Source organism: Phoca vitulina, unplaced genomic scaffold (genome assembly GCF_004348235.1).
Source record: "Phoca vitulina isolate PV1807 unplaced genomic scaffold, GSC_HSeal_1.0 scaffold11, whole genome shotgun sequence".
Lineage (NCBI taxonomy): Eukaryota > Metazoa > Chordata > Mammalia > Carnivora > Phocidae > Phoca > Phoca vitulina.
Window position 1 is genome coordinate 3,014,167 of NW_022589714.1, and position 71,746 is coordinate 3,085,912.

The window sequence follows — 71,746 nt, forward strand, 5'->3', positions numbered from 1 at the left end:
TATTCAACTCTAGAAGAACCAGCTGAGAAAACCACCTGTGCTGCTTTCTTTAGCTTTTTCTACAGAATAATTAGAAGCAGGAGTTGTGGCCTCCAAAACCACATCACCAGGGATTGGCTGGCTGTATCTTCAGCACTGACTAAAACAGGAAATTACCAGGTGTATGTAAATGGAGCTAATAAGAATAAGAACCTCCTACAACTTTGTAGCCACTTGGGAAACATGACCCAAACCAAATTACCCATCTGGACCTGTTTTCTGTTCATAAATGAGGTAAATTAACTTGGAGAGCCCCAACACCCCCTCCAGCTGGGATAGTCATGGTTCTAGGAGATGGTACTAACCGTCAGGGACGGCAGTCCTCTACAAGCCTGTCATTATGTTCATGTTGGAGCTGTCCTGGAGGTTCTCCTGGTGGGATAGCAGGGTACAGAGCAAGATTCCGGGTGATTTCAGAAACCCCTAAGGTGGGGCGCCTGGGTGGCTCAGTCGGTTAAGCGTCTGCCTTCGGCTCAGGTCATGGTCCCGGGGTCCTGGGATTGAGCCCCGCATCGGGCTCCTGGCCCAGTGAGGAGCCTGCTTCTCCCTCAGCCTGCCCCTCCCCCTGCTTGTGCGCACGCTCTATCTCTGCCAAATAAATAAATAAAATCTTAAACAAAAAAAAAGAAGACCCTAAAAAAAAGCCCAACCCTGACAGAGGGCAGAAAGTGGACACAAATCTACAAAAAGCATTCATTTCACTGACTTTTAAGGATCCCCAGTGTTTTCTCTCTCCTTAAAGCAAAGAACTGAGTCCTTTGAAAAAGTGAATACATGGTGAGGGTAGCTATTTTGTTTTTATTATTCCCCAGATTCAAAGGGAGTGGAGTTTTTGTTAGCTTATTTTAAGGAATTATATAACCAAAGTTAATCTGTGCATCAAGACAGTCCCATGCTAAAAAGAGTCAAACAGTCATACATTAATTTGCACAACTATTACGTCCTTTTCTGCTGCTGAGTTCAGCTTAAGCTGTTGTTTATTTTATGGTAAGATTAAATTCATTCATTCTTTTCTTCAAGAGTTGAACAGCTCTAAATGTGGCTTCTCATTCAAAAAATTCATTCTTACTGTGGCCAAAAAGCCTTCTTTCATTCAAATGAATCATTTCCCCTAATTAGCGGGGAGAAATCTGCAACTAATTAACTAAAAGATCTAAGGTGTCTTCAAAATGCCTCGGGCAACATGTTAGATAAGAAGACTGTGTGATAAATAAAATCATTTTGCACACCAGCCATTTCAGGAAGGGGGTAGAGTTAGAGTCAATGGAAAAGCACAGGCCCTGGGATCAAAAGCCCAAGTTTTCCTGTTTATTAACCACATGTCCTGCGGAAAATAACTGAATATCTCGGAGCCTCAGCTTCCTCATCCATGAAGTAGATGTAGTAATCTGCTGTGCCTACTTCCAGGGCTGGTTCTTGGGGCCAAATGGAACCACGGATGTAAAAATGTTTCGTAAATGCCACAGGACCATTCAGTTGCGAACTGGAGTTATTCTGCAGTTGCGCTGCTTCCGGGACGATGAAAGAACTCCTTGTGTTTTGCATTCAGCCCTCAGACCACATAATGCCACTGAGGGGACCCCACATCACCGCCCCTCTTTCATCCTAAGCACACCCCAGGAAGGGCTCCAAACGGTCACTGTGGCTTTAGGCATAAACTGATCTCACAGTATTTCCTTTTTTCTCCACGATGACTCCTCTGGAGCTGGGATGAGCATATCAAACTCCATCAACAAGAAACTAGGGGACTTTTTGTGAAGTTATACTTGAACCTAGAAGCCTGTGTGTTTCAGTTAACGACAGGCTTGGAAAGGATAAAAAGTTGCCTTAACAATTTGATCAGGACTCCAGCAGAGGGAGACAGGGCTGCACTGACCCCCCACAGGACCAGCGGTGTCATTCACAGGTTTATGTCACCAACAGCCCGTCTTCCTTCCTTCTTTCCTTTCTAATCGGAGGACTGTAGTTATCATTTTAATATCTCTGGGTGGAGGAAATATATGGCTAAAGGCCCTTATGAATTCAGCTGCACTTCCAAAACCCTTCCAAAATGGGTTTGCATTTTATTGATCCCAGGAGCCCCTAGGACAACAGCGGCAAAGGTGGGTGGTGCGTTCAGCCTGCAGACGCTTCGCACCCGTGGTGGGCACCCCTGGAGGCCAGGCCCGCTGTCAGGCTGTTTTCGTCCTTCCTGAATCACAGCCCCTGTTTTGTTCAAGCATCTGCCCCTTCCCTGTCCAGAAGGGGATCCTGATTCGTCTGAGATCACATTTTCCCCTGATGAAGGTAACTGATCTAGGGGTGGACTTACGACCTTACGTGGTGGGCCCAGTCAAACGGTAGGGAAGGGCTTATCTTCCATACTCCGGGAAGAGGTTGTCTCTCTTTCTCTCCCATTGGCTATGAGTGAGGAAACGTGTTGCTGTTGGCAGCCATATTCAACCACAGGAAAGAAAATAGAAGAAACACAAAAGAATGAGGGAAGGAAAGAACCTGAGTTATTGTTGTTGCTGTTCTTTAAGAACCTGAGTTTTTGATGACACCACTAAATCAAATAACCCTGCAGCCTGGGTTTCTTGTTATTGTGAGATAATGCATTTCTTTTTAAGCCTGCTTGAGTCAAGCCTCTATTTTTTGCAGATACAGTACCTGTATATATAGATTGATGGACTCCCTTTGCTTTCCCCAAGGGCACCCAGTGGTCTTCAGTCCCTTGGGTGGGCTGAAATAGTGATTGAGAGCCACTACTTTTTGTTTGTTTGTTTTTCTTTAGAATTCCAGTATAGTTAATATTAGTTTCAGGTGCACAATATAGTGACTCAACACTTCCATATATTATTGAGTGTTCATCATGATAAGTGCACTCTTTAATCCCCTTCACTTATTTCACCCATCCCCCACCCTCTTCCCCTCCGATAACCATCAGTTTGTTCTCTAGAGTTAAGAGTCTGTTTCTTGAAGAGCCACTATTTTTTTTTTAAGATTTTATTTATTTATTTGAGAGAAAGAGAGGGAGAGAGAGAGCACAAGCAGGGGGAGTGGCAGGCAGAAGGAGAAGCAGACTCCCCACTGAGCTGGGAGCCTGATGAGGGGCTCGAGCTCAGGATCCTGAGATCATGACCTGAGCCGAAGGCAGAAGCTTAACCAACTGAGCCACCCAGGCTCCCCGTCCCTTGACTACTTTTTATTTTAAACTATTTATTGGTTTTCCACGGGTCACTTGTTGAGGAGGTTGTTGCAAATTATTTCTGTGATATTTTTCTTTCCATTGACATAGCACTTTACAGATACTTATTATTTATTGCTAGTCCTAGATGGATCTATAACTTAGAGGGATTATTCCAAATGAGAGATTGCAGTACAACAAGTCAAAAAAATATCCAAAGTTACCCAAGATGTCCATTACTGTGCTGAAAATACTCTATATGTCGTAAGTCCTCCTCTCATTACTAGTTCTCACCTGATGGGGGGAAAAATTCAAGTCATCTAAAATAACAAACCATGGTAGTTTTTAAAAAACAGGAATCTTTAGTGCTGCCTTCCTTCGTTCTCCTTTTCAAGGGTGGGGGATTATATATATGTTTTTCTTACTGCCCTTTGTTGCTGGTTTATGTTCATAACCTCTAATCAATTTAAACTAAAAAAATCACATTTTAAAGACCCACTTGTGGCTCCTATTGGAAAGAACTTGCCAAAGCAGGAAGTAGGGGTTGCCTCATAGGAAGGAGACCAAACACCCAACATCCCAAAGATTTTGGCCAAGTGTTTGAGGGATTGTTCAGAGAATCACCAGGTAATTTGTCTAAGCATTCATGAAACATTTATTATTTTACCATGATTATGAGAAATAAAGAATCAAAAAGGAATGTAATTTTTCATCCAACAGCATACAAAGTCTTGTGCTGGGCGCTGGTGTGATAAAAAGCTGAATAAGATACAGTTGATGACATTTTATATTGTCCTTAGAGAAAGAAGGTTAACACAGTGTATGTGAAACAAGTAGCCAACCATTTTAGGCAGCAGATAATTAGATGCTAAGGTTTGCAGTACAGACTAAATGCTATCAGCACACAGAGAAGGAGAGCTCAAGATGAACTATTGCGGTTTTGAGAGGTTATTTTATAAAAAAGATGAGCTACACAGGGTCGTTTGGATTTGGATGAACTTTCAAGGTGAGAAAATTGGGGCAATTATGGTATTGTGTTTAAAAAATTAAATCAATGCTAATCAAAAATAATTTTCATTTCAAACATTGTTGAACGTTTTCCTAAAAGGTATCACTACATGAGCATCTGAAATTGTTTTCTATTTTTTGGAAGGCTTCAAAATTAAACTTAGAAAACAATGTCAATGTATTTATGTACTTTGTTCTTTAGGAAATAAAAGCATTGGGCATTGAATAGGTTCATTATTCATTCACTAAATATTTATTGAGCACTTACTGTGAGCCAGTGACGATTCTAAGTGATGAGCAAAAGAGATATGCCTCACAGATGATTGAAATCTTGTTCAGAGTACTTAGAAAGGGAAGGAATAGATACAAAATCTAATTAGGTAGGGTGGTTGGGGGGCTTCTCCGAAAAGGCAATGTTCAGTTAAGATTTAAAGAATGAGGAGAGCCAGCCAGCCCCGCCAAGAGGGCAGCAGAGCTCCCGGCAGTCCCTGTGGTTGAGTTTGAGGTGCCCATGTGTATCAGCCGGGGCTCTCGAGAAACGGAATCTAGGGGATACAGATCTATGTTTCTATGTATCTATGTATTTATCTAACTATCTATCTCCTGCTTTGTTTATTTCAAGGAATCGGCTTATGTGATTGTTGGAGCAGGAAGCCCAGAATTTATAGGGCAGGCTGGTAAGCTGGAGCTCTCAGGAAGGAGAGGATGCTGTAGTCCTTAGGCAGAATGTCTTCTTCCGGGAAACCTCAGGTTTACTCTTTAAGTTCTTTCAGTTGATTGGATGAGGCCCACCCACATTATCAAAGGTAATCTCTTTTACTTAAAGTCAACTGATGGTAGATGTGAACCACATCTACAGAATGCCTTTCCAGCAAGACCTAGATTAATGTGTGATTAAATAACTGGGTAGTATGGCCTTGCCAAGATGACACATAAAACATCATAGCAGGAAACCGTCACATCTAACACAATGTCCGGAGCCTGATGAGATGAGGGAAGGTAACCTGATACACTTGGGGATCTGGGCAGGAGTCTCAAGGCCAGGATACAGAGTTTAGCTTTTATTCAAAGTGCATCGGGAAACCATAGAAGGAAAGTGATTCTAAAGTTTATATGGAAAGGCAAAAGATTCTGAATAGCCATTAAAATATTGAAGAAGAACAAAGTTAGAGGACTGCTTCTACCCAACTTCAAGATCTACTTTACAGCTACAATAATCATGACAGTGTGATATTTTTGAAAGAGTAGACCGTAGATCCATGGAACAGAATAGAGAGACCAGAAATAGACCCATACAAATATAGTCATCTAATTCTGACAAAGGAGCAAAGACCATTTGATGGAGAAAGGATAGTCTTTTCAACAAATGGTGCTGGAACAACTGTATATCCACACGCACGCACACACACACACACACACACACACGCACACGCACACACAGGAAGAAAGAAAAGAAAAAGTGAATCTAGACAAAGACATCTACTCATGCAGCAAATATTTATTGATTTCTACCAAGTGTCAGGCACCAAGCTTGCGATGATTCTCATGATGAAAAAATATGTGTGGATAAAATTCCGACTCCGCTACTGGAGGATTATATTCTGATGGTCTGTTGGTCCTTGGCACTGTAGTTGTGGCTGGGGCACTTGTGGAACTCTTGGCTGGGTTTGTTCAGATCCAAAGACTTAGACAGTGGAAAGCTCAATCCAGCTAACTGAGGCTTCTTATTAATCTAGATATCCCATCAATCATAAAAATTGTAAAATAGATGGTGGGCAGTCTCCAAATAGCCTCTTGTCACCACCATATTAAATAATTAAGTAATTTAAGTGGTTTCGGTGTGACATCCACACCAGCTGGTTTATGGATTAGTAATTCAACAGGAAAATGACACATTCCATTACAGATGGGCTTAAAAAGACCTAGAGATCAGGGAATCACACTGAACTAAAATAGCAGATGCAGAACAGGGCTGATGGCTGTCAACGCCTGCTGTAAGTACCACAGCCTTCTTGGCATGCCTGATACTAATGGTCTGATGGACATTTTGTCCCCTCTTTGTTTTGTTCGGGTGCTCTGACTGATCTGGAGTGGTTAGCTCCAGACGTGAAGGGGCAAAGGGGAAAAAGAGCCCAACAAAGTGGGTTTATAGGAATAAAAGTTGGGATTCAAGTCACTGCTACCTGACTCCCGGGATGGAGAGAATAACTAGAGTTTGGCAGACTGCTGATTGTTCCCCCAAATGTATTCTCCTGTTTTTACATAATGAAGGAGTTTTAGCTAGGCATAAGGTGACTCATCAAGAAACTACCCGTCTCAGACTCCTCACAGTTGGGAAATGGCCTACTTCTTGCCAGGAGAATGTGAATAGAAGTGATGAGTTCAGCTCTCGTATCACTTTCGTAAAAGGAAATTGCTTGCCTTTCGTTTCTTCTCTTTGCCTCTCCCCATGACCTGGGCAGCCCAACTTTAACCATGCATATAAGGACTACACCCTAAGAAGGGGCAATAAGATGGAACAGACATTGTATGCAGCAGACTTCCCCATCAACCTGGACCGCTCGCCTCTGAACTGTTATATGAGAAAGGAACAATATTCTATCTTACTGTTGGTCTTTGAATGTCTCAGTTATACAACAGTTTAAATTGTAGGTTGAGCAATACAGTGAGTAAATAAGTACCTGCATCAGGAACTGAAAAATGACTCTTCTGGTCATTGTTTCATCCAATTCATTTTCTTTGCTTTCTCTTATCCCTAATTCCCTACCTGGCAAGTTTCAGTCCAATGCTAGGAAACCACATTTAGGCACTGTGTTCAGAGCCAGAGCAAAACTGATGTGACAGAATGTTCTAGAGTGAGTTACTTGAAAATAAATTGATGAAGACCTAGGGCCATTGTCTTGGAGCAGCCAGCAGTGTGGTGTCTAAAGTTGACCTTCTTGGTCAGTGAATGTTGGGCTTATTCTGAGGGCTGGAGGCAAGGGGACATTTGAAGAGCCTAGAAGTGGCAATGAGAAAGCAAGCTAGCCTCAACTACTACCTGGTCCCTTCTCCACTGAAGGAATACTACCCTGGAGGTCCTGCACTGGTGTAGAGAAGGCCATGATGAGTGAGGAATTAAAAAAAAAAAAGAAGTTAGAGGGGTGCCTGGGTGGCTCAGTTGGTTGAGTGTCTGACTCTTGATCTCGGCTCAGGTCATGATCTCAGGATCGTGAGATTGAGCCCCACATTGGGCTCTTCGCTCAGCAGGGAGTCTGCTTGAGTTTCTCTCTCTCCCTCTGCCTCTCCACCCCTCCCCCACCCCCGGCATTCGCACTTTCTCTTTCTCAAATAAATAAATAAATCTAAAAAAAAAAAAAAGGAAGAAGGTAGAAAGAGAGGAAACTGGTGTGCTGAATAAAGGAAAAGAAGGATTTGGTCAAAAACAGTGGTTTTTAAAATTGGTCTGGAAATACCATACTTGAATAAGTCAGTCTGTGTCCTCAAGCTTTGGATCTTGATTTCTAACTCCTCTGCCTTCCTGAATCTGGATGCTAGCCCCAACTGGTTCTCTCAGGCCACATGTCATCTTTACAAAGCCCTCCCATGTCTTTATCTTGCAAAAATGGCATGGATATTCTCCGCAGTAGAGTTACATGGTGTTAATGGGGGGGAAGCATTTAGTAAGAGCATTTATAGGTTGGGAAGTTGCAAAGTGCACATGGCTTTCTGAGCCCTCATGACCCCCCCGCCCCCGAAGGGTGCTTGGGCTGGGTATGGTTGCCACGGCCAAATGCAGAAAGGGCTCCAAGACAGGGCCCCTTCCCATAGGGTTCTGCCGTTGGAGCTTCCTGGTGGGACAAGTGGCCTTGTTGGGAAGGCTGGGCATCTAGCATTAGCCTGTCCTTGCATTGAGCTAACTCAGACCTGTTGAGCCGGCTCTCTGCTAAACTACTGAGAGAAGGTAGGAAATGCATATTTCAGGCCATCTGGATTTGCTCTCTTTGGTTATGTCCAGGGTCCTCCAAGCGAGAAAGAAATGCATTTTCCAATATTCCAACATGTGCCTCAAAGAGTCATTTAATGGCCCCCTCAATGCCTTCTTGGCTTAGAGATTTTTGTGTACTCAGCCCCAGGGTCTTTCCCCTTTGCCACTTTGATTCTTCAGGTCAGCAAGTCACTATCAATTGAGTATCTAATCATGCTTGGCTTGCGTTGACTTCTGGAGACATCACATATTCTGTCTTTATTTCTGTATGTTGAATTCTTTTCATCATCTGTTTATTGACGGCTGTTAAAGGATAATTTATATAAGAAGATCTAATCATAACTCTCATCTAACTATAAAAATGAACACATGTCAAAGTTTTTATTTAACTCATTAATTAGTGAGAGGACTAGTAAGATGTTACAAGTAGTTCATATGAGGATTTGATTTACAGAGATTTATATTATGTACTGAACAAAAAGAATAGTTTGCATAGCTATGGACAGAAAAGATATATTACTATCAGCTTTCTACATGTTGATGTCTACTTGTACAGAGTTGTAAAATAGTCTGGTCAAAGACAATCAAAGGCCACATCCTTAGAGGATGAGATAATCCCTGCAGGGTCCACTGGACAAGGCTTAGTATTCTATTGCAAGGACACCCAATAATTTCTTTTGTCCATTTCAATATCTGACAGTTTCTCCTGGCAGACTTCCTTCCCCTTGTGATCACACATAACTTAAAGATTATTCTTGGTCATCAAAAAAAGCTGGTCTCATTAGGGTTGGCTGATTACTTAGATAGGTGCATCAGAATTGTTGATTGATCAGAGAGGCTTCCTTTCAGCCTGCTTTGAGAAATCTAGAGTCATACAGTATTGAATGGTCCCAAATTAACTTCTCTCTGTAAGTGTTCATAAGGAATCTTAGACTAGACTTTGAAAAGCACATCTTATTTGTTGTCCCAAGATATTCATCCGACTTTAGCTGCAGTACCTTTACATTTGGGCAAATTCCTCTCTTCTTGAGGTGTCAAAAAAATATCCCAAAGGCTTGCCTTTGAAGTGACCTTCCTTATTACCTATCAGGCTGGACTCTATATACTCGTTCAGGTCAATTTTCCTGGGAGGACTTTGTAAGCATTGACTCCATAATTATAGCCAAACTTTGTACTTTATTCTTTTAAAAAATTTTTTAATGATCTTATTTTTAAGTAATCTCTACACCCAACGTGGGGCTCATATTTACAATCCCTAGATCGAGAGTTGCATGCTCTATCTCCTGAGTCAGCCAGGGACCCCCAAACTTTGTTCTTTAAAAGGGCTTGTCACATCTATTCAACTGAGCATCAGCAACTATAATATTCCAGGCAATGCATTGATCCCCTAATAGAGTCTTCCAATTATGTCTTGGCAAAAAGGAGGACAGATTCTTACTGAACATATGTAAACAATTATATTGAAAAGTAAAGAGAGGGGTGCCTCGGTGGCTCAGTTGGTTAAACGACTGCCTTCGGCTCAGGTCATGATCCTGGAGTCCCGGGATCGAGTCCGCATCGGGCTCCCTGCTCAGCGGGGAGTCTGATTCTCCCTCTCCCGCTCCCTGCTCTTGTGCTCTCTCTCTCTCTCTTTCTCTCTCATTCTCTCTCTCAAATAAATAAATAAAATCTTTTAAAAAAAAAAGAAAAAACCATATATCATTTTTAAATGTTTCATTTTAGTTTACAACAGTAGAATTTACAAAATTATTGTGAATTACATATAGCATAAGAAAAAGGAGGGGCACCTGGGTGGCTCAGATGGTTAAGCGTCTGCCTTCGGCTCAGGTCATGATCCCAGAGTCCTGGGATCAAGCCCAGCATCAGGCTCCCTGCTCAGCGGGAAACCTGCTTCTCCCTCTCCCACTCTCCTTGCTTGTGTTCCCTCTCTCGCTGTGTATCTCTCTGTCAAATAAATAAATAAAATCTTTAAAACAAAACCAAACCAAAAACTATGACCTTTAAAAAAAAAGAAGAAGAAGAAAAAGGAAAAGCTTCCTTACACATCCAATAAATAGGACATTAAAACAAATCAACAGAATTCCAAAGAACCTCAATAAAATTTCCTGCACCAGTTTGTTCAATCTTATGTAATTAACTCTCATTCTGATGGATGTTGGGTTAGCAGTTTCATGAAACTGTCTGCTTTTCAATTATAAAGAGTCCTGGAAATCCTAAGTTCCACTGATATGCTCTGAAAGTTATCCAAGCCATGTCTGCCGAGATTTGAAGAGTCAATGGTTTGAAGGACCTTGTGCTATCTTCTTCCACAAGGTTCTGGGAGTGCCCTTCTTTGTTGAAGACACAAACTCTGGCCTATTGATTATAGCAGTCTTTGAATAAGCATCAAAGAAAAAGATAAACTATCTACAGTGTTTAAACTGTAAATAAACTGAGTAAATTCTGAAGATCTTATTGGCTTTATTCAATGATTCACCAATCAGGCAACATCAATCTAGTAGATAGAAAGGAGCTCTGAGGAGCTATATAAAATGAAAGATTTGTATAAGCAGAAGGGATGGGACAAGGAAGTTACACTAGACGGAAAAAGTAGACTGGTTACTGCAAGGTTACTTTCCTTTAGGGGATGGCAGGGGTCTATCAGGTAGATTACTAACTGATGCTAATTAGGTGACTTCTGATTGACTGGTTTAAGATTCCATTTCTGGGGGAGCTGAAACTACGTCTTGGTTTGGTGATATGGAGCTGAGCATAAGTGACTCCATTTTGGGCCCATTCTTTCAACAGTAGATAGCACAGACTTAACGGCTATTGCTAATTTATTACTGGTATTTTTTAAACATGAAATGTCTGATAAATTTCATAATACAAATAATACAGCTGACAAGGAAATGTGGTTCTTTCTGTTCAAAACAAAGACAAAAAATCCTCTTCCCCACTAGCCCTCCCAATCTCAGCCATACAGACAACCTGCCCAGGTAGGAAGCCCTGAGCTTCTGTGGATTCAGCATAGAAGGGAGTGGGGGCAGGGAGCTGTGCAAATCCAGCCCTCAGCTAAAGCAAATAATAATGGCTGAAAGCTTAAAATAGATCCAGGGAGGAGCTCATTAACTTGGCATGGGAAGCAGTTCAGTACCTCTGGCATTTCTCATTTTGGAAATTGCTTTGGTCCATTTTCCTTCTATTCATTGGACCAGAAAATACAGACCTTTACTAATATATTCACCACATATGATGATGAACTAATTTAGACCAGCCGAAATAATTGTTCGACAGGAACACAGGACTTCAACCTCAGTTCAGAAAATCCCTGACATCTGACGTAGGAGGATTTATAGGTTTAGTGGAAATTGCTTTCTCCTGCTCTCCAGATTACATACTGTGGGTTGATTTTTTTTTTTTTTTTGCATGAGTAAACATCCTTGGAATAAGGAACAGACCAATAATGTCTTAAGAGAGAAAAAGAACGTCCTTTTCCTTTTTGCTATTTCTTGAGAGAACCATTCGCATTTGGAAACCCATGTTGGCTGTCCAGAATATGAAAGTTGGCGTCTTCCTTTTGTGGTGGGGATGGGTTTGGGCCACTGAAAGCAGAGTGCACTGGCGAGGAAGAGAAGTACAAGAGATGTCTAAGAAAGGCAGGTGAGTGGACTTCTGGGGATAGAGCTTAAGGTATTGCTCTGGAGGCATTTCCAGCATATCATGTTTTATGTGTATGCCTTTCCCCACCTTTTCTCTTTGTTCTCCTGCTCCCTCTCTTTTAGGAAGTTAGAATTACGTTGTTGTTTTTTAATGATGCTAGATCAGATACAGTGCTATCATTGTATATTCCTAAATCTCTTATGAATTGTCCTAGGCGAAAGATAGACTCTGGAAAAAAATAATATATGCACCTTGTTTTAAAAAATTAAGGGCAATTATTGGATGTCCGCATCCTAGATTGGGACAAATCTGCAAATTCTCAAATAGCCAATGGGGTCTCTGATTAGTGAGAATGATTTTGTTAGTTCTAATTATTTCTGCTAGACTTGTGGGTCCCTTACAATGTCTTTGAAAAGAAAACGAGGCAGCTTTCTTCAAGCTGTACGGCTGGACGGATCATTAGATTGTCCCCTACTAGTAAGTGGGGAGGGTGCAGGGACGGACCTGCCTGCAGGCCAGCTGCTCGCCCGTTGCCCACGGTGCGTGCCACCCTGGCCATGACAGCGTCCGAGGTGGCAGCTGGGGCACAGGCGGACGGCCCCTCGGCACCTGGACTCACTCAGGCGGCTCTGAGCGCAGCACGGGTCATTAACTGATGGCCGTCACAGCCGCACACCTGCTTGCCCCATGTTCATCAGTGAAACAGGGGAAACCTGAACCAGCTCTCTCTCTTTACTGATGAGGAAAGGGAGACAGTAAGGGCATTCTTGACTCTCAGTTCTTTATCAGCGTTAGGTCCAAATTAAGCTTCAGGTCTCGTTATCTCTGGATGTAAATATGAACAGATGTCAGAAATATCCATTAGTGCGAACGGAAATGCAGCTTTCTGCAGATCGGGGCTAGTGACGGGGCTGGGGGTCTGACTCTTCAGTGTCCCCCTCCTGGGTTTTGAGGGCCCTCCACACATGGGCTCCCAGACAGCCCAGTGACGGCTCACAGCACTCGTTCTAGGATGTTTTAACAACATCACAAAACCAGGAGCTGAAATATCTGGGGATCGTGGGAAGTCCTGGGCACGGAGAGAGACTGCTGTGTATAAACCACACGCCCTGGTTCTGTCAGAGTCAGAAGTTGCTTGGGTGAACAGGGGAATTTGTGGAGCAGTACCGCCATAGAGATTATCTGAACCAAATGTGCTCATGAGGATTAAAAGCAACCACAGCGACAAACCCTATTGGTTGTCATCAAAAACTTCTCAGCATCTCTCCTAACCTGGAGTTGGAGTGGCGACCTATTGGTGAATACCAATGATGAAGAGCAGTCCCAGAGAATAAAATAGATTTTCTTTAAAAACATCATTTGGGGCACCTGGGTGGGGCAGTCGGTTAAGCATCTGACTCTTGGTTTTGGCTCAGGTCGTGATCTCAGGGTCATGGGATCAGCCAAGGGGGATCGATCTCCATGTTGGGCTCCACACTCAGAGAGGAGTCTGCTTAAAGATTCTCTCCCTCTCCCTCTGCCCCTCCTCCCGGCTCTCTCTCTCTGAAATAAATAAATAAGTAAATCTTAAAAAAATTAAATTAAAAAATTAATTAAAAGTACTTTCATTTTTTTTATTATGAAAGTCATATATGACTATTATTTAACATTTTTAAAAATGGGAAAAATGTTTTAAAAACATTAAAAACATCCCCAAACCCAGAAATTTATGGGTGTTAACATTGTTAACATTGTTGTGTATTCTTCCACTCCTTTTTTTTCTAAGCACATACTGAGTATTAACTAGTTTGGGATTATTCTATACATATAGTTACATTTGTAGCTTTAATTTATTTAATATGATTTTGTCTGCATGTTTACTTATTTATAGTCTACATAATTATCATTTGAATGACTGCATTATAATGCATAATAATGCATAATTTACCACCATTTAAGCAGTTTCCTCTGTATTATGGACATTTAGTTGCTTCCTTTGTTATTATAAATATTGCACATGAATATCTTTGTGCATGAGAATAGTTGTCTACATACAGGATTTTCTTTTTTTAAATAAGCTCTACGCCCAACGTGGGGCTTGAACTCACAACCCTGTCAAGAGTCACATGCTCTACTAATGGAGCCAGCCAGGCACCCCTACATACTGATTTCTTAATTAGGATAGACTCCTGGAAGTGTATTGGGTCAAATGGCACAAGAACTTTAAAGCTCCATATATATTTTTGCCAAATGGCTTTCCAGAATGGTGGGCCCAATTTATACATCCACCAGCCAGGTTATGTTTTATTTTTATGTAGCCTACATTTTTAAAGGGCTCACTTAATTTCATCCAGATCCTCAACTCATAAACTGCGGGTAGTTTGTATCCAGGCTTCTCTTCATAGTTTCTACTAATGAAATGCCAAGCAAGGTGAACACATGCACACGATAGGGTGAGGCAAGTGAGGTACCTACGGTGCAGAATTTAAGGAGGCACTTGCCTCCTTAGGTTTTGTTCCCCACTTGCCTCACTCTAGTCTCCACCCCGGCAAATAACTCAAGTGTTGTTTCCCAAGATCTCCACAGGAGGCACATCCAGGTGGGATTCTCCTCACAAATCATACTACTGGTAAATATCAGCATGCCAGGGCATTGGGCAATGTTTCTAGAATGGACCAGTAGTTATTGTCTCTCCCTCCTCCCTGGAAGAATGGAGGCATAACCTGTTTACACCACAGGCCCGGGAACAAAGCCCAGCTCCTGCTCTGGGAGGGCAAACTGACCTACCAGAAGCCCCAGTACTGTTCTCATACTTGCTTTGGCATGCTAGAGAATTCCAGTTTATTCTGAAGGTAAAGTGGGTCTGAATAGCTTCAGCTGATTTCTATTTTGGAGGGAATCACACTGGTGGCAGTAGGGTAGAAGGATGGGACGGTGCTAGAGGGGAGACAGAGAAAGTCATCCAGATCTATGCCTTATCCCAGGTGAGAGACGGTGAAAGCCTGAGGTAGGATATTAGTGGAAAGAATAGGGCTGGGGAAGATGGATCTAAGAGATTTAAGAAGCTAGAATTGTTAGAATTCGATTGGGTGGAAGCCTAGCAGGTATTTGGATTGGGTGACCTCGTAGAAGGTGGTGCTAGGGAAGGCAGAGCAGGATGAGGAGCAGATTTGGGGGGAAAGAGGCATTCATTATGAACACGTGGACCGGGATGTGCTTTCACAAGATGCTAAGAGATAGCTGTCCAGTCAGAGGCTTATAGGTCTGCAGCTCAGGAGGGAAATCGGGCTTGGAGATGTAGATTTAATCGGAGTCCTCATAAGTGGTGGTGGATGAGGTGGCCCAAAGACGGCCTGTCACATGAAAGAAGAATAGGATCAAGGACAGAACCTTAGGGAAGAGCAACATTTAAGGAGAGGATGGAGGAAGAAGCCTTCCTCGGTGAAGGACGCTGGAAAAGAAGGACCAGAGAAATAGGTGTATGACTGGAATAGAGAGGTGTCAAAGATGCCAAGAGAGTCATTTATTCGAAAGTTGTCAAATGCTTGTTAGAGGGCCGGCACCACACCGGCAATGGGTACTTCATCAATGACTAAATCAAATACAGGTTTTGCCCTCAAGAGGCTTAAACTAGAGAGGCATTCCAGCAAAGTGTCAAGGGTTTCCAGAGGGAGGGAGTGAATAATAGGGTCAGATCACACAAAGATACAGCGGCTAAGAGCCACTGAGGACCTCAGAGAAGAGAAGAGTGACAGTGGGTTGAAGAGCGGGGAGAAGAGGGGGTGAGTATAGGTAACTCGTAGAAGAAACTCAGCTGTGAATGGAAAGGCAGTGACTGGTGAGGGTGAGAGAGAGAGCCGGGCAAGAGCTCTCAGGTCAGCAGAGACCCAGAGGATTCACAGGCTAAAGGGGGAAGGTGGGAGAAAGGCGATGATGATGATGATGATGATGCGTGAGACACTTGCTGTCAAATCCCTGTCCTGACAAAGCACAAGCCATTGGATTATGGACTGGGTCTCTGGCTGCCCTAAGTATCTTGGAAGTTGATTTTCTCCTAAGTGAGTAAGTCGCGTTCTCTCCTCATCTTGTCCCTTCATTCTCCAGATGGTTTGCTTGAACTTTTGACCCTCTTCTTTGGGCTGCTGGGTCTTGTCCAGTTATGACCTGCCACTCAACCTGACGGTTTCCCGAGGCCTGTACTTACGCTGCTCCCCATGCTCATGACACCCTTCCCTTTCCTCTTTCTCCTGCTCATTTCTTTTGCTGCTCCAGTGCTTACCAGAGACAACACCTTCTCTGAGGAGCCTTCATTGGCCCCCCTCCACCCCTGTCTCTCAGTCTCAACTGGGCAACTTCTGAGCTTCCACAGCCCCAATCCATCCCATCTCAGAGGACCAATCTCTCAGCATTAGCGCTCACTCCTCATCTGCCACAGCTTCTAGACTATGAGCTCCTTGAGGGCTGTATTAGTCTGCTCGGGCTGCCATAACAAATCACCACAGAGTGGGTGGCTTAAGCAACAGACAGTGATTCTCTCACAGGTCTGGAGGCTAGAAGTCCATGATCAAGGTGCTGGCAAATTTGGTTTCTGGTGAAGTCTCTCTTCCTGACTTGTAGACAGCCCCCTTCTTGCTGTGTCCTCACATGGCCTTTCCTAGGTGCTTGCCGAGAGGGATGGAGGAGGCATCTCTGGTGTCTCTTCCTCTTCTTGTAAGGACACCAGTCCTATTGGATCAGAGACCCATTTTTATGATCTCATTTAGCCTTAATTACCTCCTTAACAACCGATCACCAAAAACAGTCACACTGGGAGTTAGGACTTTAACATATGAGTCAGGGGGGCAGAGTCCAGTCCATAACAAGGGCTCAACTTGTACCTTTGTCCTTGTCACCCCAAGTTCAAGTACAATATCTGATACATGATAGATACTCAAGAAATGTTAAGCATAAATAAATGAGTGAGGCACATAGGTAACTCTTGCTATTCCTGTACTTCATTCATCCAACAAATATGGCTTCACTACATGATGTTCCAGGTGCTGCACCCAGGGCTTGGGAGACAATGGTGATCCCTTGAGATACTGACAGTTTAGTGGGGGTGACAGACATTAATCAAATAATTTTTACAGAATGTCAGAATTTCAAGGACCTTAGAAATCCCTTCATTTAAAGATGAGAAGAAATGGGCCCCAAAATATACAATACTTATGCCAAGGTCATGCAACCTCCCCTCAGAATTCCACACCTCTCATTTATTTATGTCCAGGACCCACCCCTCACCATCACAAAGGGAAAACAGGACATTTTATTGATGCGTGTAAGATTCAGGTTGAACCACATGAAAATGTTTTCCTAGGTCAAAACCAGTTGAATGTCAGCCATTTTATGTGGTTCAAACATTTTCTTGCTTAATCCTTATAGCAGTCTTATAAAGTTAGTATCATTTCCCCATTTTACAGAAAACTGAGGCACAGAAAGATCAAGTAACCTGCCCAAGGTTTACGGCTAGTTTGGGGCCACCCTGGGAATCACACTGAAGTCTGACTGGTGCCAAATGTGAGGCCCTCCCCATACCATAAGCTGCCTCCTTGAGAAAACCCAACTTCAAATAAGTGATTGTGACTTGTGATTACTGTGACATCAGGTCTCCCTGTGGGTTTTTACTACCCACTCTTCTGGGCCTGGTCCTGTTTCATTTCCAGGTGAGAGGGCAGGAGATGGGAGAAGGTAGAGAAGTTCATTCAGTAACTTCACTTACCAAAATATGTTGCAGGCTATCTCCTTGACAAACATACTCTTTGTTTGCTTGTTTTTTTGGTTTTGGTTTTTTAACAGCTGGTATATTTAGTTAGTGATGGGAGCTCAAAAGACATTTACCGAGAGTCTAAAGTTTCAAAGGCACATAGGTATATAGTGAATAGAATATGATCAGTAAACAAAGGTTGCTCATAAAGGGGGTAGCATTGGAATTAGAGACAGATTTCTACATGTGAGAAAATAGTGTATAGAAAATAGTTAAAGAGCTATAATAAATGGGAAAAATACAAAGTGAGAATTCTGATAAAAAGAATAGGTAGGAAAAAAATCAGAGCTTTAAATTAAAAGAAAGTAATCCAGTGTCTTCAAATGGGAAGGCAAAGGGAATTTATGTTGGGACATATGTACAAGATAAAAGACATGATCTAGGCTGAGATTTTACCTGAGAAGTAAGGGGACAAACATGCTCTTGCTGTGCCCATTTGCCTCCACCAAGGGTGATAGATCCTAGGTCTTTGTGCTACAGACCTGCCAGGTTGGTGGGAACAGGGGTCAGTCACGGTGGCAAGAAGAAAGCTTGATCAGATGAGCCTGAGATAGGACTTGGAGATAAGATCAGAAGCCACATTGAAGTTGGACTCGTCCCACCCACACCACACACAACCCCTGCTGTCTTTTCATCCCAGGCAGCTCAGGTCTCCCACAGGTGCACTGGCCTCTGGTGTCAAGGAGTGTTCACACCCTGTGTTAGTCAGGTTCTCTACAGAGAAACAGAACCACTAGTATGCATGTAATATGTATCTATCTATCTGTAAATGCGGTATTACATAGATACATTGTGTGACACAGATGTAGTGTAATATACATGTATGGAGAGAGAGGAGGGAAGAAGATTTATTATACAGCAACAGGAGTTGAGGCTGTGACTCAAGTCTGAAGGCAGTCTGGTGGCAGAATTCCCTCTTCCTCAGAGGATCTCAGCCTTTTCTCTTAAGGCCTTCAATTGATTGGATGAGACCCACCCACACCATGAAGAGCAATCTGCTTTGCTTAAAGTCTACTGATGTAAATTTTTTTTTTTTTAAGATTTTATTTATTTATTTGACAGAGAGAGACACAGCGAGAGAGGGGACACAAGCAGGGGCAGAGGGAGAGGGAGAACTGGACTCCCCACTGAGCAAGGAGCTTGATGTGGGACTCGATCCCGAGACCCTGGGATCATGACCTGAGCCGAAGGCAGACGCTTAATGACTGAGCCACCCAGGCACCCTACTGATGTAAATGTTAATCACATCTTTAAAAATACCTCACTTCAGGGCACATGGGTGGCTCAGTGGGTTAAGCATCCGACTCTTGATTTTGGCTCAGGTCATGATCTCAGTGTCGTGAGATTGAGCCCACACTGGGCTCCACGTTGGGCATGGAACCTGCTTAAGATTCTTCCTCTCTCGGGGCACCTGGGTGGCTCAGTCGGTTAAGCGGCTGCCTTCGGCTCAGGTCATGATCCCAGGGTCCTGGGATCGAGTCCCGCATCGGGCTCCCAGCTCTGTGGGAAGCCTGCTTCTCCCTCTCCCACTCCCCCTGCTTGTGTTCCCTCTCTCACTGTCTCTCTCTCTGTCAAATAAATAAAATCTTTAAAAAAAAAAAAAGATTCTTCCTCTCTCTCTCCCTGCGACCCTCCCCCTGCTGCTCCCTCTCTCAATAAAAGCAAAAACAAACGAACAAACAAAACAAAAAAAACCCCTTGCAGCAACATCTTGTTTAAACAGGCTGGTGTTTAACCAAAAAGTGGGTACCATGGCCTAGTGAAGTTGACACATAAAATTACCCATTACATACCCATTACATACAAACCAAACCCAGCATTGTGGTTTGAAAAGCAGATTATTGGTTACTTATTCAAAAATCCAACTTAGTAAGAAATCAAAAGAAATGAACTATTTACACCCAAGGGAAAATAGAGAATACTTATTCACTATGTGGAAAAATGCACAACCTCTATAGCAATTCAATAAATATAATATAAATACAATATAAATAACATTATGGTAACATCCTTACTAGATAAATAAAAATTAAATGCACACATGCACATACACTCACTCACACACACCCTGTGCTGGTGGGTCTGGAGGAAACCAAAACCACATTTGTGGGGCTCTGCCAGTGGACTGAGCCTTCCCACACCGCCACCCACCCATAGGGCCAGAGCTATAAGGTACTTCTAGTACCTTAGGGGTGATGCCTTCTGGAATCCGCCTGAAAGGTCTCCAAGCTCCCCCACAGCCCAGCCCCTTATTTCACAGCAGAGTAATCAGAAACAGACAGAAAGCAGAAATGTGTTGGGGCACCTGGGTGGCTCAGACTGTTAAGCGACTGCCTTCGGCTCAGATCATGATCCCAGAGTCCTGGGATCGAGCCCCGCATCAGGCTCCCTACTCATCAGGGAGCCTGCTTTGCTGTCTCCCTCTGCCTGCTGCTCCCCATCCTTATGCTCTCTCTCTGTCAAATAAATAAACAAAATCTTAAAAAAAAAAAAAAAGATTTAAAAAAAAAATAAAAGAAAGCAGAAACGTGTTGTGTTCTCTCATCAGCCAGGAAAGCTGGGGCTTGAGACAGTATGCCGGCTTCCTCACGGGCTGGTGTCCTTCCTGCTCTACCAGGTCATTGCCTCAAAGAGCAATGTGTACAAAGTATGACAGCGGCCTGACTCAGGGTGCGCACTGGAGAGGAGCCCCGTGCTCAGTCTTAGGTGAGCAGCAGAGCAAGCTCAGCTGGTCTGGCCTACGTCTCCCTCCTCCTGACCTCCCTCCCGTTGCCACACGGGCCTGCTCGCCGCTCCTGCCGCACCCTGAGCGGCCCCACCTCCTGGCCCCTGGCCCTGCCGGCCTCTGCCGGGAGCACTCTTTCCTAGCCTCAGCAGGTGGTTCCCTCATCTTCTCAGGCCTCTGCCTGATTGTCACTTCCAGGGAAGTGTTCCCTGGCCACCCATGTGAAACAGCCAGCTAAGCACCCACTCCCAAACCCTTACTCGGCTTACCATCATCGCCCTAAATGTACGTTCCCATAAGGTAAGATGGAGCCCTGGATGTGTGTCCATGAGAATTTCCTTTGACGTTCTGGCTTCGGCAGGAACAGTGATAGGCAACCCCAAGAATCCACCACTGAAGCTCTAAGCTCGATGGGATGGTGGCGGGAAGACTGGCTCCAGACAGTAAGGAGGCCTGGCTGTGTGACCTGGAGTTGCCACATACTCCGTGACTTGTGACAAGTCACTGGACATCCTCAAGTCTGTTTCTTCCGTAGAGTGGAGTCAGTTAGCTCTGTCACCTCAGGGTTATTTTAAGGACTGTGTGAGCCAAAGTACGGGAAAGTGCTTTGACTACCATAAAGCTCAATAAACCCCTAAACACCCTGGGCCTCGCCTATGCCATCTTGTGATGCGCATGGCTAAGCAACCCCGTGCACACCCTCATCCCACCAGGCACTCCTTAGGGCTCATCTCTGCTTGGGGGACAGTGACACCATGCACACCATCCGGGGACACTCCCCGGATCTGCCAACTAGAGGCCCGCCCCAGGGAAAGGCGATCAGTGTAGGCTGTCTTGCTCTGTCTGAGCTCTCACTGGTTTCATGCTATCAACATGATGAGACACAGTAAGTTCCTAAGGTGTCTTTGTAATCAAAGTTCTAGCGCATGGCCAGGAACCATCCTGGAGCTTAATTCAGCAGCTTTCATGATACCATTTTTTCTTCTTTGTCAATCTCAAGAAAGCATTTTCTCGTCTCCAGTTCTCTGGCCTCTCTCTTATTTTCCAGATTTTCTCTGCTTCAGAATCCTTAAGTTTCCTGAGCTGTGATTCATCTGGATCTGTAGGCTTGAGTTCCATTTAACCAAAAATTAGAACAGTGGTTTTCAACATTGGCCAAGAAGGTTTGAAAGCTCTTGATGGCTGGGTCCCACCCCCGGTGTGGGGTGTGGCTTGGGAGGTTTTAAGCATCTCGGGTGACCCCAAAGTGCAGTCGGGCTGAGAAACCCTGAGTTAGGTGATCTCATGCCAACATTTTCACTATGCTGAGCAGCAACTCATTCACTGCCCCCTTCCCAATGCAGAGGCCAGTCTCTTTGACAGAGATTGGATTCTGCTAGCAGGGTCTCAGCCTTATCTTAATCGTTGGCTAACATTGCCCCTCTCCTCCCAGCAGCATATTTCCGTCTGCACACTCTCCCGGCTCAGAATACAACTTTAAGGAAAGCTGCTTGTCTTTAGCAGCTTCCTTGAGTATCACTTCATTTAAGCCTTGACCTCCTTTTCACATTTCTCACAGGACCATTCGACTCTCTGGAATGTACCTTTGGGTTTGTGCTTCTCCTTCCATATTTTGTACGTATTTTTGTGAAATCTGAGTTCTGCACACGGTGAGGAGCTGGGGCTACAGAAGTATATGAGATAGAGTCCCTCCCTGATAGAGGTCACAGTGAAGTGCATGAAGTGGTCAGAAAGCCCTCCGCCACATGGGCTGGTGCACGTGGAGAGGAGAGAAGTGCTGACTTTGGTGGGAAGGGGGGAAACCTAGGAATTCTTCTAGGAGGAGGTGATATTTGATCTGGGAGTGCAAGGCATTGCCTAGGTAAGAAGTATGAAGAATGTGGCAAAGATTCTCAGACAAATGGGATAGCAGGAGCAAAAGCATAGAGGTGTAATGGGCAACTGCAACAAGTGGGGGACCAAGTGGGAGCTGAAGCTGGGAAGGAACCTTTATGTATACGTGACTATTACAAATGCCATGAAAACAAGATTGTTTTCATTAATTGGTTGAAAAAATTCCTTTGTTATCAAAATTAAGTTCTCTATCTTCTCAGAGATAACAAAATCAGCAAAGTGAAGTAGAACTTATCAGGTGCTCTGTTATCAGCTAAAAGAGGGAGACTTCCAGCAGACCCCTTGCTCATCACAGGTTCCCATCCCTGCTCTATCCAACCTCTGAGAGAGTTCTGAGATGTGCTTCCGGAAAACATCACCCACCTACAAGCTGACCAAGAACTATAACAAGAAAACATCAAGATGTACCATAGGTCAGAACTTTTTATTCTGTCCAAGAGGCTAGGATGGACGTGGGTGGTTCAAAAAATGTACACCCTCTGTTCAGTCCAAAAAGGTGTCTCAAATGTCATCCTATATCATCGTAACTTGGGACATGTCTATATTTTCTTCATAACTTCTCAGGGGCTCATTCAATAAATAAGTGGCCATCAGTTTTGTGTAGGGTCCATGCTAGCTTCTATGTGAGGGGAAAGATCTGCTTGGGCCTTCTACATCTAACCCCAATTCCAAGCAATGGGAGCCAAATCTTCCAACGAGACACCATGGCCAACCTTGCTTCCAATCATGGAGCCAGAGCGTCTGGATTTGACTCCTGAATCCATCATATTTACAAGTTATTCAGACCCCCTTTGTCTTAGTTTCCTTACGTATAAAATGGGGATAATGATAAAGCCTACCACATAGGGTTGTTATGAGGACTAAGCCAAGTTAGTATACGTAATATAAGTTAGCATAGTACCTGGCAGATAGTAACGACTCAAGCAGTGTTTGTTATTCCTATCATTTGCTGTGTGTCATACTTCATTTCAAGATTAACAATCAGGGGCACCTGGCTGGCTCAGTCGGTAGAGCATGCAACCCTTGATCTGGGGGGTTGTGAGTTCGAGCCCCACATTGAGTAGGGCCTACTTAAAAAAATTAATAATCATACTCCTGGCTGGTAAAAAGATGCCAATGCCATGTAAAATATATCACGATATACTGTAACTTGAGTTTAAAAGCAAGTTACAGTGTCTCCTCTCTCTCTCTCGGAGGATAAGGGTATATGCAGATGGCAGAGATTATTTCTGAGTGGTTTTTATTTTCTCCTTTATGTTTAAATCTATTTTACAAATTTAACATGGGCATATAAGCAAAAAAAAAAAGTTATTTAAAAATATTAAACAACATCAGTGAGAAAGACTTTAAGGATCCTATTTACCAGTCTTTTCTAGGCTAGAATCTAAGCTTCACGATGGGAGAGGCAATGGCATTTCAGAGCCCATATCTGTTTCAGGCTGGCCCAAAGCGAAAGCAAGAACTGGGTCAAGCTCAATTCCCATCCCAAGCCCTTCTTTCGATTCCTCCTGCTTCCCTTTTCAGATGCCGATCAAGGGGGCTGATCGCTTCCTTCATTCCACTAACATGTGTTGAGAGCCCACAGGGGCCCAGCACTGTACAAGGTGCTGAAGATAAAGAAGACTCTGCCCTTGGTGGCTGGTGATCTCACCCTACCCGTGCTGACCATCAGTTGCCATGGCCTGTTGCCCAAAGACAGCGCTCCCTGCAATCTTAGCTCTTCCCCACTCCTGCCGAGCTCCTGCTTCTGCCCCACTTTGCTACAGATGACATAATCCCTACGCAACAGTCCTGATGTGTGTGCATCAGTCGAGTTCTGGCAGAAAACAGCATTGCCCTCAAAAGGGCTTACCCAATAATTGAATGAAGGGACCACTCGTAGAGCTGTGGGCACGGTTCAGGAAACGAAGCAGGCATGCCAATGTCCCCAAGGACAAGGACCAGCAGGAAGCCATGACTACCCACAGTCCTGGAGGGGAAATAGTATTATTGGAGCCTATTGGAGATACAGTGATTATCTGTAATCACAGAGCAACACAATTGCTAGTTCCTGGCACTGAAGCAGTGAGAGAATGAGGAGTCAATGCCCTGCTCTGCCATCTCCTGCCAGTGCCCATCCGGCTGAACCCACAAGCTGGAGAGCAAGGCTGCCCGAGCGCTACGGGCCACCCGGCGGTGTGGTACTCTCTGTAGGAACAGTTTCATGGTCGATCCGAGTTAAACATGGCATCAGTTTCTGGTCCGGGTGAACTAATGGCGCAGATATTTTAAGGCAGACCTCCTCAGACCAGTTGTTCTAAGTAATTAATTCTCCAAATCCCTGCTCCTGTGGGTACTGGGAAAACGCTCATCAAAAGGCTAAATCAGCGCACTGAAGCTTCGTAGTTTTGTTTTTTTCTTTCACATTTTATTCTGACTATATTGGAAGGAGATCTGAAGGGTGAGGGGTGCTTTGTTGATTTGAGTACCCAGGCTGTCTCTAGCGCGCCTTTGTTTTTAAAGTTCATCGTAGACAGACGACGACCAGAAGTACACAAAGATGCCAACGGGTAAGACAGGCATGGCCATAAACACACGAGCACCATTCTAAAGATGTCTCTTCCCCACACCTCCACTGTGGTGACTTTCAGCAGCAACACCCCCTACCCCCCACCCCCCCCCCCCCCCCCCAGGCAAGGGGCACGAGGCAGAAGGTGGGAGACCAGAGGAAGGGAGAACTGGAAAGGAAAAGATGGTGGGGCTCCCAGCTCCAGCTGGGTGGGAGAGGATGCGGGAGGTGGCGGGGACCGGTTTTCCTCCTCTCCAGGTTCCCGGCGTCTTCCTCCCTTACATCCATAAGCAGCGTAGCTGGGTCCTGGCTCACAGTTTCGATTCTTCCCCTGGACTGCTTCCTTTGCAGTCACTTCCTTACCTCAGAAGGAAACGTCCTTGTCGGCTCAGTAATGACAGTGGCTCCTTCCATTTGTGAACCCTTTAGAGTCTGAAGAGTACTTCCACACACATTATCTCATTTACTCCTCACACCCCTTGTCAGCTTGCAGAGCTTTACCTTCTAGTGGTTGAGGAAACCGAGTCTCAGGGAACACGTTGCCTAAACGCACTGAGTAGGCAGCGTCAGAGTTTCTCTGTCTCTCAGCCACTGTTTCCCCCACAATGATGAAAGTTTTCTTCAAGAAAGAAGATAGCAAAGGACTTAAAGGTGGACTGAGGTCATTATAAAGGAGGAAACCATGCATACTGAGGATAAAATGAACCAGGGCAGTGACTCTCAAAGTGCTGTCTCCAGAGCAGTGGCATTGGTGGCATCTGGGAATGTCTTAGAGGTGCAGATTCTTGAGCGTCAGCCCAGACCTACTGAATCAGAAACATCAGAGGAAAGGGGAGGTTCGGGAACCTAGGTTTGAACAAACCCACCAGGAGATGCTGATGCATGCCAAAGTTTGGGAACCACTGCCTCCAGGGGAAAGGAGGTGGGTGTGGTGGTAGCCTGAAGAGAACACACAGCTGGTGTTAGCGTAAGGAGGAGCTGGGAAGGTAGTCAATGATTTCTTTGGATTCTAGAGATGGTGCTGATGGGTGAATGAAGACCGTTCAAGGCCATTGAAGCCTTGTTTGTAATAGCAGGAGACTAGAAACAACCCAAATGTCCACCAATAGAGGACGGTCACATGAGTTATGGTGCATCCATGTACTGGAACACTACACAGTGTAAAGCAGAATAAGAGGCTTGAGATATTTAGATATGGAAAAAATCTGAAGTATATTTAAATAAAAGAAGAAAAAGCAGAAGAGTTTATATAATATGTTAACTTTGGATTTTAAAAAGGGGAGAACTAAGAACATATATTTGTATTTACTTGTACCTATAAGAAACTCTGGACAGAGACAAGAAATCATTCAGAGAGGAACCTGTGGATGGGAGAATGGGAAAGATGGAAACAGAGATAAGATGTCAACTTTTTACTGCATTTCCTTTTCTAAAATTGTCCAACCCTGTAAATAGATTACCTATTCAGAAAAAATAAAAAATAAATAAAAACGGCCATCGGTGTAATTCAGCAGGGGAAGAACAAGAGGCTGCCTCCTATGGAACAAGGATGGTGGGCATTTCCAAGGGCAGAATGGGCCAATAGAGGTCAAGGGTACCAAGTTCTGCCCACACCCACTGCCTCTCCCCTCCAGCTCAAACTCTCCCAGAATGGCCAAAATGCCTTGGGGGAGTTTAGACTTCTTAATAAGGCCAGGACCAGCAGTTCTCGGCCTTAGCTACACATTAAAATCATCTGGGAAGGGATGCCCACGTGGCTCAGTTGGTTAATCATCTGCCTTCAGCTCAGGTCATGATCCCAGGGTCCTGGGATCGAGTCCCGCATCAAGCTCCCTGCTCAGTGGGGAGTCTGCTTCTCCCTCTGCCTGCCACTCCCCCTGCTTGTGCTCTCTCTCTCTCTGACAAATAAATGAATAAAATCTTTAAAAATAAAATAAAATAATCCGGGAAGCTTTTGGGCACCTGGGTGGCTCAGTCGGTTAAACATCTGCCTTTGGCTCAGGTTATGATCCCAGGATCCTGGGATTGAGTCCCACATCGGGCTCCCTGCTTGTCAGGGAGCCTGCTTCTCCATCTTCCCCCACCCCTGGCTCATGCTCTCTCTCTCTCGCTACCTCTCTCTCTCAAATAAATAAATAAAAATCTTTAAAAAAATAAATTTAAAAAAATCATCTGGGAAGCTTTTAAAAATACCAATTGTCAGGCCCCATTCCCAGAGCACCTAAATCCAAATCTCTGAGGTGGGGCCTAGGCATTGTTATTTTTAAAGTTCCTCAGTTATGATTCTAAGCCACAGCCTTGGACCTTCTGGGTCAGCTCATTTATCCAGAAAGCTGGAGAGAGGAAGAGAGAATATCCAATAGCTTAAAAGAAGAAATAACACATCGCATCAAACCTGTCACGATCAAATCTGACTGCAAATTTTTTTTTTATCTGTCTTGATTGGAATCTGTGATGAACCTGTTTCTCCCCCCTTGGCAGCCCAATTCTGAAGCGAAGCCCTGATATCACCAAATCGCCACTGACCAAATCAGAGCAGCTTCTGAGGATAGACGACCATGATTTCAGCATGAGGCCCGGCTTCGGAGGTAGGAGACATGCACTCATGGTGGGGTCTGTCCACCTGTCCACGGGTAGAAGTCAAACCAAGGGACCACCCTGCTTTGCTCTCCCCCAATCAGGTCTGCCTCCGTTGTGCTTGGGGGCCAAGACGGAGCCCACAGCATCTTCTGAGCATCGCCGCTGCCCAGCCCTGCCGTGAGCTCTGCTAAGCACATTCCCAGGCTAGCTAGCTGAGCTGTCGTCCGGCCGCTGCTCCGTCAGGAAGGCTGGGGACTGGTGAGGCCAGCTGGCTGTGGGCCGGGCCAGGGGAAGACCAGGCAGCTGCAGCCCAAAGCTGCCTCCTGAAAATGCTCAGAAATAACAACCTTCGACTAAATTCGTGCTCATCTGGGAACTGGCAGACGAGACTGTGGGTGTCAATCTGAGGGCAGAGTGTGGTCTGCTGGGTTTAATTAAATGAAAATAGCTTGAGAAAATAATGATCTAGTACAGAGGGCTGTCACAGCCCTTTGAAGCTTAGCCTGCAGCTGGTGGATTTCAACCCCTTCAGTGTCAAATAGGGTTTTCATCCATATGGGTTTCTTCCTGGAATAAAATATTTATTTTAGAAATTGTTCTCAGTTTTTTATTTCTCCCAGCCACCTTCACCCAAAGAATAAACAGGTTCTAGAAGGGGGTGTCTATCCAATCCATAACCTGCCGCTGTTGGATCTAACTTACCTCCATCCATGATAATCCAAGTGTGCTCCAAGCCTGCCCCACATCCAGGGAGAGAAAGGGGCAGCCCTTTATAATGCTTTCCTTCTCTTGATGAATATTACGTTTTCATGGCCTAGAAATGCCAAAAAAAAATAATTCTAATGTTCCAAGGCCACCCTGGTGCATCATGTCCCCCTTGGAAGCGACTCCATCATGTGGCAAAGATGCAGATCTGTGGGCTTGGCAAACGACCTGAATGTGGCTTTGGTTCTGGGTGCCTATTTACCAAGCAGTGCCTTTCTCATGGCCAGACAGAGACATTGGCTTCCATGACAAAATCAGGAGGCAAACATAAAGAATAAAGTAGACGACCTCGTGCTAGGGAGTAAATCCTTAGATTAGACCCAGCTTTGAGCTAGGTCTTCACTGTACCTTTCGATGAGCATGTGTAACCAAAGAAGAAAGCTTCAGAGGAACCTCGTCGTTTCAGAATCACCGGAATGATTCAGACAAAAGCTTTAAAAAACAAAACAAAACAACAGCAACCTTTGTTGGAATATTCCAGGGAGCCAGCCCATGATTCAACCCTTTGATTTCTGGCTTCGCTTCAGCTTGACATGTGGGGACGCCAAACCTTCAAATCTGGCAGGAAGCTGAGGAAACGGGTTCCAGGGGGAACGCTCCTCATGCCTGTAGTAAAAATTCAAGTAAAAAGAATAAATGTTCTTGCCACGCCCCGTTTGCAGGTCCGGCCATTCCTGTTGGCGTGGATGTGCAGGTGGAAAGCTTGGACAGTATCTCAGAGGTCGACATGGTAAGCGCTTCTGTTGCTGGGGCTGTGGGCAGGTGGATTCACACGGGGCCTGTGCTGGGCCAGGACGTACACACACCCGAATTCACTGGGTCTCACAACTCCCCGGGCCACGGGAATGCCCATACTCATTTTATAGGTGGCTCAGGAAGGTTAAGACTCTTGCCAAAAGCCACCCAATTGGTATGAGACAGAGCTGGATGGCAAAGTTGATCTCCCTCCAGTGCCTAGGCTCTTGCCACGGGCATGTGCTCTCTAGGCAAAGGCTCTCCACAGAAACAGTAGGGTCCAAGGTTGCAGCTGTCAATGACCAGATGTTCTACAGCTGGAGATCCTGTATCTGGATATGGAAATGCGGAACAGCTGAAAGGGGTCCCTTTTTTCCCTTTTTAGTGGGTTTAGGTGGGAAAATGGAAAGTTCTACAAGTCCTCGACTTACAGGACTGTTTACAGCCTTATCTTAGTTTGGGTTCTCCAAAAAGCAGACTTGAGAGAAACATTCTAGCACAAGTAGTTTATTTGGGAGGTGATCCCCGGAAACATGAGAAGAGTGGGGGGAGGTGAGACAGGGATGGGGAGAAAGGAAAAGGCCTGTGCCTTCAAACCAGTTCCTACTGTGAATCTCAGTCCCACTGGGGGAACTCCGAGAGTCAGCGAAGAACACACTCAGGGTTATCCCAGCTGAGGGCCCAAGGAGCTGGGGTGCTTATCTAGCCCTTCCCACCCACCCCGTCCCCCCAGCACGTTGAGGATCAGCAGTGCTGGCGGCAGCACGTTGCCAGTGTGGGGGCAGATGCCGGGGGTTGGGCTGTGGAAACGGGTTCTGCTAGAAGTCTCTGGCTGAGTCCCTCCCCTGCAGTCCTCCTCCTACTGCAGCAAACCCCAGGGACCGGGTGCAAGACCTCGACTCTGCGGTTTCATTCCCAGCCAGGTGCTGGCTCCACGGGGCGCCCCGGGTCCTGCAGACACCCAGTAGGTTCAGTGCGTGGGGTTCCCCTCTCTCCCCCTCCCCTCCAGGACTTCACGATGACCCTCTACCTGAGGCACTACTGGAAGGACGAGAGGCTGTCCTTCCCGAGCACCAACAACCTCAGCATGACGTTTGACGGCCGGCTAGTGAAGAAGATCTGGGTCCCCGACATGTTTTTCGTGCACTCCAAGCGCTCCTTCATCCACGACACCACCACGGACAACGTCATGCTGCGGGTCCAGCCGGACGGGAAAGTGCTCTACAGCCTCCGGTAAGACCCTGGCAGCCCCCCTGCGCCCGCGCTCTGCCCTTAACCTGGAGGTCCCCTGACTCCTGAAGCAGGGGCGGAAAGGCAGGTCATTAACCACAACTGCAGTTTGGCTCTTTGGCTTTCAATGGCCAACTTCTAACCTCTCAGGAGGCGCCACCTTTTCAACGTCAAGGGAGACCAATTTTACGCACGAGAAAAAATTGTAAGGAATTATTTAGTCTCAGAAACACATTTGTGGGAAGTTCTCCAGCTGATACTTATGATTTAGGCCTTATCCTGGAGGTTCTATTTTAATTTAAAAACTTTAATCAAAGTTTTATTTAGTTTTCTTTATGTAGACTCTAGTGGGATTCAGCGAAATAGATAATGTATTCTTCTGAAAGACTTGCCTCCTTAGATGTCTCAGTTCCCATCTTTCAGGTATATTTTAGAACTTGGACTAGGAGAAATTCTCTTAGCTGACCTGACTAGCCACAGGCATGTTTGGTATCCTTTCTCACCACAGTGTCCTACTGAAAAAACTGGAAATCCCGGGCTGCTTTATGACTTTAAATGGTATTCTGAGCATCACTTTTAAATATGAAGAATACAGTCTTTTTTTCTTATGAGCGCAGATGCCTTAGAAATGTTCAAGTGCTCATTAATCACTGACCTGGAGAAGCTTTCCTTAAACACAGGCGCCACAGCCTGGTTTTCACTGCTCAGCCAGCTTTAGAAACTCATGGTGCCCCCCTTCCCCGGGGGAGGGGGGCACGGATGTGTGCAGATGAGCCGCAGGCCTTCACGGAGAAGGGGCTCTGCTTGCTGATTTACTCCTCCTGTGCTGGGCTCATGGTGCATTTCAGTTGTTGTTTGTTTTTTTTTTAAGATTTTATTTATTTATTCAAGAAAGAGAGAGAGGGAGATGGAGAGAGAAAGCTCAGGTGGAGGGCAGGGAGAGGGAGAAGCAGACTCCCCCCCCTGAGCAGGGAGCCCGATGCGGGGCTCGATCCCAGGACCCTGGGATCATGACCTGAGCCGAAGGCAGACGCTTAACGACTGAGCCACCCAGGCGCCCTGGTGTATTTCAGTTTTAAAGACTTCGTTTCGGTAAAGACGAATCCATACACCAGTGTCTAAGTACGGGATGCCTGGACAGTGGCACAGTGTATCTTTTGGGTCAAAGATGGCAATGTTGAAGCTGAATTTCTGCCCCCACCCTCCAAAGGAATATTTATGATGACCCCTCAATACCCACCCTGGCTTGGGACCTAAAGCAATTAGTTGCTAGGCTCAGAGTTGAGGTATGGGGTTTTCCTTTCCACAGCTTAAAATGCCTCCCCCCCCATAGAAGTACTCAGGAGGGTCAAGGAGGTGCAGTCCCTTCCCCAGCCATGTTGGGTTGGTTTTCCCTGGAGTCCTCACATCTGAGGCAGGCTGTCAAGACATCCTAAAGCTCAAAAACCACCCACAAAACAGCACAACCTGATGGCACCACCAGGGACACACAAGACTAGACCGTAATGCACGTGACCACTGGTATGCTGGTAAATATTTAACTACTGGTTGTCTGGGGTGAACGTATGCATACATATGTGTACATAAGCTTATTATAAACATGGCTGATACAAAGGATGTAGAGTACATGACTTATAAGTGAAACAATATATGTAATACTTTTTGTTATAAATCCATACACTTACAACTTCAGTATGATTTCCTATTTCTTATAAAATCCCATTTTTCCCAGTTTTATTGAGATATAATTGACATATAACCTACTATTATTTTTTATAATTCTATCGCCAACAATAATTCTATAAAATCATGCTATGAATAAATGTTTGTAAACATTTTTGTGATTATGTGATTTACAAATGAGTGTAGATCGGATAAATGATTGTTGATATTTTTGTTTGCTTTATTATATTTTTAAGTAATCTTTACACCCAACATGGGGCTCTAACTCACAACCCCGAGATCAAGAGTCAAATGCTGTACCAACTGAGCCAGCCAGGTGCCCCTATTTTTGTTTATTTTAGTAAGACAAAAATGAAACAGCCAAGGACTATGTAGGAACTTCATTCATTCATCAAAGACATAGCAGCTTCCTTGCTGAATTGGATAATAGCTTTTAAATATTGGAAGAGTGTATCCTTAATTTTTTATACTATTTATATATAATGGCAAAAAGATACAACACATTTTTGGTTTAATCTGCTTTCTTAATTCTAGACAATCTACAAAACAATTAATCAAGCCCAGATTTGTAGCATTTGCTGATTTCTGTAGTGTAAATACTCTCATCACAGCTGACTTCAAACTACCAACCTGTTGTCACTCAATGCAGAGTTGGGAAGAATGCATAGTAGCACACTGTTAGTATTTTCCACCAAGTAAACATTATAGATGTAACCTCAGGCGTATCAATAATAGTAAAATAATTAAGAAGTGATGAGTTTTCTGAAAAACAAACTGGGGGTTCTAGAGGGGAGGGGGTTGGGAGGATGGGTTAGCCTGGTGATGGGTATTGAGGAGGGCAAGTTCTGCATGGAGCACTGGGTGTTATGCACAAACAATGAATCATGGAACACTATATCTAAAACTAATGATGTAATGTATGGGGATTAACATAACAATAAAAAAAATTAAAAAAAAAAAGAAGTGATGAGTTTTGAGTATTTATTAGCTTGTTTTAAATATAAGTTGCTTGAGTTTATATAATTTAATTTTTAATAATGGCTATATTTAGGGGTGCCTGGCTGGCTCCGTCAGTAAAGTGTGTGACTCTTGATCGCGGGATTGTGGGTTCAAGCCCCACGTTGGGTGTAGAGATTGCTAAAAATAAACTCTTTTTAAAAAAAACTAATGGCTCTGTTGGACAACCAGCTTACAAACTTCCTGAAAATCTAGCAGGCAGCTTTCCTGAGCCAGATGAAGTTTAGTCCAGCACACCGCTGGATGTGATCACAGAAGCACTACATAACAAACAAGGAAGTGGAAAACCTCCTGTGTGTTCAGAATCAAAGTTGTCAGTGAGCCTCCTTGTGGCTAAAAACAGATGCTTTGATTTTTCATCGCAAATGAAATCATAGGTTTGTTTGATTTAAGTGAAAAAAAAAGATGCCTTGATTGTGGGCAGAGGAAAAGATTTGTTAGGTTCATGGCATGCCCACAACTCTCTCCCAAGACTCTTAAGCAGGCTCCATACTCAGCGCAGAGCCCAATGTAGGGCTCGATCTCACTACCCTGAGATCATGACCTGAGCTGAAATCACGAGTCGGACACTTAACCGACTGAGCCATTCAGATGCACCCCAATAAATCAATTTAAAGAGACATGGGGAAACAAAAATAAACATAGTATGGATTAAACCACAAACTGTGCTTAATGTGTGGTGTGTGAGTTACAAGTTGGAAAAACATCAAGTCAGGGTGCAAAGAACCAGTCTGATATCTGTGATTCTAAAAATATCTGTTCCTGATGCAAAGAGAAGAGATATTCAATCCTTTTGTTGATAGCAAAAACTTCCTACATTTGAGATTTCATTAGCTCTAAGTCACCAAACTTAGGTTCTAGTTTCTTTCTTGCTGGGGATGCCATCAGGCATAGTAGAAACGGAAGCCCACCCATTAGGGGTCCAGCTGCCATCCTGACTCCTCCCCACTCAATCCACCCTGTTTATCAGGATTTCCAGAGGAGATAAGGCTACCCAGCTGCCAGCAATAGACAATCCTTTTCAGATTACAACTATGCCAGACTCAACTGGAATGGGGAAAATAAAGCAGATATTTGGATAATTCAATTTCAAGAAAGCTCTTTCCCTTGAAATTTCCATTTCAATTAAAAGTGATTTTTTTTTTCCCTTTTGGCCATGAATCATCCAGACAGTTTCTACAACTTATACATAGCAATTTTTTTGTGGTTGAAGGAAAAATAGTTTGTTCAGTATCAGCCAATAACTGTTATTCATGTCCTGCCATGAGATTCCCCACGGGACAGGAGATCTTTCGTCTGTGACTCATGATCTGTGTTTGTTTATTCTTCGATGCAGAAGCCCATTTTCCTGTGTAAACTCTGAAACAAAACCATCAGAGGCCAGCAAGTGCTTGCATGCTGGTACAAAAAAGTTTTCAGTGTCTTTTCATTACCCTATGATCTCCATGGAATTATCCACTAAAAACACCAATGCCCACTAGGAGATATTATTATCAATATAAATATATCAACATCGTAAAAGAAAAAGTGCCCAATTTGGCCACTGGCAGAAGGGTTTCATTAATATTATTTCTGATATGTTGTATACAAATATTGAATATAGGTAAAATCAATAAAAGAACAGAAAAAAATTGAATTTATCTAAAACCAGAGAACAATATATGGTCCTATGGTTTCTTTTAAGAAACAATGTCATACGAGTTTTTATTTCCCATTTTTATATCGATTGAGACCATTGCTTCGTTAATATGCTTGAATCTGATAGAAGTTGGTAGAGACACTCTGGAGTTAAACATAAAACCCAGAGTACTACAATGACTATCATCCATAAGCTACTTATCTAAATCTTGACACTTGGCTTATGAATTATAAGGAGGCAGTTATATTGGAAGGAAGCAGAGCCTTTTTCTGTTCATCATTTTGCACTTGTATTTTGCAGCCTCTGAAAATTTGTATTTTGTCTTTTTGTTTCTAGGGTTACAGTGACTGCAATGTGCAACATGGACTTCAGCCGATTTCCCCTGGACACACAAACGTGCTCCCTTGAAATTGAAAGCTGTGAGTAGACTGTCCGGGACATCAGCACACAGGTGGCGAGTAATTCCCAACACCACTAACTCTCAGTAGCAGGAACAGCATGTGCTCCTCATTCATGGCTAGTGATTTTTTCAAGTGATTTTTTTTTTTTTTTTTAGATTAAAGCCAAGTGCAGGGTAATTTTGAAAATTAGGAACAAATTTGAAACTAAAACCTCTGTTCCCATAATTGACCCTTTTAAATGCGCTATGGCAATGGTTTTAAACTTGGTTCTGCAGGAACCCGGGCAACTGCTGGGGAGAGGGGTAGAGGGCTCAGCAAAGTGTGTCTCCTTGTGCAGCTATTTCTACCTGCCGTCCAATGCGTGAGCTCATTTTTGATCTGTTTTATTGTTCCTCTGAATGAGATTTCTGTTGAAAAAAAGATTTCTTGGCAAAAACAAGTTTGGTAACAATTGCCCGAGGGAACTGCCAAGGTGAACATAAGTGGTGCTAGAGAGCCTCAGGCACAACTGAGGGGCCTCAGGACACTTGCACACATGGACGCCCTGCACAGGTTAAGAGCCAGGAAGAGCAAGACTGAGGCGGCGTCAAGGACTACTCACTTGCATCTCCAGCTCTCTACACAGCTGCTCTCTTTTTCAATTTTTGCCCAAATGCTTCCTCTGGTGGGCACAGTCTGGACTCCCCCATAACTCCTGCTGGCCCACTCCTCCAAGTGAATACCAGCACACGCCCACTGGCCCTTCCTGGCTGGTGACCAAGCCCTAGTGAAGAATCTCTTTGACATAGTGCACCTTTGTAAGCCTGCCTGCATTTGTGGCAATGAGTCAGGGATCCCCTGGCCCCAGCCATCTGGGGCCGAGGAGGGCAGGGATGTTGACGCAGGGGTCAAATGGACAGCTCCATAGGGCACTGATTGTGGGAAAAGGGAGTAATAAATCCCAGGACCGAGGGAGTAATAAATCCCTGGACCAACACCATAGTAGCTTTCCACCTGCTGTCATTTCATCCTCACCAGATCCTGGAAGAAGGTTACTGTTATCTCCATTATACATGGAAGGATGTAACTTGCCTGAGGACATAGCACTAAGGACTTAACTCATTGGCTCCAGTACCGTGCTTTCCCTAGTACACCCAGGCAGCTCCATTGGGAATGGAGCGTCTTCCAGGTTGCATCAGGTAGGATGCACAGAGAAGCAGAATATTGGAGATACATAGTAAGAGATATTGAGTGCAAGGAATTGGCTTGCACGAGCGTGGGGGCTGGTGAGGTAAGTCTGCCATCTGCAGGGCGGGCTGGCGGGAAGGGCAGGCTGGGAACCCCCAGGTGGGACCTGAGCCTGCCCTCCACGCGCAGAATTTCTTCTTCTTGGGGAAACCTCAGGTCTGCTCTTAAGGCTTTTCAACTGATTGGATCAGGCCTACCCACATTATCCTGGATCATCTCCTTTACTTCAAGTGAACTGGTTGTAGGCATCCCGTCCACAAAGCATCTTCAGAGCAACACCTAATTTAGTGTTTGATTGATTAACTGGGTACTCTAGCCTAGCCAAGTGGATACATGAAACCAACCATCACAAGGTCAAGGGTAAGACATAGAATAAAACAGAGGCATGAAATAGGGCATCCGGGAGCTCCAGAAAGAACTGTTTAACACGTGAGCAGACTGGACTGGCCACTGTTAGGTTTTACCTCAGTTCTGTCCAGGCTGCAGGTAGGTTTGCTCAACTGGAGTCAATGTGTGTGCTCACCTAAAGTAGGCGAGGGTCAGGATGTGGCAGCACCAGAGGGCGTGGTCCTTTCTGGGGGACTCACTGTGATTTTACCCTGGGTAGGAGCAACCGGAAGCCTGCAAGAGAAGGGACTTGTGTTCTGCAGCCATCACTTTATGGTCCTTTCTCGCTAGAATGCAGCCCTAATTACCTTGCAAGTATTTAAAGATATTCGGCATCAGTGGATGCATTACTACACTTTGGAAGGAGAAAAGAAAGGGCTAAATCAGCCTCGGTTTGTAAGGCAATTTTGCCACAATTTCACCATTTCTGCTCTACAAGTATAGCAATTTCATCTGTGTTAACCTAATAAATGGCAGGCTGAATTGTGGGGTGAACGCTTTTGCAGGAATTAGAAGCATTTAGGCTTGAGAGCTTTGCTCTGATGACTTCTGGAAGACTGGGGAGAATTAAGTTGTCTTTTTTAAATGTTTTGCTTTGTTTAGACTGTGGCTTGTTTATTCAAACTCTCTTACCACCATCCCCATAGTTCGTGTGGGAGACCAGGAGCTGCTCCCACGGAGCCCCCCAGACAGGCCCGTCTCCCCGCCACGTGCCTGCGCCTGACACTGTCTCCCATCTTCTCAGATGCCTACACGGAGGACGACCTCATGCTGTACTGGAAAAAAGGCAACGACTCCTTGAAGACGGATGAGCGGATCTCGCTCTCCCAGTTCCTCATTCAGGAGTTCCACACCACCACTAAACTGGCTTTTTACAGCAGCACAGGTAGGGCTTAGCCTGGCTCGGTGGGTCACCCTCTGTTTTAGGGAAGGTGTGGACTGGTTGTCAAGCAGAGCTTGTGCCACCTGGATTTGAAGCCAAATCGGCTCTAGGGGGTGGCAAGCACTGGGGGAGAGGTGATTTGTGCATACCACCAAAACACCGAAGTGATAAGCTAGAAAATATTAATAAGGACTCAAACATAAGCGAGGTGAGGAGGTTTGTTTGAGCCAATCATTTTGCCAGGTTAGCAGCTAACATCTCACCCCCCGTAGGATTCCCAGAACCCCCTCCTCTGCAGGCAAGAAACAGTTCAGTTTTAGCTCTGTTGATTTCCATTCTCTCTGTCCTACTCAACTAATCTCTCTCTCTCTCTCTTTTTCTTTTTCCTGGAACGAATTCTCTCTTAACTAGACTGCTTGCACAGGCCCTCTTTATGACCTTGTGAGCTTCCAGGCTCAGGTGGGAATGGGCTTGCCACCCCTCGTTGCCTGGAGGCCTGCCTGTGCTCTTCCTTCTGGCCCTGAGGTGAACAGCTCTCTCCAACCCTTACCTCGGTCTTGACTAATCACCCTTCAGGATGATATTATTCAAATCTTTATGTAGTTCGTTCGTTCCTTCCTTCCTTCTTTCTTTTTCTTTCTTCTTTCTTTCTTTCTCTCTCTCTCTCTCCCTCCCTCCCTCCCTCCTTTCTTTCTTTTCTTCTTTCTTTCTTTCTTTCTTTCTTTCTTTCTTTCTTTCTTTCTTTCTTTCTTTCTTTCTTTCTTTTCTTTCTTTCTTTCTTTCCTTCTTTCCTTCCTGTAGCTCCATGCCCAGCGTGGAGCCCAACGCAGGGCTTGAACTCATGACCCTGAGATCAAGACCTGAGCTGAGATCAAGAGTCAGATGCTTAGCCGACTGAGCCACCCAGGCGCCCCTCTTTATGTAGTTTCTATTGCCAAAACACTGCATGACTGCACAGGAAGTGCAACCTTTTAAGTCTTCTAATCTGTAACAGAGGGCACTCTTTTACTCCCAGCATATCATGGCAATCCAGCATATCTCATCTTCTATACACATCACTCAGGAGTCTTGGTTTTCGGGGGACCCCCACTTCATCCTTAGCATTCTGACACTTCCTCTTGTCTTAGTCTGTTTGGGCTGCTATCACAAAATACCATAGACCAGGTGGCTTCTAAACAACAGAAATTTACTTCTCACAGTTCTGGAAGCTGGGAAGTCCAAGATCAAGATGCTGGCAGAGTCAGTGTCCGATGAGAGCCTGCTTCCTAGTTCATAGACAGCCACCTTCTCGCTGTGTCCTCACATGGGGGAAGGCGCAAGGGAGCAATCTGGGGTCTCTTTTAGAGGGGCACTAATCCCACTCATGATGTAATCACTTCTGAAGGCCCCACCTCCAAATACCATCACATGAAGGATTAGGTTTCAACATACAGATTTGGGGCGGAACACATTCAGTCTACAGCACTTCCACAGTCTCTCTCTGCGACTACTTTACAATGATAGCCATTGCATTATAATTGTCCAAGATGCCAGGTTTTCAAGTTAGTGTTGCCAAGTCTCCATTTCATGTTCAGTCCTCATCATCCCCGGTTTATCCTGCTTTTTCCTTTTCCTTCCATCTTTCTCCTGTTCCTTTGAACGCCTCCATGTGTATTTCCTCCTTGTAGAGAACAGAAGGGTAGAGCTAAAGCATAGCTGCATCTGTGATCGTTCGCTGTTCCTAAATGCAATGTTTGGGTTAGCTTGGTATTTCAACTTTAAATCACTGTCCTCCATAAAGAAATCTAAAGGGGCTTGTTTAAATAAATGTTTTTCAAACTTTATCATGCATATAAATCATGTGGAGAGTATTGTTAAAAAAAGGAGATTATGATGCAGTAGATCTGGGGTGGGGCTGAGAGTCTGCATTTCCAACAAGCAGCCAAGTGATGGTGACATTGCTGGGCTCTGCCCCAAACGATGAGTAACAAGAGTCTTAAATGGACTTGTCAAGGGGCTTCCTCTCCATACAGGACAGGGGCCAAAGATGTCTTGAGAGGGACTCACCCATGTGGTGTAGGTTATCATAATCACTCTATCCCATGGTTTTTCTCACTTCCACTCTGTAAAGGTATGGCAAGTTTCCAGTGAAGTGTCTAAGGCGTTTATGAGTCCCTGAATAGAATGGGTTGTGTGCAGGAGCTGAGTCGCTATGGTGTGTGTGATCTTTTCTTCCCGTGTCCCCCAGGCTGGTACAACCGTCTGTACATTAACTTCACGTTGCGACGCCACATCTTCTTCTTCTTGCTCCAAACTTACTTTCCTGCCACCCTGATGGTCATGCTGTCCTGGGTGTCCTTCTGGATCGACCGCAGAGCTGTGCCCGCCAGAGTCCCTTTAGGTAAGGAACATCTCAAGTGTGTCCTTCAGACACCTGAAAATACAAGTAATTTCTTCCAGATGAAACCATTCATTTCAAATTGTTTCTAAACCCCTGCTGGCATGATAACTTGGAAACACCAGGTTATTGATTCACAGGTAAAATGCCATTATTAAGACCCTATGTGGCAAAACTGTTTCCAGGGCCCCACGAGTGCCCATGCAAACAACCTACCTTTAGGTTTGTTAGAACCATGTTCTGGGGTCGATGGTCCTGGTGTGTGGGTGCTTTTTCTGCCTACCTACATAGGAAACCACATTCTATAACAGGGTTTCTCTGAAGGAGGCCCAAGGGATCTTTGCAATGGAATCTCTGGGGGAAATTGTTAAAAATGAAGAATCCTGTGTCTCATCTACATGTATAGAATCAGAATCTCTGAGAAAGGACCGGAACCTACATTTTGAACAAGGTCTCCCGGTAACTCTTATACATACTCAGGTCTGACAATCCCTACTCCGTAAGCATTTCATGAATAGCTATTTGCCATCAACTCTCTCCCCTACCTTAAATGTCACACCCACTCAGTCACATCACCATTGCTCAGATGGTTCCGAGGCTTCAAGAGGGAGGGTGACCCCCCCCGATTTTAGTGACACTGAGTTGGAGCTGGCCCTTAAGGTGACCCCATTCCCCTGTGATTTGGTATTTGCCAAGCAAATGTTCTGAGCTTAATTTGAAATCCCAAGCAAACACCCCTGACAAATGCCCTGTCCTTTAACAGTTGTTCTATAGCTTGAACAGTTACTGTGCTAAATAAACAAACATTCTAGTTTTAAAAATCTATGTTTTAAAAATCTAAATGAGGTTAACATCATTCTTGGTAAAATTGACCCCTGCATCCTCAAGTCAACATTGCTGAATGCGCAGCCAGGTCCAGCATGGGGATGGTTGTCAGAAGTGCTCTCACAGCTGATAATACAGGCCCAGGACTGCGAGATTCTACACCAGCAACAAGGACACAAGTACTGAAATATACCTAGTGCACTTTTTCCCCTTTTTGGAGAAGTAGTTATAAGAAACACATATATACCTGCTTGTATATATAATCTCTGTTTTTATTTATTTATTTATTATTTTTTAAGATTTTATTTTTTAAAGTAATTTCTATGTAGGGGATTGAACTCACAACCCTGAGATTGAGAGTCGCATGCTCTACTGACTGAGCCAGCCAGGTGCCCCTATAAATCTCTGTTTTAACCAATTGAATGGAAATAAATATCTTGCTGCCAAAAATATCTAGGGTGGGCTCTCTGCAGAAGGACAAGGTGAGACAGGTGTCACAAGTATGTGGGGGGGGGAATGGGTAAGTATGAGAGGTGGAGGAACAGGAGAAGCTTCATAAAAGCTAAATCTTTAGGGGCGCCTGGGTGGCTCAGTCGGTAAAGAGTCTGCCTTCAGTTCAGGTAGTGATCTCAGGGTCCTGGGATCCAGCCCCATGACAAGCTCTCTGCTCAGCGGGGAGTCTGCTTCTCCCTCTCCCTCTGTTCTCTCTCTCTTGCTCTTGCTCTCTCAAATAAATAAATAAATAAATAAATAAATCTTAAAAAAAAAAGCTAAATCTTGAGAGATGATTTGGTGTTTGCTAGACAGAGGGGCAGAGATGGAGATTTCTAGGCAGAAGGAGCAGAAGGGACAAAGAAGAGAGGCGTGAAGCTCCCCCAGGGGTTCGGTGAAAGGCAAACGCCTGCTTATTTCTCACTCTGTTTGCAGGTATCACCACCGTGCTGACCATGTCCACCATCATCACGGGCGTGAACGCCTCCATGCCCCGCGTCTCCTACATCAAGGCGGTGGACATCTACCTCTGGGTCAGCTTCGTGTTCGTGTTCCTGTCAGTGCTGGAGTACGCAGCCGTCAACTACCTGACCACCGTGCAGGAGCGCAAGGAGCGGAAGCTGCGCGAGAAGGTGACCTTACCACAAGTGAGGTGTCTGCTCAGGGATAGAGCCTGGTCCGGCTCAGGACTGTGAGCAGGTCAAACCTTCTCTGTAAATTGGGGTGGTGACACCCCCTCCTCCACCTACTTCACCAGTTGGTGTGAAAAGCAAACAAAATAATATGTTAAAACAGTGGGAAATTTACCCTGGGCTACATCTTTCAGTCTTTCAAATATTTATTTAGCACCTATCACATACCAGCAGCTAAGCCAAGTTAATTAAGACAAAGTCCCTTTAATCATGGTGGTGTTCATTGTTTAGTGCTAAAAATAGATGACAGTTCAATATGGTGAAACAATTATTTGTGAACCCAGAGGTGTAATTAAAAAAACAAACAAACAAATAAACAAAACTTCCAGGGAAGTACATTCTCCATTCTAAGAACTTTCCTTTCATATGTGACCCCCGGGATCATCTTCCCTCCCACCAAGCTTTTCTTTCTTCCTCCTGTCTGCAGTCAAATGGTTATTTCCTCCAGAGAACTAGAACTAAGCAGGAGTAAACTATTTCCACAATGCTACACGTTTCGATCCCCACCCGATCACACTACACACACGTAATGTTATCTGAAAACATTCTTATCGGGGCTCCTATCAGTTTATGACCTCAGGGAGAACAGGACAATTATCTGATCATGAACCTTCAGGGGTTGGTCTCTGAGACCATGTGATGTTCCCTCAGAGTTGCTCCGCAAACTTGGAACAAAACAGGACACCTGCTCTTTTAGCATGTCTGCAGTGCCAACACCGTTATTTTCCCATGCCCCGCCCCTAACTGGGAATAAAAGAAACTAGAAAAGGCAACCCCCGACTGGCATGTGGTTTCTTCTGAGAGCTGGAGCTGAGCTCGCATCCCAGTGTGTGTTTGCTGTGTTCACAGCTTCCTTGCACCTGTGGAATACCCCAGCCACGCGGGGTCATGCTGGATGGCAGCTACAGTGACGGGGAGGTTAATGACCTGGGCAACTACATACCGGAGAATGGAGAGAAGCCGGACAAGATGATGGTGCAGCTGACCTTGGCCTCGGAGAGGAGCTCCCCCCAGAGGAAAAGCCAGAGGAGCAGCTATGTGAGCATGAGGATCGACACCCATGCCATTGATAAATACTCCAGGATAATTTTTCCAGCGGCATATATTTTATTCAATTTAATATACTGGTCTATTTTCTCATAAATGCCTGTTAACTCTATAAATTTCACATTCTTCTGTATGTACCACAGAAATACCTGTATGATGAAAGTAATTTAAGGTTATGATGCAATTAAAGTTCCCACTACCCGCCCTTCACCAGCTTTCCAAAACTACATGGACAAGACACTCCCTGGTTTAATTTGCACTTGTTAACCACCTATTGTATCCTCAGCATTATACTCGGTGCTGCCAGGAATAGGACACCTGTCGCAACTGGTGATACTTGTTACCAGGATCCCCTGGAAGAGCACCCTGCCCGTGTTGTGGACACACTGTAGCTCAACCTCTTTTAGACCCTACGTGCTTATTCACATGAATGATGCCCTCCATGTGCATGTCATTATATTCTCTGGACTAGATGGAATTGGGAAGCACCTAAAATTCACATGGAACATACATGCCCCGAAATCCCCACTTTGACCAAAATTAATGTTTCACGTCATAGTCTATTCCCTATTTTTCAATGTGTCTCCTCATGTTTATTTTAATACAAGGCAACAATAATTTTCCTATTTTTATTTACGTCTTATGGTTCATGAGGTTTCACTTCTTCAGAAGCAAAGCTCTTTAGACTGGTGCAATGGCTTCTGATTTGGGGCGGAGTGGGGAGTTTCCCTGGTAGGGAGACTATGAAGAAGAGGGTCTGCGTTCTGTCAGTTCTGTCATAGAGATAACTAGCCTAGAAAAGTTGTGTTTCAGTGTTTCCTGTTTCATAATCACTGTTTCATGTAGCTCCACCGTGGAGCATGTCCTAGTTCAAAGTGAAGTCCTTTCTCAGTAGTGTGATACCTTCCCTGAGGAACTTGGAAATAGACAGTTTTCTGCACAAACATTTCAAGAAAATGCATCATTTGGGACTACTACCTGTTACTCATTAGGATGAGAAATACTCACATGGTTTCTGAAGAAAAAAAGAACACCAGAAAGAAAAAGAAATGGGAAGACATCACTGAACATCTCTAGTTATACTTAGTGAATGCCACCATTTTCTGTGAACCAGAAAACAATGGCCATCTCTCGCCAGGGCATGGGATAAGAGAGAGGGTTCTAATTTGATGTATTATTTAAAAATATAAATAAGTTATTAATACTATATATCTACAGGATCAACCCCCACCAAATTTATCCAAATAGCATTTGTTTGAAACTCACTTTAATAAAGTGAATTCTATACACAATGATGTCATTTTCTTTCCACAGTTAATTGAACTTCATATGAGAACCATACTTCATTCTAATATGTAAATAAAACCACATTTGCCCAAATCCTAATTACAAGGTAATCTCCCATTTCCCCCAATAAAAACTCATGAAAACAAAGTTTTTTGGCAAACTCAAGAAGATACGTAAAGGGATATAGATGAAATAAACATTAGCTTTTGATATTTAAAGACATTTTTAAACATTACTTTTTTCATGCTTATTTTATGAAACAATTTTGATCAAACTCTTCACAAACATCCTTGCCACTCACTTCTTCCTCATGACCAGAGCCCCTCTGAGTCATCTAACAAGGTTTCCAGGGCACATCATCTGAATTTCCATCTACTTTGTTTGGAAAACTCATATAGGATGCTGTATTAGCCTGCTCAGGCTGCCTTAGCAGCTGGCTGAAACAACATGAATTTATTTTCTCTTAGTTCTGGAGGCTGGAAGTCCAAGATCAGGGTGTTGGCAGGTTGGTTTCTCCTGAGCTCTCCCTCCTTGACTTGCAGATGCCCACATTCTTGCTATGTCCTCGCATGGCCTTTTTCTCTGAGCCCATGCATCCCTGGTGTCTCTTTCTTTTCTATAAGGACACTAGACATACTGGATTAGAGCTCCACCCTAATGATCTCATTTACCTTAATTGCCTCTTTAAAAGCCCTATCTCCAAATAAGTCACAGTGGGAGTGAAGACTTCAACATATAAATTGGGGACAGAGTGGGGCAAAATTCAGTCCAGAACAGATGTCCATGGGAATTATTCATTTGCATAATAGTACATCTTATAGGTGTTTACTCTTGATCTTTATAACGTAATCACATACAGTATTGTTTTTTAAAGTTTATAGTGATATCCACACTGGTAGTTAGGAAGAAGAAACGATTAAATTCATGCTAAATTTCTTTGCTGTCTTAAAGCAATTCTCTCAGGTGACCTCTTCAAGCATTTCAATGCTAATGTTTTCTCAAGGCCATACTTTGCCGTTAAAGCTATGTGTTTGAGAGAACTCTAATACGACTTTGTAAAGACCCAAATATAAAGCAACTATTTCTGATGAATAATTTTGGAGAGAACCTCACCATGTATGTGGGCACCTATAGTACTTAATAAACTTTTGCTGGCATGACTGGAGAATAGGAAGATGTGGTTAATAATATTGTCTGGTTAAGAGGCAGGTACCATCATATGCCCATATTGAATAATTTTTCTTTTTTTTTTTTTTAAAGATTTTATTTATTTATTTGAGAGAGAGAATGAGATACAGAGAGAGAGCATGAGGGGGGAGGGTCAGAGGGAGAAGCAGACTCCCTGCTGACAGCAGGGAGCCCAATGCGGGACTCGATCCTGGGACTCCAGGATCATGACCTGAGCCGAAGGCAGTCGCTTAACCAACTGAGCCACCCAGGCGCCCTGAATAATTTTTCAAGAGTCAAAATACTGGGGGCCGGCCCCTGGGTGGCTCAGATGGTTAAGCGTCTGCCTTCGGCTCAGGTCATGATCCCAGGGTCCTGGGATCGAGCTCTGAGTCGGGCTCCCTGCTCAGTGAAGAGTCTGCTTCTCCCTCTCCCTCTGCCTGCCCTCCCCTTGCTTGTGCTCGCTCTCTGTCAAATAAAAAAAAAAAATCTTAAAAAAAAAATAGTCAAAATACTGTAAAATGCAGTTGATTTGAACTATATCAAACATAATTTATTCTCTGGTAGTTCAGAGGGTAGTTCAGGATTTTGAGGGTTTATCATCATTGTTGTGCTATAATGTGGACATCATAAAGATGTGCAGAGTGTTAGCCAGGAAGGAACTGGGGTTAGTCAGACCAGCTTTTACTTAATGGCAATATTCTCTTTCTGTGTCATATATCCCTAACCAATAGTCATTAGTTTTTTCATAATTCATATTTTTTTAAATGATCAGTTTTTTTTTTTTAAAGATTTTATTGATTTGACAGCGAGAGAGAGAGCACAAGCAGGGGGAGCGGCAGAGGGAGAGGGAGAAGCACACTCCCCACTGAGCAGGGAGCCCGATGCGGGGCTCGATCCCAGGACCCTGAGATCATGACCCGAGCTGAAGGCAGATGCTTAACGACTGAGCCACCCAGGCTCATAATTCATATTTTAGAGAAGAGTGGTGATGCTAGATTTTAGGAAGAATAAAAAATGGCTTGTTAGTAACAATGAAACCTCACATTTGTAAAACCTAGTTATAAACAAGTACTTTTTTTTTTAAAGTAGGGTGGAGCCCAGTTGCAGGGCTTGAACTCACAATCCTGAGATCAAGACCTGAGGTGAAATCAAGAGTTGGATGCTTAACCTACTGAGCCACCCAGGTGCCCCAGAAACAAGTACTTTTTTTTTTTTAAAGATTTTATTTATTTATTTGTCAGAGACAGAGAGGGAGAGAGCGAAAGCGCACAAGCAGGGGGAGCAGCAGGCAGAGGGAGAAGCAGGCTTCCCGCCCAGCAGGGAGCCCGATGCAGGACTCGATCCCAGGACCCTGGGATCATGACCTGAGCTGAAGGCAGACGCTTAACCTTCTGAGCCACCCAGGCGCCCCACAAACAAGTACTTTTGATGTGGCACTTTGGGGTCTGGGAGCAAATGGTCAAGAAGGAATTTTTGAGATGTCTTTGGTGCAAAAAAAAGGTGTGTGTGTGTGTGTGTGTGTGTGTTTTAAGAGTGCCAAAAAAGGTGGTTTTATTAAATGGACAGGACCCGTGGGCAGAAAGCTGCACTGGGCTTGTGAGGAGTGACTGATTACATACTTTCAAGTTGGGAGGAGGTTAGGGATAGCATAAGTCTCTAAGGAATTTGGAAGCAAGGTTTCCAGGACCTTGGGGGCCAGCTGTTGTTCGGATAAGGTCATTTACTTCTGTCTGGTAAACCCTTAGTCAGGAGACCCTTCAAATGTGTATCAGTGGGCCATCTGTTTGGATGGTTGCTAACATATCTTGGAGAGGTAGAGATAAAGGAAGTTTCCAAAGGGATTTTCGTATGTTAAAGAAGACTGGGCGCCTGGGTGGCTCAGTTGGTTAAGCAACTGCCTTCGGCTCAGGTCATGATCCTGGAGTCCCGGGATCGAGTTCCACATCGGGCTCCCTGCTCAGCGAGGAGCCTGCTTCTCCCTCTGACCGTCCCCCCTCTCATGTGCTCTCTCTCATTCTCATTCTCTCAAATAAATAAATAAATCTTTAAAAAAAAAGAAGACTTACAGGATCCTGGAGGTAGGGCTAATGTCAAGCTGAAGTTGCCTTTGGCCTCTAGCAGAGTACTAATACTGAAGCAGTTGAGCTCTTTGAGGAAGGACGGTCACTCTGCCTGTCCCAAGTACTTGTCAATGGGCTGGAAGTTGTAAGGAAGTTTAATTTTTTCTGCATTTCTTTCGCCTTTGTTCTCCACATCACTTTCAGATAGTGTATTTGTATTAAAGATTCCTAAGTTTCAAGTACAAAAACCTTTCATTTTGTGGTAACTCACTAAAGAACTCATACGAAGAGACATAGACTAAGAAGTCAGTGAAGGGGGGCGCCTGGGTGGCTCAGTTGGTTAAGCATCTGCCTTTGGCTCAGGTCATGATCTTCTATCCTGGGATAGAGCCCCACATTGGGCTCCCTGCTCAGCAGGGAGCCTGCTTCTCCCTCTCCCTATGCCCCTCTCCCGGCTTGTGCTTGCTCTCTTTCTCTCTCTCATATAAATAAATAAAATCTTTAAAAAAAAAAAGTCGGTGAAAGAAAAGAATAAGATGAACTCTTGATGAAAATTTAGTATCTAATTAGCAGGGAAAAAAACAAACAACACTTCCATTTTCAGGCCAAATGAGAGTTGAACACAACCCTAATGACTGCAAGATAAAATTCAAACTCTTTTTGGTCTATACAGCATTCGACAGTTTGATTTGTCTGATGAATGTGACAGCACCTTTGGCATTTTGTAGCTTGAACCCTCCTATACGTATCAGATTCTCCAATATATAAAAGCCCTTTCAACTTTTTATAGCTCTCATTTATTCTGAAAACTGAAAATAAGACAGGGAAACACAACATATAAAGAAATGCAAAAAGTAAATACTCCCCAAATCCCCACCATTTCCTTGGTTTAAAAATTTAATTGACTTTTTTTTTTAAGATTTTATTCATTTATTTGCCAGAGAGAGAGAGCACAAGCAGGGGGAGCAGCAGAGAGAGGGAGAGGGAGAAGCAGGTTCCCTGCTGAGCAAGGAGCCCAATGCAGGACTCGAACCCAGGACCCTGGGATCATGACCTGAGCTGAAGGCAAACGCTTAACCGACTGAGCCACCCAGGTGTCCCTTAATTGACATTTCTAAGAGTAGCATTAACACTGGGGAAAACTGACTGGAGCAAGAAAAAAGGTTCTGGCAACAAATATTAAATATAATCTTAATTTTTGGGGCTTGCAACATAGAATCTAGACGAATGTAATTCTAAAACATTGTCCCTAAAAATGACGGATTCCAAGGAAATGAAAATTCTTGTAGGCTGAGAGGTCAATGGAATTATTTGATAAGGATTAAAGAGGCACGGAAGTTGCTTTAGGAAATTTTCCTGGTCACAATAGCAAGATTTCTTGTATGCAAAGGCCAGGTTTTAAATCTCATTCAGGCACGTTTTAACAGGATTCCACTTGTAATTTTCCAGTAGGTTTCTTCCTCTTACATCTTCTATTGGAAAGCAATCAACTTTAGTATTGCCCAATTTAATGATATGCCTAGAAAAATCATTCAAGCATGATGAGAAAAGAAAAAATGATCTCTGCAAATTTCTCAATATTCACCGAAAATTGGCACCATTTTCTCATGTGGTACATCTGCACACAACTATCCTTATATGAAAATCAATTTTAATGTTCTGGCTTCTCCCCAAAATACCATGACTACAACTTAATATGAACCTGGCTTTGCCACTTCAACTAGTTAACAATCTTCGCAAAATTGTCTTTAGTTATGAAATATGGCATAATTGTACTCACATATGTCTGGTGGATTTACCTAAAAACTAAAGATTTAAGGTTCAGCTTCACAACTATTTTCCCATTTTGTAATACTGTTCCGTAACACAATTATCATGGCATTCTTCAAGTTGGATTTCCATATTGGGGTATTCGCTGCATCTATTTTTAATTGGGATAAAAATACAATTTGATTCTTGCAACTCAGATATCCCCAGAGCAGGGTTGGCATTATCTAGTAATGTGTTAAGAAAGCAGAATCTCAGTACCCGCCTTCCACCTTCTCAATTACAACCCGTATTTTAACAAGATCCTTTAGGTGATTCATTTGGGGCTGCCACTCAGCCTAGGCAGTGAGAGGATGCACCCAAGGCAGAACAAAAGAGAAGTTTATTGATCACACTGCAGGACAGCAGTGGGCAAGAGAGTAAAGGAGAGACTGCAAGGAGGTAGTGGGGAGAGGCCACAGTTATAGGGCGGCATAAGGGAGTATGGGGATATATGGAATTTTCTAAACCTTTTTTGGTAATCTTAGGAACTGCGCCTGGTTGTGAGTAGCCCATTGGGCAGTTAGGGCCTATGGCTATTTCGAGGTGGGTCACTTAAAGAGCCTCTTTGTATCCAGCTCAGTGTTCGCTGTGGGTCCTTTTGCCTTGCTCAGGATTCCATCACTCAAGTGTTGCCTAAAGCAGCCTCCACAATTCATCCATACATTCAAATTAGCCAAAGCTCTGAACTAGGCTCACATAACCATACATCTTCGAGTATCATTCGCAAGTGATATAAGAGCTACATTTATACATTCAACGACTCAATATTGAGGGCCTACTATATGTGCTAAGCACTGCGTTAAGAGCCAAAGCTGATCCGTTGATCTCAAACAAGTTGGTCAAGAACATTGCTCCTCCACCCGCCACCCACCCGTCCATTAAGTCTACAGCCCTCAAGCATCAAACGCAGCTTAAAAAACACAAATGCCTCTACAAAATAGGAAGAAATGTTTGTCCTGGAAACTTCAAAAATATTTCTCCACCACAAAGCTCAACTGAGTTAAATTTTTTTTTTTTTTTAATTCTAAGGGCGTATGAATCTTAGTTACCTTAGTAACTAACTACCTCAGTTACCTTAGTTACCAAATCTAAGTGCAGCTTTGGGAAGTAAATTTATAAAAAGCAGAAAAAACTCATAATCCTATTAAGCAGAGGCAACTAGTACTGCTTTTTTTTCTGTACATTTTTATATAGTTGCCATCATATCTTATATACAAATTGATTTTGGTTCTTTTCTGTAACATAGCATGACCATTTTCCTAATAAGAGCTCCTTATATTCTGCAGCCATTAAAATCATTCCATATTTTAAACATACAAGGCAATCTTCCTCTTAATATTGGACAAAAAATAATACTGTGATGAATACTCTTAGATATATATTCTTGTCAGACTCTGTTTCCTTACACTGACAATGAATGTCTGGAATGGATGTTCATTTGAGATCAATATTCTTTATTATGTTATAGTAGTGTGATTCTAGGTTCCTAGTTTTCTAGGACTTGAAAAATCACAAATGGGATTAAACCATACCTTAGTAGTATCTGACAATATGGAACAGCAACCCACTCATACTAGCTTAAGAAAGAAATAGAAGGGGGCACCTCAGTGGCTCAGTTGTTAAGCGTCTGCCTTCGGCTCAGGTCATGATGGTCCTGGGACCGAGCCCCGCATCGGGCTCCCTGCTCTGCGGGAAGCCTGCTTCTCCCTCTTCTACTCCCCCTGCGTGTGTCCCCTCTCTTGCTGTGTCTCTGTCAAATAAATAAAATCTTTTAAAAAAAAAAAAAGTGCCTTCAGCTCAGGTCATGATCCCGGGGTCCTGGGATCGAGCCCCAAGTCAGGGCTCCCTGCTCGGTGGGGAGTCTGCTTCTCCCTCTCCTCCCTGCTCATGCTCTCTTGCTATCTCTGTCGCTATCTTTGTCTCTCTCTCTCAAATAAATAAATAAAATCTTCAAAAAAAAAAAAAAGAAAGAAAGAAATAGAATAGAGGGGAATCTCACCTTTAAATAAAGTAAATAGAAGTCCAGCTGGGCCTGATGAACACTGGAAAGATTTCAGACAGCTTTCTTTTTTAGGCAGTATAACACCTTTCTTACATTTCTGGGTGATTGCTGTATTGGCTACTAAGCTTGTCCTCTGCACATACATGACATTCAGCTCCAGATTTGTCTTTAAACTTCTAGGGCTCATCGTCATCAAAATGACACCCCCCCCCCCCAGGAGAGCTAATTCGAGTGCCTCCCCATCCATATCAGAATTCCAGGTCAGTTTGTATAGGTCTTCTAGAGAGCTGAAAGAGGGTAAGCTAGCTCTTCAAGAGACAGGAAAGGAATTAGCAACCAGAATCAGATTAAAGACTTTTTCCTCCTCTGCCTACCCTGAGCTCAGTGACGGCTGTCGGCAAATGAGCCAAAACGAGAGGGATCCTTCAGACTATTAAAAACAAGAAACAAAACAAAACAAATAAATACAAAAACAAAAGTTTCAGCAACTGGTTCAACATGTAGGACATGCTTTTGAGTATGCAGAAAGTTGATTTCCCTGGCAGTGGGAATGCACGTATCTAAGGCCATATATTAAAAGATAATAAATATGGCTGTGACAAATCATGGTGAGGACAGAAAACAAATCTTGTTAGTGAAATTATGTTCTTGTCATCTTAGAATAAGAAATTTGTGGGCACGTGGGTGGCTCAGTCAGTTAAGCATCTGCCTTCTGCTCAGGTCATGATCTCAGGGCCCTGGGATCAAGAGGCTCCATGGGGAGCCTCTTCTCCCTCTACCTCTGCCTCTCCCTTTTCTCTCTGTCTCTCATGAATAAATAAAGAAAATCTTAAAAAAAAAAAAGAAATTTGTGCTTTGTGAATTCATTTCTAAGCTTTTGTTATTTTTTTTCTCTTTGATTTCCTAAATTCATTTTTGTCCAATCTTAGATCCACAGAGAAAAGAAATCATATTTAGGCCAGAAGAACTTAGTAAGTGGCAGAGGATGGAAGGGTGTAGAGAGCAAGATGGGAGTCACTCAGGTCAAGCAAGAGCCTGTTTCAAATAGGGACCTGTGTTAAGCAATGATGTAGAGTTAAGGGTACTGCAGAGGGGCACCTGGGTGGCTCAGCAGGTTAACTGTCTGGCTCTTGATCTCAGCTCAGGCCTTGATCTCAGGGTCCTGAGCTCAAGCTCCATGTTGGGCTCCACACTAGGTGTGCAGCCTACTTAGAAAAAAAAAGGGGGGTACTGCAGCCACGAGATATCGCTGGGATCAGTATCAGGTGACACCTCAGAACTGGTAACAACCACAAGCAGAAGCAGGGGCCCAAGACCGATTAAAATCCCTTTGAAATGGGAGAGGATTTTTGCAGCAAACTGTCACTCTTCAGACATGACCCCTCTATGTCTGACCACTTAAGAAAGGCAGCTGCCAGATTGATCTCTGAAAAGAACGGAGATCCTTTACTGCGGAGCATAATAAGCAGCGTATGTTGAGCTGACCCGACCTAGGTCTTATCTCAACCTCAACCACACCCACAGATTGACTTCTGTTTCCTACACCCTTCTGTTATCTTGTTATATTGTGTGGCTTGTCTTACGTTCTGCTCCGTGGGCTGGGTAAGAAGTCAAGTTAATCACATGGTGAAATGTCATTGAGTTTGGAATCCTGAACCTGTTTTTAAATTATGATTAACTTTGCCTCATGATTAGATAAAGCTGACATTGTGGAAAGACACAATTCATGTGTGCGCCTTCATAGCGTGCATCACGACAAAGGGGTCGTGGCAACAGCAGAGGATGGAACAGGGGCTAAAATCTGATTGGAGATGCCTAGAGATAAAAACCCAAGAGAACCATGGTTGCAATCTCTTTCTGCCTGGGATTTTCTATCACAAGCTCTTCTTATATATATATATATTTGTACATGGGACCTTCTCTTAAAGAACACACAACCCACCTAACCGGGTTTTGTGACTTGGGATGAATGGTTCCCCTACCACAACACATGATCTTCCTGTAAGGAATGGTCGGGTCAGATGACAAGGCACGCATGAGGTGATTGATCATTAATCCTGAATCCGTATCATTTATAGGCAATTAACAATGCTTGGATTTAGAAGGTTTGGTATTCCTTGAGTAAATTAAGCTCAAATGGGAAAACATGAAGTTTCTGAACTGCTTTCCATTCTCCTGAGCTAAACAAAATACTGCATCAGATGGTGACACAACAAATTGATAGAAGTTCAAACTCTGATGTAATTTATTGTTCACTCAGTGGGGTAAGGTCTAACTTAGTCTTTGACCTAAACAAGGTTCTTATCTAAGACTCTGACCTTATATTTCTATTTTATATTCCTGAGGTTTATTTTTTAAGGTGATTGGATACTTTGATCCACTGAACTAACAAAAACTAATCTTACATTTCCATCCCTGGAAAGAAGGATTGGACTCTATTTTGAAAGCCAGTCTAAATTTTTCTCATATGAAGACACTTGTAATTTTTTTCACATGAGGCACTTATTCTTCAGCCATTGGTAAGAATCTAAAGACCTATTCTATTGCATTTTAGTTACTATGTGGAATTATTTTGTATTAAAGTTGAAAATTCTTTTTAGAGAAAATTCAATACTATAATTACGTATTCTCTTACCATGTACAGTTTACACTGGCATTTTTGAGCTTCTGAGACTAGTAAAACATTCATTTTTTAAACAACGCAATTTTTAAAATTCTCCATTATATGAGTAATATGACATTTATTTTTTTTCTTTAGTTTTTTATTTTAAGTAAACTCCACGCCACATGTGGGGCTTGAACTCACAACCCTAAGATTGAGAGTCACATGCTCTACTGACTGAGCCCGCCAGGTGCCCCGACATTTACAGTTTAAAAGCAAATCATCATCTGTAAAACTGATGAATTAATAAGAGAATAATATATCACAAGGTATTCGAGAAATCGTACTTTAGCTTCATATATCTTCTTATCTCCATGTATGCTGAAAACAACCACAAGACAACTGCTATTAAACATATTTATTACCATTTCAGATTTTCACACACACTTTAATATGTACGTATTAAAATACTACAGGAACTACCGTCACCTGATGGTGGTAGAGACTGCTTACTTGAAAATATTAACTTCATACATATCAAAACGCATCATCCTCAAATGAACTGCAAAATGCCTTAAGTATGTTGAAGCGATAAAGACAGAGTTTATCATACTTTACAGCCGTATAAAGAGTCGCTAGCCAGCACGAAGATAACGGATTTATTTGACAATGAAAATGTGTTTTGATAGTTTGGAAGGCTAGTACACTATGTAGGGCACTTTCTTTCTTTTTTTTTTTTTAAAATGTTTTATTTATTTATTCTTGAGAGTCAGAGAAAGAGAGAGAGAGAGAGAGAGAGAGAGAGAGAGAGGCAGAGGGAGAAGCAGGCTCCCCGCCTAGCAGGGAGCCTGATGCGGGACTCGATCCCAGGACCCTGGGATCATGACCTGAGCCGAAGGCAGACGCTTAACCATCTGAGCCACCCAGGCGCCCTATGTAGGGCACTTTCCAAAAGACTGAAGAGATGCTTTGGGTAAAAAGTAAGAAATGTATAAAACAAAACTATCAGAAAGATTTTTTTTAAAAAGAGTATTTGACAATCATCCTTTAAAAAAAAAGACTTTTAATATCAATTTCTTCTATCCAACCAAACTGACATGACTCAGGTATTTTTAAATATTTTAGAAACACTTCCTAAAAAATTTACAAGACAGTAGCTTTCAGATGTTCCCTCAATACCTGGGTTGCTCAGACGAAGTAAATCTTATGAGAACTCACCACCAACCCCAAGCGTTTTCACGCATATGCTTACTCTTCTTACCACCTTGAGCTTAGAAGTAGGCAGTCCTCCACAAATGTTCACTGAACTCAGCTACTGAAATTACAACAGCTAAAATATCAATATATCCATAACTCAACAGGCCTTTGGAAGACTGTGGGAAATCATAACACTGTCAGTTTATACAAGTATTCATAAACACATGAAAATGTTCTAGTTTACCCTACATGCCTCAGCCCTTTTGAATGCTATACAAAGAAGTAATTAAAAGGATAAACTTCCTGAGTAGTTCCATAAAATATGGATAATATTTAAAAATGAAAAGCAGTCTGAAAAGAGGCAAGCTAAACATTAGCTATACTCTTTTATTATATGGCATAGACTAATTTAGTAATTAATAGTCCCACATAACTGTTTTACTCAGGTTGTTGTCAGGCCTGCTTTTAAAATTAAGTCACTAAGGAGAAAACGTTTTCAGTCTGTAGTTATATTTAAATCATCAATTTGACTTCTACCTTTTAAAGTCTATTAATTTAACAAAGATAGCCAAAAGTTGGTATTCGAGGAAAAGACTTTCGGTGCAGGTTATGAACAATGAAAGATCATTAAAAAGGCGTGTAACAAAAGTATTTTCCATAAAAACAAAGACACCTCAAACACGTCCACTCATACCTCTAGTTTAGGTGAGAAACGAGGTCAATCTTGAAAAAAAAATCATATAATTTTAAACTTTGCACTAAGTCAGCTTGGCCTTTCTTCCCCCCAAGAATCAGGTTTTAGTGTACCTGAAGGAAACTAAGTATAAGTATATTGAAAAGATACTGGCTTCCAATAATATACAGTCATATTGATATAAGGTATCAATATATTGATGTATAATCTAGTAGAGGAGTAACAATGGCCACTGATGCTAAGTGATAATTAAGTGTCATCACTCAAACGATTTCTAGGAGAAAAACTTGGTTGCCCCTTTCCTCAAACGAGGATACAATTTTCCTCGAAAACAAGATACAAAATTATAAATTCTGAAAGGTCCTATTTGTTAACCTCCTAAAAATAAGCAGTCACCTTTTAAAAGTATAAAGAGCTAAATATAACCCTTCCTTGTCTAAAAGTCACACTGTTCACATGTAATCTAGTGTTTCCTTTATCTTCCAGAATCTCTGGAGATTTAACGTATGCTGAGAGGACCAACCAACAATGGTAATTTAAGCCAAGTAGAAACGTTTATGAAAATTCAGCACCGTTACTGAGGAAACATGCCGCTGAAGTATGGGGGTATAAAAAGAGCTTAGTTCCAAAAGGAAAATCTATCATTACAAAGGCAGCGGTCTCTTACATTCAAATGGCATCATGAGGATTAGTGATCATTGGTTCCTCTGAAATGAGATTTTTGACTCCAGCATTTATGTACGTGTTTATTTATACTTTATAGCGTAATGTGGCTCAATTAACTCACTGGTATATAAAGAATAAAAAGGGATGAAAAATCTGAATTGTATTAAATACAAATGAAGTAAAATAATGTGAAATGTCAAGGTAAGCTCTAGTACTAAAAAAAATGTACCTCTACATAGGCTCTAGAGCATCAGTTCTCAACCTCTTTTCTGACATGATAAATCCATGCCATATTCCAACGACTAAACCCGTATTCTGACCAAGTTTTCCAAAAATTGGAAGGAAAATAAAGTATTACAGAAACCGAGACGGGACATAAACCTTAGGGGCGGATCTGGATTATTCCGCACGCTGGGTTACGGCGGAGGGTGCTGGTGCAGATGACACCCGCCCACCAGCTCCAGCCCCACACCTCGTTCTCTCACGCAAGAATACTTATCAGAGCCCAAGTGAGTCTGAGGAGAATATTATTAGTGTGCCAGTTACCTGTTAACAATCACTGTTCTATAGAATGTTATCGAGGCTTTAGAAAATAGAACCATGTTCCTTAGAGCGCGGGACTTCTATAAGGAATTTAAAACCTGCAGTTGAGACATTTATTAAGTTGATAATGAGGAAACTAATTCCGTTTATAGAAACTGGCGATCTTGGACATATTCCAATTCTCCGCCAGAAGCCTCTGCTGATCCCTCTCCGGTTTGTAAAATATATACCAACCATGGCTCTTTGAGATTACAAATAATCTCACAAGGTGTGTCACCGCAGAGCCAGATCTCACGGCTGATGTGAAGAGCTGCAAGACTGGCTTGCATAGAGGACAGACTGAGGCATCAGGAGAGCTGTGGCTCACAGTGAAGTAAATGCTAAAAGAAACAAACTGCTGAAGGTACCAGAATGCCAGACGAGGACAAACCGCCGATGCACTGCAACGGTCAACACCAGGGCCCTGCCAGCTAAACCCCTTTCTCTGAGTTTTCAGTTGGCTTGCAGGTTTATCCTAGGAGAAGATCTGATTACATGATGTAAGTCAAAGAAGGACCGATTTTATTTTACTGTTATACAGCACAGAGACTGGCAAATTTTTTAAAAATAAAGGGCTGGACTGTAAATATTTTAAGTTTTACTAGTCACATGACCTGATCTTGGTCTCTGATATATTTTTTTTTTCTATGACTCTTTAAAAATGTAAAGATTATTTTTCGCATGCTAGCCATATAAAATCGGGCACTTGCCAAACGAGGCCATAGCTTGTAGTCCCCCTTGATATAGAAGAAAAGCAATTCTCAACTACTAACTCTCCTCTTTTTTTCAACTTTAAATAATTTCAGATAGAATAGGAATTAGAGGTTCAAAGGACTGTAAGGATGAGCGATCTAACTTTCCAAATGGGGAGCTCAAGGCTCAGGGGCCCCGAGTGACCTGCTTGGAGCAGAGAGACCAAACACTTGTCTCTCTTTTACCTTCCATTTTTGGAATACACTCAAATTCGAGGACTCCCTTTAAAATGAAGTATACTAGAACTTTACTATATTCACAGCTTAAAGTATTTGCTTTACCAGATACTTTTTTTTTCACATTCTTTTATCATGTTCAAGAAATTCACACTCAGAACCAAGAAAAACTTACAATACTTTTAAACTAGTATTGAGATAGCATGGGGCTTGAGGAGGCTTAGAATTCTGTCCCCCAAACTCAGTAAACTGGACAGGACGGCTTCTGAGTTGAAGCCTGAATAGGGCTGCTGGGTCGAGGTGACCAGTTATATGACATTAATATTCAAAGCAAACAGACTTTGCTCCTTTCTCATTAAGTCCCTCTAGAACACACCGGGCTACCAAGCAAACACTTCACAGAAATGAGTCTAACCCGTCTATGTTTTTTCCTATTACAGAAATATGGACTTAGGAATAGCACTTTAATGCCACTTCTCAGAGTTAATTAAAAAAATTTTTTTTCTTATTCTTTGTACCTGAGTTTCTAGTTGTTTCCCACAGCATTTCCGATTAAAACCTGCTTTTATTATCAATGAAAAGATTCTCTAAACCAAAACAGATATAGTCAGATATTCAAAATGAACCTTCCCTAAATTTAGCACTTGAATTTTAAACTATTTCACCACCCTATATCAAAAAAGAAAAAAATCTTTCATGGGTCAATTCTGAATATAAAGTTTGAAATCCCTTGCATCTTTTAAAATACACTTATACAACAATTAAATTAATATTTAATTAATATTATTAATCAATAATATTAATTAAAATAATTAACATTTATAAAATATTATCACTGATAAACCATGCATCATCCAAGTTGTTTAAGAAATGCCATCACAGGGGAGCCTGGCCGGCTCAGTCGGTGGAGTGTGTGACTCTTGATCTCGCGGGGTTGAGTTCGAGCCCCACGTTGAGTGTAGAGATAACTTAAAAATAAAATCTTAAAAAAAAAAAAAGAAAGAAATGCCATCACATATCAGCTCCTAAAAGATCACAATTGCATCAAACACAGATTTGTGAAAATTTTCATTTTATTTATTAAATTAATTTTTTTAAAGTAAACTCTACGCCCAACGTGGGGTTCAAACTCATGACCCCAAGATCAAGAGTCACGTGCTCTACTGACTGAGCCAGCCAGATGCCCCTGAAAATTTTCATTTTAGGTATGAGGTCATGTGTTTTTGCCACATCATGTCCTCACTTTTCAGGTAAGAGGGACTTGACTCCCTTAAGACTAAAAATTAAGGATGCCTTTCTCCATCATTAAAAAAGATTAAAGAAAAAAATTATTACTTCTTAATGATCCATAAGTGGCTCCTAGATCTTCCTTTTATTCTACTGTATTTAAAAACTCTTCTTGAAGTTTCAATTTAAAGTCCTCTTTGATTCTCTGTAACAACTCTGGTTTAAAAATAACATCCAATGCAGTCATTGCCAGAGCTTTGGCTGTACGTAAAGTGTAGAACTGAGCTTCCTGTGATCCTAAAAGGTGGAGAAAATAAATGAAGAAACCTCCATATTTATTATAAATTACTGAACTGTTTTCAGGTTAGCACTCGATACCAAACTGCCTCTCCAAATGCCCACCACAATACAGTATTTTCTGAGGTCATGTTAGATAATGAAATAACAATAGACTAAATTACACGGGCAGCTATAACCACAAAAAGAGAGCATATGCCAACACGTTCACTTAGTTCTAAGAACACTTACCTGCAGCTTCCGTATATTGTTCTGTATGATTTAAGGCATCAGATCCAATGTAAAAATATGGATGAATCCCAGGAACCACAAAAGTAACATTTCCAAAATCAGTAGATCCTTGGAAAGGCACAACAATCCATGAATTTCTAATCGCTAGTCCAATGAACACCACACCATACTTATCCAATCTCTATAGCACCTGACATGATTTACCACTCCTTGCCTTCTAGAAATTCTCTACTCCTTTGGCTTCCATGACTTGACTCTCTCCTGATTGTCTGGCTTTCTGTCTCCTCTAAATGGCTTCCTCTGCCTGTCTCCTAAGTGCTGGTAATCCCTAGGGAGTCATCTTTGGGCATCTTCTCTGTGTACTTGAGCGACCTCAAAAACTCCTGTGTTTTCAATCACCTTTCAGATATTGACATCTTCTATATCTCCAACCTAGACATCTTTTGGGGGTTCTGGATTCAATAGGCTACTGAATAGCTCCCCTTAAAAGTCCTATAAGCACCTTAAACTTAACATACTAATAATATATACCAACATACCATACCCCAACCTGCTTTCTCCTGAACTCCTTATTTCAATAAATGACATTAACATCCCATTTCTACGGCCAACTCCTTTTGAGTCCACCTTGTCAACATCTATTATTATATTTTAGGAGAACACTCTAACATGCAAACATATTAGTAATGATGCTTTTAAAAGGAACAAAATCTAAAATAACCCTCAATACACTTATAACTATTTAAATTCTAATAGTTGCTTACTAAACAACTACTAGTAAACAACCATAATAGTCACACCTCAAAAACTGGAATGCCCCCTTATAACTTGCTAGCCTGTCTACTGATGACTGAGAATGAATTAAAATTCTAGTTCTCCTTTAAGTAGCTTACTTAAAAATTAGAACTAAGCAAATTTAAACACTAGAAATATTTAGAATACAAAGGAAAAAGTATGCTGGCTATTTCTAAAAACAAATCTGCTCACTTAACACTTTACATTCACTGAAGAGTTCATTAGTTTCTTTCCCCTAACCATTAAGTTTGTGAAAAATATTATCAAAAACAAGAGCAATACCCCCACCTCCAAAGCTGCTAAACAAAACCATTTAACCAAAGATGATATTTTCCTTCCCCAAACAGCACAATATAGTATATATGAAGGAACCTAATTACCTGAAGAGCCATTCAATATTGCATCTTCTGAAATAAATTCTATTCCAAGTTTTTTTCCGTTTTCAATATAAGCTTTCCAGAGGCTCTTATTGGGAAGAACATTGTAATAATCATGTGCTCCACCTTTAATTTCTACCTAATAAGAAATTATAAAACAAATTTTGAAATAAAAAACTCATTCACTATCTAATTTTTAAACCAGCAAGAGGTTTAAGGGCACACTTTCCCTTCCAGATATAAACTCTCTCAAATATTTTACCTTTAAAAAATATGTATTTTCTATAATGAGACTTCCCCAGGACCCTATCTCCTAATGTGATATATGTACCAAACCACACAATGTCACCTTGCTCTACTGGCCAGTGAGTCTCAACTTTAGTAACTTCAATAGGGTACAGAGGAAGCCCAGGAATCTCCATTTAAACCAGCACCCCCACGTAATTCTGATGCAGGTGGTCCAAAAACCAGACACTGAGGAACACTGAGCCCTAGGCTGTAGCCTCTAAAAGAAAAAATTAAGCTGTACTCATACCCAAAATACAAGCCAACATTGACACCACTGCTTGGTCCGAAAGGTTTAAAGGTACCTGAGAGGAAGACAGGAGGCTCACAATGAAGAAGGGTTGACTACGGGGGTCACTTACTATTTATTTATTTGTATTTTAAAAGTAATCTCTACAGCCAACGTGGGGCTCAAACTCACAACCCCGAGATCAAGAGTTGCATGCTCTACCGACTGAGTCAGCCAGGCGCCCCTGAGTCCTCACTTATTAATTTCAGTATTTCAGTGTATGAAGATTTACAAGCAGTTTATAGGTGGCCAGTTAAGAGGATTTACAGATTTTGTTTCGATTAAATCCAAATGGGTAACAGTTCTTCAAATGAAAGGTAATGCCAATAAACTAGTAAAAGCCAATTATAAAATGGCAGGGTGGACATTTCTTCTATTCTTAGCCAACATCTAAGTTAGAAATAATGACCACCTGGTCATATATTACAAATCAGCCAATATATGAAAAATATATTTTAAAAATATAACTAATTATATTACATTTAATATAATTTAATTTATATTTAAATATTAACTTATATTATTAAATATAAAATTTATTATTTTATAATATATTGATTTAAATATTTAAAATATAATTTTTATATTATTATATAAAATTAACAATTTTTTCCTCTCTGGACATTTATACTGCCCGAGAATCACTGCTACTGTGAGACACCATTCACTATCTGAGTAAGTCATACATCTCCAGTCTAATGAGAGCAGAAACAAGTAAGGGAGTAAGGATGAGAGCGAGGCCCTAACTCTTAACAAACACCTCATTTAATTCTCACAAGAACCCTAAGATAGATTATATTATCTCCATTTTTCAAGAGAAAATGGAGGCCTAAACATATGAAATAATAATAAGATAGTAATAATGTTTCCAAAAGTTACAAAATCAGCACCAATCCAGATCTTGACTCTCCAACTGGACTACAAGCTCCTCCCAGGGCAAGAATATGTAATATTCGCATTACACTGGATGCCCTGTATGACTGCTACATAGATGTCACTGATTTTATGGTTCAAATGAACAAACTTTCTAGCAAGCCATAAGTATTTATATCATTACTGCACATACCTATAACTTCACCAAAAATAGCTTTCGTTGATTTTGCCATAAAGTTCCCTTTATGGGAACTATACTGAGTAATTCTGAAAACATAACTGCCAATAAGGAAGGTTATAACTTGCAAAAAAGCAGGGATTCTAGTTCAGCCCTATGAAGAGTTATTCCAAGAACAGTGTAATAAGAGGACTGTAGTCCTCCCTATGTGGGCACTGAGTAAAATAAGTAAGAATTAAAGACCTTCACATCACCTATTCAGTCAATTGATTTTATATATTCAAAACACTGCCAAATGATAAAGGAGCAAGGTAGGTTCTACTCTAACTTAAAAAAAAAAAAAGATTTATTTATTCATTTTAGAGAGAGAGAGCTCATGTGCGTGTGCACCTGCGGGGTGGGGGAGGGGCAGAGAGAATCTCAAGCAGATGCTGTGCTGAATGCAGAGCCCCATGGAGCTCAATGTCACTCACGACCCTGAGATCATGACCTGAGCTGAAATCAAGAGCCTGACGCTTAACCAACTGAGCCACCCAGGCGCCCCAGGTTCTAATCTAATTTGGTAATATTCTAACTAAACAACCCCAGCCCACATATATACTTCTGATTATAACTTAGATTAACTCTTAAAAGTTCTTACTGTACACCCCGTAGCCAAAGCTGCAGCTCTGAAGCAATCTTCTGCCTTTTTGGTCAAAACTGGAAGTTCTTTCATTGAGGGTGCACGGAAGTAATAGATTAATTCAGAATAAGAGGGAATGATATTGGGTTTTACACCACCACTTTTTATTATGCCTATAAAAAGAACCAAATTACTGAAATTCAGCTTGGAGACCATTTCTTTAGGTTAAAATACACCTATAAAGTTTTCAGCCAGTATGTACATGAAGAAAAACAATTTAAATTTACTAGCTTCACAGATATACCAATCAAAGATTTTGATGTGTTGTACAAAAGTTTCTATACATAGGGTAATACTTTTTAGCTAATAGGAAAAAAAAATTGTCTATATGTACTTTATTCTAAGGAATTTATATAATGTTAAGAAATTATGTTGCATGACTATAAAGAAACTGTTAAAAAACTTTTATAATTATCCAGCCTTCTGAAAGAGACGTTTATTTCAGTAGGCTTCACTACAGTTGTACATTCTGAAAAACTTTTGACCTAAGGTGGGGAAAAATGGTGTAAGGTTCTGTAATTACCCTCATACTTCCAAAATCCAATGAATATTTTAAATGGCATTTAAATTATGGGAACATAATTTTTATACCAGCAAGAAACCAATGCAGGTCAAAGATCACTAAGCACTATTAACTGTCAAAACAAATGCGTTTATTTGGAACTACACTGAGAAGGAAGATTTAGCCATTCAAAGTAATAATTAAAATAGATATATAAAATCTAAATTTATATGACCTGCTTTCAAAAATATTATTTCTACATATTTCTCTTAAAAAAAAACTAAGAAAATTGGTAAACGTACCATTATAAACTAATTTCAGCCTGTAACAAACTCAGGTAAAGAACGGATATTAAAGTGTAACAAAATCCCATATCATGAGAAAATAAACTAAAAAATAAATTGGTACCTTCAAGATACTGTCGTTACATTAAGGTAACACATAATTTATCGTTACATTAAGGTGATACTGTCATTACATTAAGGTGATATGCATAACTTAAAAAGATGTTACTCAGGATAAACAGCACTTAAAAAATAAAACCAGTAACCCTAACTGTTTTTAAATTGAGGAAATGATTTGCTACCATTAAAAGACAGTGAGGATAACTGGAAAATCAAGATTCAACTTTCAAATACCCACAGAAAGCATGTATGTCCTTACATAAAACCATTATTTCTAATACTCAAAATGACCATTCCATTTACGCATAAATTCTCTTAACTGTCTTCTTACCCAACATATACAAACATCCTAGTATTCTGTCACATGAATTTCTGAAAATGTTTAAAAAGTTTGGAATATTCACATGAAGTACATAAAATGTTTCCAATTTTTAAAACTCAAGCACTAATTACCTTGCACTGAAATATATTAAGCACCATCTATTACACAAAATATCTGACATTCGTACCATGAACTCTCCAGGTTGGTTTCATTTGCTGTCTCAACACGGACAGATTGTTGTAAGCCAGGACAGCAGCGTCTAATGCATTTACTCCTTCCCAGGGATATGCAGCAGCATGAGATGCTTTTCCGTAGTATTTCACAGTCACGCTAGGAAATCAAACATCATTTGGAATTACTCTTTTCAAAATCACTAAAGAAAATCCAGGTACTGTAATTAGAATTACCCAACAAGTATTCAGAATTAATTCAGACTGCTGGAATTTTTATTCGCAAATCATTTGTAGAAATAATGTAACAATTTATGTATCTTAGTTATAGTTTACTGTTATGTAACACAGTGACTGACACAAAGATGGCATTCCCCAGAAGAGAGAGAAAAAGACAACTTTGCTCAATCGACCTCCTGTGCAAATTAAATCTGTATACAACTCAAGTCAAACAAACATGCAATTCTGTGTTAGGTGCTGGAATTACAAAACAGTTGGCTCCTGTCTCCTTCTACATTGCATTGTGATAACTTCATATCAAAGGTCTGCAAAACTCAGATGATTCTGTCTTAAGGGTGGGAGAAGGTAAAGGAAAACCGAAATAGGTGACAATTTGAAATGAGTTAAGACAGCCTCTGAATAGCAGATTATACTCACAATATTATAAGATACTCTAGCATTGTCAGTTGTTCCTAATATTTTATTAGTGTTCCAAAACACCTGTGTCACTAGTATCTCAAAATTTTATCAATTATTGTTGTTCTACTTCCAAACAGTTCTCATATCAATCTAACTACTCAGATACAATAAAAAAATAAGGTTTAAGGAAAGGATTGCATATGAAATAGTTTATTTATAAACACGACTTGCTTAGACAACACTATTTAAGCCTAACTAATAGTATCCACATTTAAATTATTAAAAAGCTACTCTAGACTTATTTTTTTTTTAATGGACTAGATTCAAGAGTCCTTGGTATGCTCATATTTCTTGACAAATTCAAAACATTCTGTTAGCAAAAGAAAAACAAGTAAAAGCATCCAAACACATTTTTAAGATTTTGTTGGATACTTGTTATTTCCTTGATATATATCTTATCACCGTTATATTGAAACTGGAATTTTAACAAAACTGGTGATAAATATAAAATGGAAAAGGACAGTCTTTATGAAAATGGCTCTAGCACCATTTCTCCCAGGGCCCAAATCTATGTACAATTAAAGAACAATAAACTACAGGAAAAGAAATGTTAATGGTCATTTTACCAACATTAGTATTTGAGCATATTTTAAAACGTATTTTAAAAAACATATTTTACGATGAGCACCGGTTGTTATATGCAACTAATGAATCATCGAACACTACATCAAAAACTAATGATGTACTGTATGTTGGCTAACTGAATTTAAATAAAAATATAAAAAATAAAAATTAAAAAAAACAAAAACAAAACATATTTTAAACAAACTGACATGGAATAATTTTTAAGACATATTCTTTCATCTTCGAAAGCAAAAGCCAGACCAACAATATATTTAGCAGAATATTTAAGGGGGAAAATCCTCCTTTAAAAGTCAATTTATGAGGCACCTGGGTAGCGGCTCAGTGGGTTAAGCATCCTTTGGCTCAGGTCTCTCAAGGTCCTGGCACAGCTTCGAGTCAGGCTCAGCAGGGAGTCTGCTTGTCTTTCTGCCCCTCCCCCACTCATGTGTGGGCACTCTCTCTCAAATAAAATCTTTTTAAAAAAATAAAATAAGGGGCACCTGGGTGGCTCAGTCGTTAAGCGTCTACCTTCGGCTCAGGTCATGATCCCAGGGTCCTGGGATCGAGCCCCGCACTGGGTTCCCCGCTGGGCAGGAAGCCTGCGCTTCTCCCTCTCCCACTCCCCCTGCTTGTGTTCCCTCTCTCGCTGTGTCTGTCTGTCAAATAAATAAATAAAATCTTAAAAAAAATTAAAAAAAATTAAATTTATATGTGTACCTATTTATGTTTATAAATATACTCAAAAAGTCTTAGAAGGATATATGCCTCTGGAGAAGGGACAGGATGTGGGAAAGGTGGTCAATATGGACATAGCGCTTTATCTTATTGTTAGAGATTCTTAGGATGAACAGATTAGTAACTTTTTTTTAAAATTTTAGTTCTTGTTCTCTTTTCTGTCTTAAAAGATGGCCAATGAAAAACTAAGAAGCCAGACACTAAGAAAAGGCCGGAGGCCAACTGGGCTGCTATCAGGATCAGGGCCCAGAAGCCGAACTCGTAAGTCCTAGAAGGCTAATGGGCTGGGAAGCCTGCCTGCAGTTGCACGCCCCGTCTAGCCAGAGGCTTTGGCAGAGATTTCTAACCTCGAAGGTTCTCCAGACATGTACTAGTATACACTACACCCCTAAATCCAAAGTGGGAAGATTCTTCCTACTGCCACAGCACCAACTCCTGGGATAAGAAAGAAGATACCAGAACAGTTAAAATGGTCATCCTCTGAAAACAAGGCCTCATGGGATGCTGAGATGTAAGATAATGGAGTACAATCTAGAAGCTCCGCTGGAATGGTTCTGCTATTAATCCCTAGCTACCACAGAGAATATGTGGTGTTCCGGAAGCAGCTGAGCAGTGGCTCCTTGAGACAGGCCCACGAACTGGATCAGTAACTACTATGATTGAAAGTTCTGGTGTACAAAATTCAAACCACTTCAATGATCCATGCTCCTAAGTACCAAAGAAGTGAGCTCTTCAATGTAGAGAAAAAGAAGTAAAATGTCAGCATCGGACAAATCAGAAAAGTATATACTGACAAATTCCACTAAAATCCACAGCTAGTTAGTTTCTGTATCCTCTCTCAGAAATATAATTTACCGTCTTCACAAAGAACTCAGATTACAATCAAGTAGAGAAGTGTGTTTTCTTCCCAAGTCTAATAAAGCTGCCTCTTACGAATCTATTCAGTTGCAAGGACAACCCCATATTAAAGGGTAGATATTTTCCAGAAAACAGCTTGCTCAATTTAAAGTAGAGTATGTGGGGGTGCCTGGGTGGCTCAGATGGTTAAGCATCTGCCTTTGGCTCGGGTCATGATCTCCAGGTCCTGGGATGGAGCCCCGCATCAGCTCCCTGCTCAGTGGAGAGTCTGCTTCTCTCTCTCTCTCTCCCTTTGTCCCTCCCCACTGCTCGTTCTCTCTCTCTCAAATAAATAAATAAAATCCTTTTAAAAAAAAGTAGAATATGTGTTAGGACGCCTGGGTGGCTTGGTCTGTTAAGTGTCAGACTCTTGGTTTTGGCTCCAGTCATGATCTCACGGTTGCAGGATTGAGCCCCACCGCGGGCTTTCTGCTCAGTGTGGAGTCTGCTTCGGATTCTTTCTCCCTCTCCCTCTGGCCCTTCCTGCTTGTGCTCTCTCTCTCTCAAATAAATAAATAAATAAATAAATCTTTTTTAAAAAGTAGAATATGTGTCAACATTTGTTTGCTATTCTAAAGGCACTGTTTTAATAGTCTAATTATGAACACCATATTAAATCTCAACTAGAAGAGGCTTACCAAATGTTATTCAAAGGAAATCAAGTAAGGCATCACATCATCACTTTTCAATTTATTTTTTAAATGTATAAATATGGAGTTTTAGTCTCCAGTTAGGACATGTAAATATTTTAATAGTCTGTTTTCCACGAAGGGGCTTATTTCAACTTGATTACTCACTCATGTTCAGCCACATCAGGTAGATAAGCAGCATTCTCTTGGGATGGGTGGGCCATAAAAACAACATCAAGATTTTTAAAAGCCCCTGCTTCTATTAAATCAATTTTGCCACCACCATCTTCTTCTGCAGGGGTTCCCAGGACAATTACCTAGAAGGAGATACCTCTGTCAGAGCAAAACAACAACAAAAAATCCTCGGAGGAAAATATCAAACAGGTTCCCTCGCATATGTATTCACAACCTACATTAAAGTCCTTAAACTATGTGGAGAGAGGTTTTGTTCTCTGACACTTCAATAATGCAGGGGGCATAAACCTATGGTGCTAAATTAACCACAAATTTTAATTTACACTATTATACCAATTCGGTGACACATATGCACTAAAGCTACAACAGGAAACTTCATTTTGTAACTCAATTTTATATAATTAATGGCAGAGATGAAAAAAAGATAAATTCTATCTACTGAGCTCCTCCAAATTCCTTAGGACTTGTTTCTTAAAGCTTCTTCTTGACTAAGTCTTTTAGTAACGTATGTAACTACTCATAAGCACTCTACTGGTAAAGAACTTTCCAGTTACTTACTAGTTATCCCCACAACAACCCTGTGAGGTAGGTGAGCCATGTGTGTCATCTTTTCAGGGATGGTGGTTTGGAGGCAAGGGGTGAAGTCACAGGACACAAAGCAAGTCTCTAGGCAAAGCAGGGATTAGATGTCCTGATCCTCAGGCCTGAACTCTGGTTCCTTACTGAGTTCCTTACTGAGATACCTCATTAGAAGGTCTTAACTCATTAAACTTTTAGGAAGAGCATTAAATAAACCTTAACGCCACAGTTAGAAACAGCCGACTATTACACAAACTTACTAATTCGATTCCATCAGTTCAACCAGGCAGACTTACTGGTCACCAAACACCTAATTAAACAAGAGAGAACTTTACAGAATATACATTTTACTTTGATATTTAAGCTTAACTTCTTCAAACAATTTTTAAAAACAAAGAAAAATGATCTATAAACAACCAATACACTTTCAAGATCATGTATAGGAATACAATGAAACAAGTTGGGAAAAGGCTTGGCTCGTTAAGGGAATCAACATAAATTCCATTTTCAGAGAGGAAAGATAACCTTGCTAAAACTATGCAGTATCCTTCAAAAGTGTACATTTCCCGAAGTTGAACCTTCTTTGGAAGTCTAGAAACCACTCAAACTCTTACATTAACCTACTTTTTACTCTGAGCCCTTGACTCCTTAAATCTGATGACTTCTCAAGTTAAATTTTGCTGACTTCCCTGAATCTTTCATAAACTTGGCTGAAGTTAAGCATCTCCAGTGTTTCGTGCAATGGCAAAGGACACCACCCCCCAACAAAACAAAAACCTACCCAGATGCAAAATCAAGCCCCCAGAAGCAGAAAAGAGAAGGCAGCTAAAAGAGGCTAAGCCACAAAAGATGTAACTGTTAAAAGAAAAGTTACTGACATTGGAAAAAAATGGGCTACAGAATATGAAAGAAAACCTCGGTCTTGCCCTTAAGCCGAATGGAGACGAATGTATCTTAGTTCACAGAACGAAGGATATACCATCTGAAAAAACACAGCAACACGAGATTACACTTGCCCTATAACAAACATAAACGGCATTTCCCCCACTTAAAGGAGGAGAAATTTCTTAAAATCATGAAATATTAAAATTTAAGGATGAACTCACCTATGCAGTAAATGTTCATTCACTTCCCCACTTTTTGTGGGGAGGTTTGGTAGTTCTAGTTTGGTAGTTCTAATGACTGAAAATTTCCTATCCAAATACCAATGATTCGAATCACAACAGCTCCTATGACTGCCACAAACAAAAGAGGTTTTGGAGCCTCGTAACGAGGGACTATAGGTTTCCCTACAGTAACTACTTCTTCCAGAGATTGCACAACCTTGTCAGCAAATTGCGGTTACCTCTGTTACCAAAAATAAATCACAGCGAAAACCAGGCTCGGTTCTAAGTTCTTTCCTTAGGGAGAGTCTACTCAATCGTTTACAACTACGTAAGAGAAAACGAAAAATCTGAAAAATGTCGCTGGGCCGGCAACTCGTGAACTACAGACTTTTATCCAGGGGTTCTGTCTTCTGGCAAAGGCGAGGCCGGGACCCCGAGGGGGGCGGACTCGCACGGGAAGCGCCGGGTCCTGCGATCCCCGGGTCCCGCCCGGCCTGGGCAGGCGATGGACGTCCCGAGCCAGGGCCCCACCTCACCTTCACCGGCGGAGGCGGCCCGGGGAGGCTCTCCAGGGCCCCCTTCACGCCCAGCGCGGCGGCCGCCCCGACCTCGGCGATCAGGTTGTGGCCGCAGGCGTGCCCGATGCCGGGCAGCGCGTCGTACTCGCAGAGGAAGCCCAGCTGCAAGGGGCGCGGCGCCGCGCCGACCCCCGGCGGCCCCCACTCGGCGCGGAAGGCCGTGGCCAGGTGGTAGTGCGGCTGCACGGTCCACGAGGCGGCCGGAGGCTCGCACTCGAAGAAGCGTGTCATCACGCCGTGGGCCCGGTGCTCCTCGTAGGCCAGCTCGGGCTCGCTCCAGATCGCGCGGCTGAGGGCCCCCAGGCGCTCGGCCGCCTTGTCAATGCGCTCCGCGGCGCGCAGCTTCAGCAGCTCCAGCTCGGAGACGCCGGCACAGGCGCCCCCCTCCACGGGCCGCTCCTCTCCGGGTCTCATCGTGCGCACAGCCGGTGACCTGCCAGCACTCCGCTAGACTGCCCGCTCGGCTGCTCCCTCCTAGCTGCCCACCGCTTCCGGGCACGCTCCGGCGTTCGCGAGCACCCGCCCGGGGCCCAGAGGTCGGCTCCGCGACTCCCGGGAGCACCGCCCCCGAGCCCCGGGGACCCGCCTCCAGCTCCTCGCCCGGTACAGGGTCCGCCCCTTCTGCTCCCGGCAAATGCTCCTGTCCGCGGGAGGAGGGGAGTGGGGGAGGGGAAGCTGGCAAGCGCCCCCGGGGGAGAGCGCTGGGAAGTAGTGCTGTTGAGGGACTCGTCTCTCTTCCGTCTCCTTGGCTGTGCTTACAACTGAATTATGCTTTAAAGTCATTATTACTTTTCTGCTGTTGCTTATTTCCCACAGCAGCAGAATGAGGACGGTTTTATTGGTTAATTGGCATCAGACACAGACCAAGTGAAAAACGCCACTCTCCTTTCTAGAATAGTAATAAAAAAATTATACAAGGTTTTTAGTTCATAAAACTAGATGTCAGTATAAAAATGCTATACAAAGAACAGTGGTCTATAGACTCCATATTCTTTTTTTTAAAATTTTGTTATGTTAATCACCATACATTACATCATTAGTTTTTGATGTAGTGTTCCATGATTCATTGTTCGCGTGTAACACCCAGTGCTCCATGCAGTACGTGCCCTCCTTAATACCCATCACCAGGCTAACCCATCCCCCCACTCCCCTCCCCTCTAGAACCTTCAGTTTGTTTCTCAGAGTCCATAGTCTCTCATGGTTCGTCTGCCCCTCCGATTTCCCCCCCTTCATTTTTCCCTTCCTGCTATCTTCTTCTTTTTTTTTTAAACGTATAATGTATTATTTGTTTCAGTACTGCCCTCACTGTCTTCTCCTTGAGGTTGCTGTATTATCTAAAAGCTGCAGCTACTCTATAGTTTTCTCTTTAGAGTGACACTAGTGT

At 42.5% G+C, this 71,746-nt stretch overlaps 2 protein-coding genes across 3 annotated transcripts; one reads left to right on the forward strand and one right to left on the reverse strand.

Moving 5' to 3' along the window:
* The first annotated feature begins 11,700 nt into the window (after positions 1–11,700).
* Positions 11,701–45,273, forward strand: GABRR1 (gamma-aminobutyric acid type A receptor subunit rho1). Its single transcript, XM_032409292.1, has 9 exons — positions 11,701–11,822; positions 27,252–27,358; positions 28,778–28,845; positions 29,860–30,083; positions 34,756–34,838; positions 37,180–37,320; positions 39,545–39,697; positions 41,447–41,643; positions 42,553–45,273. The coding sequence occupies exons 1-9, from the start codon at positions 11,701–11,703 to the stop codon at positions 42,844–42,846; spliced, it is 1,389 nt and encodes a 462-aa protein (XP_032265183.1). The 3' UTR covers positions 42,847–45,273.
* Positions 45,274–58,712: 13,439 nt separating this feature from the next.
* Positions 58,713–71,075, reverse strand: PM20D2 (peptidase M20 domain containing 2). 2 transcript variants are annotated; one of them, XM_032409294.1, is made up of 8 exons: positions 70,321–71,075; positions 68,073–68,221; positions 64,398–64,540; positions 62,941–63,095; positions 60,679–60,814; positions 59,504–59,611; positions 59,084–59,272; positions 58,713–58,730 (listed from the first exon to the last, which is right to left on the reverse strand). In XM_032409294.1, exons 1-7 carry the CDS (start codon positions 70,774–70,776, stop codon positions 59,121–59,123), a joined length of 1,299 nt encoding a protein of 432 aa, XP_032265185.1. In that variant the 5' UTR covers positions 70,777–71,075; the 3' UTR covers positions 58,713–58,730; positions 59,084–59,120. The 2 variants fall into 2 exon arrangements, with proteins under 2 accessions (XP_032265185.1, XP_032265184.1); XM_032409293.1 differs by lacking the exon at positions 58,713–58,730 and having other exon boundaries at positions 58,877–59,272.
* Positions 71,076–71,746: the final 671 nt, after the last annotated feature.

What these genes read in the sequence shown, in the direction of transcription:
- GABRR1 (XM_032409292.1), top strand. Translation starts at nt 11,701, where the DNA reads ATGTTGGCTGTCCAGAATATGAAAGTTGGCGTCTTCCTTTTGTGGTGG. An exon ending in CATGAGGCCCGGCTTCGGAG is followed by an intron (nt 27,359 to 28,777) that starts GTAGGAGACATG and finishes CCCCGTTTGCAG; the next exon opens with GTCCGGCCATTCCTGTTGGC. An exon ending in AGCGGAAGCTGCGCGAGAAG is followed by an intron (nt 41,644 to 42,552) that starts GTGACCTTACCA and finishes CTGTGTTCACAG; the next exon opens with CTTCCTTGCACCTGTGGAAT.
- PM20D2 (XM_032409294.1), bottom strand. Translation starts at nt 70,776, where the DNA reads ATGAGACCCGGAGAGGAGCGGCCCGTGGAGGGGGGCGCCTGTGCCGGC. An exon ending in GGCCGCCTCCGCCGGTGAAG is followed by an intron (nt 68,222 to 70,320) that starts GTGAGGTGGGGC and finishes ATCTCCTTCTAG; the next exon opens with GTAATTGTCCTGGGAACCCC. An exon ending in AATATTGAATGGCTCTTCAG is followed by an intron (nt 59,612 to 60,678) that starts GTAATTAGGTTC and finishes TGCCTTTCCAAG; the next exon opens with GATCTACTGATTTTGGAAAT.